General features: G+C 42.3%; 2 protein-coding genes, 2 non-coding genes and 2 pseudogenes across 4 annotated transcripts; 3 read left to right on the top strand and 3 right to left on the bottom strand.

Moving 5' to 3' along the window:
• Nucleotides 1–7714: 7714 nt before the first annotated feature.
• Nucleotides 7715–9093, bottom strand: LOC105719537 (elongation factor 1-alpha 1-like; annotated as a pseudogene).
• A 14042-nt stretch (nucleotides 9094–23135) lies between these two features.
• Nucleotides 23136–25569, bottom strand: LOC135268157 (heterogeneous nuclear ribonucleoprotein A1-like; annotated as a pseudogene).
• LOC135268164 (C-C chemokine receptor type 8) lies at nucleotides 25017–31051 on the bottom strand. The gene is made up of 2 exons (XM_064360120.1): nucleotides 30944–31051; nucleotides 25017–26742 (listed from the first exon to the last, which is right to left on the bottom strand). Exon 2 carries the CDS (start codon nucleotides 26726–26728, stop codon nucleotides 25670–25672), a length of 1059 nt encoding a protein of 352 aa, XP_064216190.1. The 5' UTR covers nucleotides 26729–26742; nucleotides 30944–31051; the 3' UTR covers nucleotides 25017–25669.
• Nucleotides 31052–44095: 13044 nt separating this feature from the next.
• RPSA (ribosomal protein SA) lies at nucleotides 44096–51040 on the top strand. Its single transcript, XM_064360119.1, has 7 exons — nucleotides 44096–44169; nucleotides 45374–45539; nucleotides 46353–46471; nucleotides 49184–49429; nucleotides 50165–50293; nucleotides 50415–50580; nucleotides 50789–51040. The coding sequence occupies exons 2-7, from the start codon at nucleotides 45407–45409 to the stop codon at nucleotides 50881–50883; spliced, it is 888 nt and encodes a 295-aa protein (XP_064216189.1). The 5' UTR covers nucleotides 44096–44169; nucleotides 45374–45406; the 3' UTR covers nucleotides 50884–51040.
• Nucleotides 46146–46296, top strand: LOC135268188 (small nucleolar RNA SNORA62/SNORA6 family). Its single transcript, XR_010336469.1, has one exon. It is a non-coding gene; the product is annotated as a small nucleolar RNA SNORA62/SNORA6 family (small nucleolar RNA).
• LOC135268187 (small nucleolar RNA SNORA62/SNORA6 family) lies at nucleotides 49482–49635 on the top strand. The gene has a single exon (XR_010336468.1). It is a non-coding gene; the product is annotated as a small nucleolar RNA SNORA62/SNORA6 family (small nucleolar RNA).
• Nucleotides 51041–71320: the final 20280 nt, after the last annotated feature.

Here is a 71320-nt window from a genome sequence, read left to right as displayed (position 1 = left end):
TTAGAACACAACTTCATAACCCTGAACGCATAGACCGGAGGAATACATTATTACTGTCCCAATTTTACATATAAAGAAACTGATACCCAGAACAGTTAAAATAAGCTGCCCAAAGTTACTGTATCAGTAAAAGGCTATATGCTGTTTATTAATAATAATCTTTGTGTGTAGCTTCTAGGGCAAAAAAATAATAATAACCTTTGTGTGTGTACAAAGGGTTTTGTGGTTACAGATTGGATATCAGGCCATTCTATAGAACAGGCAGGAGAGATAGCATATCATCACCGTCTTCATCATCCTTATCTTACCAATGACTAACCTCAAAGAGGTTAGTTCAGGCTAGCTTGTAAGTAAAGGAGCAGGGTTCAGGTCAGATCTTTTAATATATCCCCTGCAGTGTCCCCTAAGGAACACTTGGAATGATTGAAAATCCAGCAATACCTTTCACTTCGCAAGTGTTGGCTATTCCAAATGGTCTTTGCTGGGTGAGAGAGAGAGAAGAGTCCTGACAGGCAGCAGTCTGGCAGAAGGTGGAGGAGACCTCTCTTCAAATCTCACCACAACCACAGAGCTCGTCCGATCCTGCTGTGCCCAGTGTGGCGGTGCCTTTCATAGGGCTGGCTGCACGCAGAATTGAGTCTTCCAGAGCATGGCCTGCTGTAGGCCAGGCAGTGGGACAGCAAAGCCAAGAAAGCACAGGGCATGTGTGACCGTGGACTAGCTGGCCGATGCAGGAGGTAGGGTAGAGATGGCTTTAAAGACATTCTACTCTGAGACTCTGTTATCAGGCTAAACGGAGCTTGCTGCCCAATGCAGTAGAAGTCGATACTATGATACCAGGTTTTGAGAGAAGAAAGCCTTCTTATTGGAAGTTAACTCACAAGGAGACAGGAGTGTCAAGCTCAAGTCTGTCTCTCTGTGCTGGCTTCAAAGTATTTTTATAGGAAAAAGTTCAGGGGGTGGATTTTGAGATTAGCAGGTAATTGGTGGATGAAAAGTGGAGGTCCGGAAAGTCTCTGGGCACGTGCGGTTGTCCCTTCACGATACCTCGTGGATCACATGTACAAATTCCAGGGGAGTTAGTATGAAACATGGTGTAAATTCAGGCTGGTGATGTCAGCAAGCTGGTTTTGAACAGACTTGCACTGGCCATATTGATTCCAATTGATGTTAGTCATTTACTTTATCTCATAATCGGAGAGAATTTCAGTGTTTCAGCAAGTTGTTTCTTTTCTTATCTGCCATCCTGCAAACTCAAGTATTTCTGTTAGTTACTGGTTTCTTTTAAGTTTTGAGGCACAGATTCATTTCCAATTTGACAGCCTCCTGGGTATAAACCCAGTAATGGGATTGCTGGGTCAAATGGTACTTCTGCCTCTAGATCTTTGAGGAGTTGCTACACTGTCTTCTACAATGGTTGAACTAATTGACACTCTCCCTGACAGTGTAAAAGCATTTCCATTTATCCTCAAGCTCACCAGCATCTATTGTTTTTGACTTTTTAGTAATTGCCATTCTGACTGGCATAGGATGGTATCTCAATGTGGTTTTGATTTGCATTTATCTAATGATCAGTGATGTTGAGCTTTCTTTTCATATGTTTGTTGGCTGGATTTGGTTTGCCAACTGTATAAATGTTTGGATTTGGTTTGCCAGTATTTTTATTGAGGATTTCTGCATCAATGTTCATCAAGGATATTGGCCTGAAGTTTTCTTTTTTTGTGGTATCTCTGCCAGGTTTTGGTATCAGGATGATACCAGCCTCATAAAATGAGTTAGGAAGGAGTACCTCCTTTTTAATTGTTTAAAAGAGTTTAAGTAGAAATGGTACCAGCTCTTCTTTGTACATCTGGTAGAATTCAGCTTTGAATCTATCTGGTCCTGGGCTTTTCTTTGGTTGGTAGACTATTTATTACTGCCTCAATTTCAGAACTCATTGTTGGTCTATTCAGGGATTCAATTTCTTCCTGGTTCAGTCTTGGGAGGGTGTATGTGTCCTGGAATTTATCAATTTCCTTTAGATTTTCTAGTTTGTGTGCATGGAGGTGTTTATAGCATTGCTTATATTTCTGTGATTGTTTATATTTCTGTGGGGTCATGGTAATATCTCCCTTATCATTTCTAATTATGTTTATTGGATTCTTTTCTCTTTTCTTCTTTATTAGTCTAGGTAATAGTCAATCTATTTGATTAATTTTTTCAAAACACTACCTCCTGGATTCATTGATTTTTTTTTTTTTTGAAGAGTTTTTCATGTCTCTTTCTCCTTCATTTAAACTCTGATCTTGGTTATTTCTTGTCTTCTGCTAGCTTTAGGGTTTGTTTGCTCTTGGTTCTCTAGTTCTTTTAGTTGTAATCTTAGGTTGTTAACTTGAGATCTTTTTAGTTTTTTGTTGTGGACATTTAGTGCAATAAATTTCCCTCTTAATACTGCTTTAGTTGCATCCCTGAGATTCTGGGACATTGTCTCTCGGTTCTTATTAGTTTCAAAGAACTTTTTGATTTCTGTCTAATTTTATTATTTACCCAGGAGTTATTTGGGACCAGGTTGTTCAATGTAGTTTTATGGTTTTGAGTGAATTTCTTAATCTTGAGTTCTAATTTGATTTCACTGTGGTCTGAGAGACTGTTATGATTCAGTTCTTTTGCACTTTCTGAAGGTTTTACTTCTGATTATGTGATAATTTTTAGATTAAGTACCATGTGGTGATGAGAAAAATGTATATTCTGTTGTTTTGGGCTGGAGAGTTCTTTAGATATCTATCATGTCCACTCGATCCAGCGCTGAGTTCAGGTGCTGAATATCTTTGTTAATTTTCTGTCTCGATGATCTGTCTACTATTAATAGTGGGGTGTTAAAATTTCCCACTATTATTGTGTGGGAATTCAAATCTCTTTGTAGTACCCTAAACTTGCATTACAAATCTGGATGCTCCTGTATTGGGTGCATATATATTTAGGATAGTTATCTCTTCTTGTTGAATCAAACCCTTAACCATTATGTGATGTCCTTCTTTGTCTTTTTTGATCTTTGGTTTAATGTCTGTTTTGTCAGAAACTAAGATTGCAACCCCTGATTTTTTCTGTTTTCCATTTGCTTGATAAATTTTCCCCCATCCCTTTATTTCGAGCCTATGTGTGTCTTTACATGTGAGATGCGTCTCTCGAAGATAGCATACTGATGGGTCTTGGCCCTTTAGCCAGGTTGCCACTCTGTGTCTTTTAATTGGGGCATTTGTTTAACCCATTTACATTTAAGGTTAATATTGTTATGTGTGAATTTGATTCTGTCATCATGATGTCAACTGGTTATTTTGCAGATTTGTTGATGTAGTTGCTTCATAGTGTCACTGGTCTGTGTACTTCAGTGTGTTTTTGTAGCAGCTGGTAATGGTTTTTCCTTTTCACATTTAATGATTACTTCAGGAGCTTTTGCAAGGCAGGCCTGGTGGTGACAAATTCCCTCAGCATTTGCTTGTCCGAAAATGATGTCATTTATCCTTTGCTTATGAAGCTTGGATTGAATTTCTGTATTTGAATGTTGGCTTGTCTTGCTAGGTTGGGGAAGTTCTCCTGCATGATATCCTAAAGTATGTTTTCTTCTGTGTAAGCAGCATGTGGAAAAAGAAAAAAAGAAAATAAAGAAAAAGTATGTTTTCCAACTTGATTCTGTTCTCCTTGTCTCTTTCAGGTACCCTAATCACACCTAGGTTCAGTCTTTTGACATAATCCCATGTTTCTCAGAGGTTTTGCTAATTGTTTATTACTTTTTCTTCATTTTTGTTTGTCTTATTTCAGAAAGATAGTGTTCAAGCTCTGAGCTTCTTTTCTCTGCTTGGTCTATTCTGCTATTGATACTTGTGATTGCATTGTGAAGTTCTCATGTTGTGTTTTTCAGCTCCATCGGTTATGTTCCTCTCCAAACTGGCTGTTCTGGTAATTAGCACCTGTGTTGTTTTATTATGATAGCATGCTTCTTTAGCTCAGCAAAGTTTTTATTCCCATCGTCTGAAGCCTACTTCTGTCAATTCAGCCATCTCAGCCTCCACTCAGTTCTATCCCCTTGCTGCAGAGCTGTTGTGGTCATTTGGAGAAGAGGCACTCTGGCTTTTTGAGTTTTCAAAATTTTTTTGTTGATTCAGTCTCATCTTTGTGGGCTTATCTACCTGTGATCTTCGAGGTTGCTAACCTTTGAATGTGTTTTTATGGGGTCTTTTTGGTGGTTGTTGTTGTGGTTTTTCTTTTTGTTTTTTTCTCTTAACATGCCATGAACTTAGCAACGGTAGGGCTGCTGTGGTTTTCTGGGGGTCCACTCCAGACCCTAGTCACCTCAGTTTTTTCTGTACCTGGAAGAATCACCAGTGAAGTCTGTGAAACAGCAAAGATGACAGCCTGCTCTTTCCTCTGGAAGCTCTGTTCCAGGTGGATACTGACCTTTTCCTGGCCTGAATGCTCTTATAGGAGGTGTCTGGAGACTCCTGTTGGGAGGTCGCACTCAGTAGGAGAAATGGACTTAGGGACACACTTACAGAAGCAGTCTGGCTGCTTTTTGGTAGAGAAGGTTTACTGTGTTGGTGGGGGTACTCTTCTTTGTCCAGATGCCTAGACTCTCCAGAGCTGGCAGGCTGGAACAGCTGAGTTGAGTGAACTGCAGATATGGACACCATCCCTGCCCCCCACCAAACTCCCTCCCAAGGAGATATCAGGTCTTTATAAGCCTTGCTGGAGTAACTGAAGGCTCCCCACAGAGAGGCCCCACTGCCCCACCCAGTGAGGAAGAATTGATGGGGGTCTGCTTAAAGAAGCAGTCCGGTCACAATCTGGCAAGGCAGATGTGCTGCCTTAGGGGGCCCCCTCCTTGTCCTGACCACCTACTCTCTCCAGAGCCAGCAGGCAGGAATGCTGAGTTGACTGCACTATGGAAAGTGGCCACCTCTTTCCCAGAAACTTTTTCCTGTCTCAGGCAGGCTCGGCCTGTTGCCCCTGGCTGGCTGGAATTCTAAGGCAGTGTGTCTTAACTTGTGAGGTACTGTGGAAGTGGGGCCTGCAGAATGATACTGCTTGGCTTTCTGGATTTAGCCCCCTTCCTAGGGGAATGTATGAACAGATCTGCTGCCTCACCAGGGATTTCAGGGCTGGAGTATGTAAAAGTCTTGGGTCTCTGTGAGTTCCTGAGTGGCTGCTCTGCCAAGACTCCACGTGGCTCTCTGTATAGGACTCAAGTCTCTAGTGGTGTGGGCTCATGAGGGGATCTCCCAATCTGTGGGTTGCAGAGATCTGTGAGAGAAGCATGGTTTCCTGGGCAGGGTTGCAGGATTACTCACTACTTCCTTTGGCTGGGGGTGGGGGTTCCTTTGGCTTTGTGCTACTTCCGGGTGGGCCATTGCCTCCACCTGCTTTTCTTCATTCTCCTTGAGTCAAGTTGATTGTCTAGTCAGTCCCAATGTGAGAACCTGGATATTTCAGCTGAAGGTGCTGAATCCACTTGCTGCTTTCCTTAGTCTCTGTGAGTGCTGTGGACCACAGCTGCTCCTTTTCGGGTATCACCACTCCAGGACAAGCCACTGAGTAAGGGGCAGGGATGCTCACAGTAGAAACCACAAAGCAGCTCATCCTGCTCAGCACCTCACTTACTGTTTTACCAGAGAGACAGGTGAGGAGCAGATCCTGAGTGGGTTTCCCTCAATGTCTGTGGTCTCTTTCTAACTACCTGCAGGAATCCTTGGCTATCTATCATCTTAAATATTTTTCTTTTCTTCACACTAGGAACATTCAGATTATTGTTTTGCAGCTATTTTGAAATGTTCAATTGATTAATGTTGACTATAGTCACCTTGATGATCTATTGACTACCATGTCTTACATCTTCTCTCTAACTATATATTTGTATCCCTTAACTAACCTATCTTCATTCCCCCTGTACCTATACCTTTCCCAGCCTCTGGTAACCACCGGTCAACTTTCTATCTGCATAAAATCCACTTTTATAGCTCTCACATATGAGTGAGAACATGTGATATGTGTCTTTCTGTGCTTGGCTTCTTTTACTCAACATAATGACCTACAGTTCCATCCATGTTGATGCAGATGAATCCTGGTGATGCTGTCATCGTTGATACGGTTCCTGGCAAGACCACGTGTGTTGAGAGCTTCTCAGACTATCCACCTCTGGGTTGCTTTACTCTTTGTGGTATGAGACAGACAGTTGCTGTGGGTGTCATCAAAGCAGTGGACAAGAAGTATGCTGATACCTCTTTGATATGTTGATTTCCTTTCTTTTGGATATATATGCAACAGTGAAATTACGGGATCATCGGGTAATTCTATTTTTTAGTTTTTTTTTTTTCATCTGTTATTTCTGTTCTTTTTTTTTTCTCATTAAATTTTTTTAATGGGTCTCAAAGTTCTGTGATAGATTTTTGGTCAAATTGTTTCCCTTAAAAAGTAGTGATTTTAAAAACTAACAACTTAAAACTGCCACACACAGAAAAGAAAACCAAAGTAGTCCACAAAACATTCTCCTTTCCTTCTGAAGGTTTTACAATGCATTCTTATCATTAACCAGCGTTAGCAAATGACAGGATTTCATTTTTTTTTAGTAGCTGAGTAATGATTCATTGTGTATATATACCAGTTTTCTTTATTGATTCATCCACTGAGGGTCACTTAGATCAATTCCATATTTTGTCTATTGTGAAGAGTGCCACAACAAACATGGGAATGCAGATACCTCTTTGATGTGGTGATTTTCTTTCCTTTAGATATATACCCAGTAGTGAACAATAGTGAAATTGCTGGATCATATGGTAGTTCTATTTTTTAGCGTTTTTTTTTTGTTTGTTTGTTTTGTTTTTTTTTTTAGATGGAGTCTTGCTCTGTCGCCCAGGCTGGAGTGTGCAATGGCACCATCTTGGCTCACTGCAACCTCCACCTCCCAGGTTCAAGTTATTCTCATGCTTCAGCCTCCTGAGCAGCTGGGATTATAGGCACCCACCACCATGCCCTGCTAATTTTTTTGTATTTTTTGTAGAGACGGAGTTTCACCACATTGGCCAGGCTGGTCTCAAACTCCTGACCTCAGGTGATCCACCAGTCTCAGCCTCCCAAAGTGCTGGGATTACAGATGTGAGCCACTGCACTTGACCTATTTTTTAGCTTTTTGAGGAAACTCCACACCATTTTTCATAATGGCTGTACTAATTTACCTTCCCATCAACAGTGTATGAGGGTTCCTCTTTCTCCTCATCCATGCCAATATCTGTTATTTCCTTTCTTTTTTTCTTATTAAACTTTTTAATGGGTCTCACAATTCTGTGACAGATTTTTGTCAAGTTGTTTCCATTAAGAACTGCTGATTTCACCCAGGCGTGGTGGCTCATGCCTGTAATCTCAGCACTTTGCGAGGCTGAGGCGGGTGGATCATCTGAGGCCAGGAGTTCAAGACCAGCCCGGCCAACATGGTGAAACCCTGTCTTTACAAAAAAAAAAAAAAAAAACACTACTGTTTTTAAAAGCTAGTAACTTAAAACTGCCACATGCATAAAGGAAAACCAAAGTAGTCCACAAAACATTCTCCTTTCCTTCTGAAGGTTTTACAATGCATTCTTATCGTTAACCAGTCTTTACTACTAAATTAAATGGTCAATTGAAACAAATGGTTCTGAGATGTTCTACCACGGATTAAGACCGGGGTGACAGGTATTAGGGATAATGTTCATTTAGCCTTCTAAGCTTTCTGGGCAGACTTGGTGACCTTGCCAGCTCCAGCAGCTTTCTTGTCCACTGCTTTGATGACACCCGTGGCAACTCTCTCCTATCACGAACAGCAAAGCGACCCCGAAGTGTATAGTCAAGAAGCTCTCAACACACATGAGCTTGCCAGGAACCATATCAACTACAGCAGCATCACCATATTTCAAGAATTTAGGGCCATCTTCCAGCTTTTTACCAGAATGGCGATCAATCTTTTCCTTCTGTTCAGCAAACTTGCATGCAATGTGAGCCGTGTAGCAATCCAGTACAGGGGCATAGCCAGCACTGATTTGGCCTGGATGGTTCAGGATAATCACCTGAGCAGTGAAGCCAACTGCTTCCATTGGTGTGTTGTTCTTGCTGTCACCAGCAATGTTGCCACGATGAACATCCTTGACAGACACATTCTTGACATTGAAGCCGACATTGTCCCCAGGAAGAGCTTCACTCAAAGCTTCATGGTGCATTTCAGCAGATTTTACTTCTGTTGTAATGTTGACTGGAGCAAAGGTGACCACCATACCAGGTTTTAAAACACCAGTCTCTACTCAGCCAACAGGAACAGTACCGATACCACCAATTCTGTAGACATCCTGGAGAGGCAGGCGCAAGGGCTTGTCAGATGGACAAGTGGGTGGTAGGATGCAGTCCAGAGCCCCAAGCAGTGGGTTCCACTGGCGTTGCCATCCTTATGGGTGACTTTCCACCCTTTGAACCAAGGCATGTTAGCACTTAGCTCCATCGTGTTGTCATCATTGCAACCAGAAATGGAAACAAATGCTACTGTGTTGGAATTGTAGCCAATTTTCTTAATGTAAGTGCTGACTTCCTTAGTGATTTCCTCATATCTCTTCTGGCTGTTGGGTGGCTCAATGGTATCCATTCTGTTAACACCAACAATTAGTCATTTCACACCCAGTGTGTAAGCCAGAAGGGTATGCTCTCAGGTCTGCCCATTCTTGGAGATACCAACTTCAAATTCACCAACACCAGCAGCGACAATCAGGACAGTGCAGTCAACTTGAGATGTCCCTGTAATCATGTTTTTGATGAAGTCTCTGTGTCCTGGGGCATCAATGATAGTCACATAGTACTTGCTGGTCTCAAATTTCCACAAGGAGATATCAATGGTGATACCATGTTCACGCTCAGCTTTCAGTTTTCCAAGACCCAGGCATACTTGAAGGAGCCCTTTCCCATGTCAGCAGCTTCCTTCTCAAATTTTTCAGTGGTTCTTTTGTTGATGCCCCTGCATTTGTAGGTCAGATGGCCAGTAGTGGTGGACTTGCCCGAACCTACATGTCCAATGACAACACTGTTGATGAATCTTCTCCTTTCCATTTTGGCTTGTAGGAGTAGTTTTCATGACACCTGTGTTCTGGCAGCAAACCCATTGTGAAAAAGCTCCTTTTTGATAAAAGCCATTTTAACTGTGGTGAGGTAATATCTCATTGTACGTTTTTTGTCTGTTCTTTCTTTCTTCTCACTCTCTTTCTCTCTCTCTCTTCCTTCCTTCCTTCCTTCCCTTTCCTTTCCTTTCTTTTCTTTCTTGGCTTGCTTTGCTGCTGAGGCTGGAGTACAGTGGCATGATCTCGGCTTACTACAACCTCTGTCTCCGGGGTTCAAGCGATTCTCCTGCCTCCACCTCCCAGATAGCTGGGATTACAGGTGCATGCCAACACGCCTGGGTAATTTTTGTATTTTTAGTAGAGAGGGTTTTTTTCCCATGTTGGCCATGCTGATCTTGAACTCCTGACGTCAAATGATCTGCCTGCCTCAGCCTCCCAAAGTGCTGGGATTACAGGCATGAGCCACTGTGGCTGGCCTCATTGTAGTTTTGATGTGCATATCTCTTATGACTAGTGATGCTCCGCATTTTAAAAATATACTTCTTGGCCATTTGTATATCTTCTTTTGAGAAATGTCTATTCAGATCTTTCACCTTTCTCCCCTTTTTTTGAGAGACGTGGTCTCATTCTGTAGCCCATGCTGGAGTGCGGTGGCATGATCACAGCTCACCGTAACCTTGAAATCCTGGGCACAAATGATCCCTCTGCTTCAGACTCCCAAAGTGCTAGGATTATTGCCCATTTTAATATGTAATTATTTGCTTTTTTCCTATTGTTTGAGCTCCTTATATATTCTGGTTACTAATTCTTTGTCTGAGGAGTAGTTCACATATATTTCCTCCCATTCTCTGGGTTGTCACTTCAGTTTGTTGATTGTTTTCTTTGCTGTGCAGAAACTTTTTAGTTTAATATAGTTCCAATTATCTGTTTTTGTTCTTGTGGCCAGTGCTTTTGAGGTCTTAGCTATAAAATCTTTGCCTACACAAATGTCCTTAAGTGTTGCTCCTATGTTTCCCTCTAGTGACTTCATAATTTCACGCCTTATATGTAAGTCTTTAATCTATCTAGAGTTGATTACAGTATATGGTGAGAGACAGGGATCTAGTTTCACTGTTCTGCACATTCAGTTTTCCTAGCACCATTTATTGAAGAGACTCTCCTTTTCCCATTGGATGTTCTCGGTGCCTTTGACAAAAATGAGTTGGCTGTAAATGTGTGGATTTATATCTGGGTTCTCTATTCTTTTCCATTGGTCTGTGTTTTTATGCTAGTACCATGCTGATATAGTGTTGTCGTATATTTTAAAGTCAGATAGTGTGATGCCTTCAGCTTCATTCTTTTTGCTCAGGATTGCTTTGGCTATTCAGCATTTTTTGTGGTTCCATACAAATTTTCACAATTTTTTTTTCTATTTCTGTTAAAAAAAAAATTACTGGTATTTTGATATAGACAGCATTGAATTGAATCTATAAATCACTTTGGGTATTATTGTCATTTTAACAATAATAATTCTTCCTCCAATTCCTGAGCATGGAATATGCTTTCTTTGTGTCTTCTTCAATTTCTTTCATCAGCATTTTATAATTTTTTTATATAGAAGAAAATTCACAGAATCAATGCTACCCCTATCAAAATACCAGTGATATTCTTCACAGAAATGGGAAAAGCAACGCTAAAATTTGTGTGAGACTACAAAAGATGCCAAATCAACAAAGCAATCCTGAGCAAAAATTTTCTTTCAATTTTTTGGTTAAATTGATTTATAAGTATTTTTTATTCCTTGTAGCTATTGTAAACGGGATTGCTTTCTTGTTTGTTTTTTTTTTTTTTCAGATTGTTTGCCGTTGCCATATGTAAACCCACTCTGTCACCACTCTCGCATCACCATACCTGGCTAATTTTTGTATTTTTTTTTTTTTGTAAAGACAGGATTTTACCATGTTGGTCAGGCTGGCCTCAAACTCCCAACTTCAAGCCATTTGTAAGGAGGATTGCAATTTAAAATTAAGTTATAATTTACACACAGTGAAATTCACCCTTTATCTTTATTTAATTTATTTATTTATTTTCCTCCACCTCTACCCTCACTCTTTATCTTTCTATGCTGCATTATGAGCATGTTGCAGAGCAGAAAAATAGAGACACCCTCCAAATCTTTCTGAGTTTTGTTTTATACAACTCCAAACTTTTTTGGGAAGAATCTTAAAGAAATGGGCAGTAGAAATGATTTTTCCAATCTTCAATGAGAATGCCCTCTGTGGAGGGGGAGAAGGAACTAGTGAAGACAGGAGGTCTGCATATTCTGGAGCCAGTGAGACACCAACTCCCACACACCAGCATTTGATGCAATCTTAGAATACAGGAGAGGACCCAGGACTAAATTAAGAATTTTAGGGGTTCTAAATTCTGTCGCCTCCCTTTTCTCCCCACACTTCTGCCACCTTACTCTAATTTTGTTGGTATCAGATGGAAGTCCTACCAGTGCTCTTTGTTTTTTGATGTGAATTTAAATTCCTGTCTGGAATCACTTGGGTTTAAAACCTGAAGAACTTCCTTTAGTACTTCTTGTAAAGTGGAACTGCTAGCAACAAATTATCTTAGGTTTTGTTTATATGGGATAATCTTTATTCAGCCTTCATTATTGAAAGACAACTTTGCAGTATATAGGATTATTAGTTGACATTATTTTTCTTTGCACACATTGTATATATTATCCCACTGCCTTCTGGCTGCCATTGCTTCTGCTGGAAAGTCCGCTGTTTATCTTATTGACATTCTCTTGTAACTGACAAGTAGTTTTTCTCTTGCTACTTTTAAGATTTTCCCTTTAGGCTGGGTACAGTAGCTCACACCTGTAATCCCAGCACTATGAGAGGCTGAGGTGGGTAGATCACTTGACCCCAGGAGTTCAAGACCAGCCTGAGCAACGTGGCAAAATGTGGTTTCTACTAAAAATACAAAAATTAGCTGGGCATGGTGGCATGTGCCTGTAATCCCAGGAGGGATTACTTCAGAGGCCAAGGCAGGAAGATCACTTGAACCCAGGAGGTGGAGGTTGCAGTGAGCCAAGGTTGCACCACTGGACTGCAGCCTGGGTGACAGAAGGAGACCCTGTCTCAAAAAAAAAATTTCCTCTTGTTTTTGACTTTCAGCACTTTTACTATGATTTTTCTGTTTGTGGATCTCTTTTCATTTGTCCTACTTATGTTAAGATTTCTGGGCTTATAGGTTATTGTGTATAAATTTGGGAAGTTTCCAGCCATTATATCTTCATTTTTTTCTTCTTCCTCTCTTCCACTCTTGTACTCCTATTATGTATATGTTGGCAAACTTAATGCTATCCCATGTTTCTCTGAGATTCTGTTCATTTATCTTCCTTCTTTTTTCTATTTTTTGGCTTGCATGATATTTATCAATCTACCTTCAAGTTTGCTAATTCTTTCTTCTGTCAGTTCAAATATATTATTGAGTCCCGATAGTGAATTTTTATTTGTTACCGTATTTTCAAACTCCAGAATTTTCATTTTGTTGTTTTCAAAATAATTTCTTTTTATTGAATCTTTACTTGATGTAAAATTGTCATCATGCTTTTCTTCTTTAATCATGTTTTCCTTAGTTCTGTGAACATATTTATAATAGTTATTTTGAATGGTTCTGAATTTAGATCTGACATCTGGTTGCTCTCATAGGCCATTTATGTTGCCTGTTTTTGTTTTTTAATGTGGCGTATGATCACACATTACTGTTTCTTTGTATACCTTCTTATTTTTTGTTGGAAATTTTACCTTTCAGGTTATGTATTATATGAATTCTGGGTACCAGTTTCTCCACCCCCAGGAGCTTGCTATTGTTATTTGTTTATCTGTTTATTTGCTTTCTGGATTATATTAGTAAAGTTTAAACACCCTCCCCTAATCCCCACAGTGTTAATGAAGTCTCTGATGTTGCTCCTCAGAAAGACAACAGTTTTGGGTATGCCTACAGTTATCCTCAGTGACAGCGGTATTGGTAAAGGTCATTTCCCTTTCTCTGACCACACCTAGATGTTAATCTTCACTAATTGCCTGCTGATTGCTCTACTGTTTTCAACAATGCCCTGGGACATAAATTGCTTTACAGTCTAAGCCAATGAAATTGTATTTCCTTTTAAAGACTAGTTTCTGAGGTCAGTGTTTGATGTTTATTCTGCTCCCTGAAAAGCTCCTATCAGCTGCCTTTTTCCCTGCCTCTTTCTGAAACAGCCTCGTTGCCTGGGATAACACCCGAGGTTCTTTGTCTCATGGTCATAGAATCAAGAACACGGACACACACAGGGTGAGGTTAGAGCAGAAATTTAATAGGCAAAAGGAAAAGAATAGCTCTTTGCTACAGATAGGGGTCGCATATGGGTTGCCATACTGCAGTAAAATGTAAGGGGTTTTATAAATGAGCTAGTGAGGAGTGGGTATCTTATCTATTTAGGGCATGAAAGACTGGTTAGGATCAGGTGTGCCATCTGCATAGAGCAGAATCTCTGGCAACCCCCATGCCACTCTTTTATCATGCAGGTGGGTTCTTAACTTGGGCTACTCTATGCTGCTTGTCTCCCCACTGTGCATGTGTTAAAAAGAGGAGAGGGAGTTTCTATGCCTGGTCCTAGGTACCTCCTTGCAGCTGCAGGCATCCCCCAACCCCCAGGCAAACTTCCAGCTTTCGTATCTTAGTGTGCTCCCTAAAAAGGGAAAGGAATGTGCTCACTAAGGCCCACTATTTTTACTGGGACTCATCATATGTATGTGAAGTTTGGTGATTACCCAGAAAGCACTCTCTCTGTGCTAGAGTTGATTATCTAGGTTTTACAGCCTGATCTTCCAGACTCCAACTGCATGACTCCTAAACCATAATTTCTGATCTTGTGGGTAATTTGTTAGTCCTACAAAGGCAGTCTAGTCCACAAGCAAGAAAGAGTTCTGTTTTGGGAAAGGACTGTTATCATCCTTGTTTTACACTGCAAGCTATAAACTAACCTTCTCCCAAAATTAGTTCAGCCTACACCCAGGAAGGAACAAAGACAGCTTCAAGGTCAAAAGCAAGATAAAGCCAGTTAGGTTAGATCTCTTTCACTGTCTCAGTCATAATTTTGCAAAGGTGGTTTCAGAAGCTGTGGAGAGAAGGAGACCTGTACTTTTTTAGCTGTAGCAGTCGAGTGGAGTCTCCATCATACTGAGCTGGGGTGGCGGGGTATCAGCTACCATAGACTTTTGCTTTCTTTCATCAAATTTTCACAGGTTTTTTTGAATAGATGTTTCTTCATTTGTTCTTTGTAATTGGAACCGTTTCCAGAGACTTTAAATGACTACTTTTCTTTGTCGTTTTCACCAGTTTCATTGAGAAGCAGGTCAGCAAAGCTCCTTATGGTGTCATGAAAGAAGTCAATCTTTTTCTTGTGATGTTTTGCAAATTACAGCTCCCTAGCCTAAGAAGTCACTTCTTCATGCCATATCTAATGGGATCAAATTTAAGTTCAAGAGTGCAGCATCTAAAAACATGCTTGGGCATTAGTTTTCATGGAATGACTAAGCCATTGACTGTAAGGATGCTGTTGAATAAAAATAACAAAATAACTTTCTTTTTAGTAAGATCTTCTTACAAGTGACTTAAACAATAGTTGTATAAAACTTTTAAAATTGTGAAATATGCACACATTCGGAAAAGCACACAAAATAACAGTATATTTCCCAGTTAACACCTGTGTAGCCACTACCCAGATCAAGAAACATAATATTGCCAGCATCCCAGAAGCCCCCAGTTCCCTGTTTCAGCTACTACCTCATTCTTTCCCTGCCCCACCTATTCCCACCCAAATACCCAGTGTCCTGACTTCTGCAGTGATCTTGTCCTTGCTTTTCTTTATAGTTATCACCTCCTAAGCATATATTTTTAAGCTTCATAGTTTAGTTGCCCACTTTTTCAACTTCATATAAGTGAAATCATAATGTGTTTCTTTTTGTGTCTGCCTTCTTATGGTAAACATCTTATTTGTGAGATGTGTTCATGACTTTTTGTGTAGGTGCAATTGTTTATTTTTTATTTTATGTATTATTTATTTATTTTTTGAGATGGAGCCTTGCTCTGTCACCCAGGCTGGAGTGCAGTGGTGTCATCTCAACTCACTGCAGCCTTCGCTTCCTGGGTTCAAGCAATTCTCCTACCTCAGCCTCCCAAGTAGCTGGGATTACAGGTACATGCACCACCATGCTTGGCTAATTTTTGTATTTTTAGTAGAGATGGGTTTTGCCATGTTGGCCAGGCTGGTCTCGAACTCCTGACCTCAAGTGATTCACCTGCCTTGGCCTCCCAAAGTGCTGGGATTACAGGTGTGAGCCACTGCACCCAGCCTATTTTGTATTTTCTAGAGACAGGGTATCATTATATTGCCCAGGCTGGTCTCAAATTCCTGGCCCCAAGTTATCCTCCTGCGTTGACCTGCCAAAGTGCTAGGATTATGGGCATGAGCTACCATTCCCAGGCCATAACTGCAATTTTTAAACAGGTATTTCTGTCTATTGTTATTTCAGCAATTGTTATTTCTGATTGAAGTTGGCATTCCTACTATTGATGGGATATTGATAGATATTATTTCCAGTTTGGGGCTTACAGTTGTTTCCTATGGCTGCTGAAACAAAGTGCTACATATCAGGTGACTTAGAACAATGGAAATGTATTGTTTCAAAGTTCTAGAGGGTAGAAGTCTGAAATCAAGGTATTAGCAAGACTGCGCTGCTTCTGAAGCCTGTAGCGGAATCCTTCCTTGACTCTTCCTAGTTTCTGGTGGTTTGCTGGCAATGCTTGGTGTTCTTTTGCGGGCAACTGCGTAACTCAAATCTCTGCCATCCTTGTTACATGTATTCTGCCTGTATGTCTTTACATCCTCTTCCCCTGGGTGTGCCTGTGTCCACATTTTCACCTTTTGTAAGAACACTAGTCATATTGGACTTGGGTCTACCCTAATGGCCTCATCTTAACTTGGTTAGATTTGCAAAGATCCTATTTCCAAATAAGGTCATATTCTGAAATATCAGGGAATAAGACTTCATCATATTTTCTTTTTTTTGCGGGGGGCACAATTCAACTCATAAAAGAGCTGTTATGAATCATGTTCCTATAAGCATTCTTGGTGCACACATGCATGCATTTTCATTGGATTTATACCTAAGATTGGAATTTGTAGGTCATAGGTGATATGTATCTTCAACTTTTGTAGATAAGCCAAATAGTTTTCCAAAGTGGTTGGATCATTTTATAGTCTCACCAGCAGTGTGTAAGTGTTCCCTTCTTTTATATCCTTTCCAACACTTAATTTTGTCAGTCTTCTAAATTTTAGCCATTCTGGTAGGTTTATAGTGATATTTTATCATGACTTTAATGTGTATTTCCCTGGTTATTAGTGAAGTTGAGCATATATTCATTCACTTTTTGACCATTTAGACATCCTCTTTCAAAAATTGTGTGCTGATATTCCCTGCCAATCCTTCCACTGATTATCTCTCATTTTCATATCGGTATGTAGAAGGTCTTTATTTAGTTTAGACATGCATGCCTCCTGGGAATCAAGTCTCAATGAGTCTCTAATATTTCCACCCATCTGAGCAAAGGCATAGACAGCTTTTGTTCTGGACCAACCATTCTGAGCTCTTTGTACAGCAAAATATCTTGTAAGATACTGTCCCTTTTTGGAGTGAGGATAGATTTCCCTGCTGTCATAAAAATAAGGTCTCCCTCCAGGGCAAAGATTGGTCAGGTTTGCTAACAGTTCCTTTAAAAGATTGGGTTTCCAAAACATGAGTTTCTGCGATTGTAATGCATGTCCACGGCATGCACAACATCCACAGGGGGTCAAGGGGAACTGATATCTTAAAGCTCCTGCTAAACACCCTATATTTTACTTTTAATTTTTTTGTGAGAATTTTATAACTTTCTTTTAAAAAGTAATACATTTTTATTGCTGACAGTTCAGAAACTGTGGATGAGCAAAAGGAATCTTCCTGTATTGCTGATTTGGAGACTACAGAATGGAATAGGGAGAAAATGTGTCAAAACTTTATTCAAATAAATTAATTTCAGAATGAACACCCTGGGTTAGGACAGACTTAACAAACCTATAAATTTTAATACTGTCTAGAGAAAATCAGTAACCATGAGACACTGCCAGATTAGATTCTCAAATGCCTTTGGGATCATCAAAGACAAGTTATGTAATGTGAGATCTTAATCTGTTTTTCAGAATATATCAAATCCGTTGAAAAGCCAGAGATTCTTTATTATATATGGCTATACAACTGAACTAAAGACATTCTTCAGTTATTCTTGTTAAGAGAGAGTTTACATAGTATTATGGGAAACAGAAGGGGACAATTGCTGGCAGATATATAGATAAGGATTGCGCAGGAATAATTCCATCTGAGTGAAATGGCTCAGAGAAAAGGCAAGTTGCCTCTTTGTTACCAAGAAGTGAATGTAATTTGCAGGTTGAATGCTATAATCAAGAACAAATGACTCTTGACTACAAATCAATCCCCCTCCTGTTTTCTACTCTCTCTCTCTCTCCCCCTCCCCCTGACTCTCCCTCCCTCCTTTCTGTCTCCTCTCTCTCTCTCTCTCTCACTTCTCCTATTCCAAGATCTGCGTCTGCTTGTCTACTTTTGTCTGTGACAGGCTGGATATCCAAAGAAACAGATTCTGAGATGGAGACTAGTGAGCAGGAAGTTTATTTTAAAGTGCTTTTGCAATCAACACCTGGGAAAGAAAGGGAAAGGAAGAAAGCAGGATTGAGCAGAGGGAGAGCTGCACTGTAGTCTCAACAGAAACTTCAGCAGACTCTATCCTTGGAAGCAATTCCAAGTTGCAATGAGGAGCTGGGACTTTATACCTTCCATTGGTTATGGGATGCAGGCCACCCTGTAAAGGAGGCAAGTGAGGCAATCCCCAAAGGGACTGAGAGCTCAGCAATGCCTGCTGGTGGCTCTCCCAGCAGCTGGAGTAATACATTCTTTATTTCTGAACATCATAGCATCTACCACTCTGTCTTTTGGTTAACAGAAGACATTAACTTATTTGGTTAACCTCTATTAACCAAAAGACAGGGTGTGGCCAAATTTCACTTGCGGTTTGTGTTTTTGGATCTCATTTATGACATCTTATTTCCTTGTTCTAAAGTCATTAAGATTTTTTATTATTTGAAAGCTTTATTTACATTTTTATGTCTTGTCTCTACTTGATACTTTGCATTTAAAAAATAAATTCTGAATTTTTTTTTTTGAGACAGAGTCTTGCCCTGTCGCCAGGCGCCAGGCTGCAGTGCAGTCGTGGGATCTCAGCTCACTATAACCTCCGCCTCCTGGGTTCAAACAATTCTTCTGCCTCAGCCTTCCGAGTAGCTGGGACTACAGGTGCATGCCACCACGTCCAGCTAGTTTTTGTATTTTTAGTAGAGATGTGGGTTTCACCATGTTGGCCAGGATGGTCTTGATCTCTTGACCTCGTGATCTATCCACCTTGGCCTCCCAAAGTGCTGGGATTACAGGTGTGAGCCACTGAGTCCGGCAAATTCTGAAATGTTTTATGTCACCATTATTCTTGAAGAATATCTTCACTGGATGTGAAATTCTAGTTTGGCAGTAATTTTCTTTTTGTTCTTTAAAACTGGCTTTTACTATTTTTATTGAGAAGTCTGATTCCCATTAATTGCTGCTTGTTTGAAAACAGTGTCTTTTTTAAAATCTGGCTTTAAAATTTTACTTTCTTAATCTGAAAAACATTTGTTTTCCACTAGTTTTTGGTATGCCTATTGTCAGGCTTTTAAAATTCTGCTTGGGATTGTAGGACTTCTTGAATTTGTCTCTTGATGTCTTTCCTCAGTGTAGGAACATTCTCAGTCATAATATTTCCTAATATTGATTCTGCTTCATTCTTTCTCTATTCTCCTTTTGAAGCTCTTAAAGACATATGTTAGACTCTATCATCTTATGTTGTGTGCCTCTTATCCTCTCCATTCTATTTTTATTTTTCTTCTTTTGTCCCTCTATGCTTTATTCATGATATTTTCTTCTTGCCTGTCATCCAGTTCACTGATTATCTGGCTATGCCCACTCTATGGAAAATCTCATCCACAGAGTTGTTAATTTTAATCATTTTATTTTTTAGTTTGAGATTTTTCTATTTAGTGCCTTTCAAATATGTGCTTTTAAAAAAATTATGATTTCCAGTTCTCTGCCAAAATTATCAAGGTTTTCCTTTTTCTTTTCTTTTTTTGAGGGAGGAGGGGGTTGGAGTCTTGCTCTGTCACCCAGGCTAGAGTGCAGTGGTGCGATCTTGGCTCACTGCAGCCTCTACCATTTGGATTCAAGTGATTCTCCTGTCTCAGCCTCCTGAGTAGCTGGGATTACAGGCGCATGCCACCATGCCCAGTTAATTTTTTAATTTTTAGTTGAGAAGCAGTTTCACCATATTGGCCAGGCTGGTCTGAAACTCCTGATGTCAGGTGATCCTCTGCCTTGGCCTCCCAAATTGCTGGGATTACAGGAGTGAGCCACTGTGCCTGACCAAGTTTTTTCTTTATCTAGGTAAACATAGAAAGCATAGTTACTTATTTTGTTTTGTTTTTTTGGGGTTTTTGTTTGTTGGTTGGTTTTTGAGATAAGAGCTTGCTATGTTGCCTCGGCTAGAGTGTGATGAGTGGCTATTCACAGGTGTGATCCAACTACTGAGCATGAGACCTTTGACCTCCTTCATTTCCAACCTGGGCCAGTTCATTCCTCCTTAGCATAGTTGTTTTTAAATTTTAATTTTGCCCATTTGTATCTGTTGCTCCTGTAGTTCTGCCTCTACTGTTTTTCGCTTCTAGTCTTTCTTGTTTATGGTGTCCTGTCTCTTCATGTGCCTGGCTATTTTTATCGTGTGCCAAAAACATAATAGAAATTTTCAAAAATAATTAGAAAACTGTAGTAATGATTGAGGTGTAGAATGGTGTTATCTTCCTCTAGAGGGGATTAATGTTTGATTCTGTCTGGTTCCTGGGGGAATGATAGCAACCTGAGATTGCCTCAAATCCATTTCTAAGGATTGAGAAAACTGGAAGTTAGGTGCCAGTTCCTCCAAAAGCTGCCCTATTTCTGATTTACACTAATCTTAAGGTATAGCTCTAAGGGTCCCAACCTAAGACAGAAGAGATTTGCCAGCATCCACTTTTGGAAAGTACTAAGGTCCAACTTTAATCTCCTACCCTGTGAGTCAGTTAAAAATCCTACTGAGATTCTCAGGCTTGCAGAAGCTTTATCTGAAACTGGCAATATCTTCAGGGGAAAAACAGACCCAAATACTGGATTTCTGTCTTTTCCAAGATCTCATAATTATCCATTAACTTTCAAGTAATTGGATACACATGTATTTTAAGTTTTTGTCTAGCTTTTTCTCTTTCCACAGTAGAAAGGCTAGTCTGACATTCTTCATTTTGTTCTACCAAGGTTAAAAGACATTGGTTAAGGGTATTATCTCCTGGACCCTCCCAGCTGGGATGAGTAGGTCTAAAGTGACTCACCCACTCCACCATCTCAATCTTCCTAAGCCTTTGGATCCCTTCCTCTGCATTAAACCAAGGGAGATCAGGCATTTCCAGCTTGCTGGCAGTGGGCCGTCTTTTAATCCATATTTCAGCTAGCCAAGCAGATAAACTATTAGAAGCTTTTTTAACTCCCTGAGCTGCAACATTAAATTCAGAGTCCCTATTTAGTTGGCCCAAGTCAATAAAGTCAGCCTGATCCAACTCTATGTTCTTTCCAGCATTGTTCCACACCCTTGATTTCCATTTCCATGCCTATTCTCGATTGCTGTTTATATAAATTAGAAAACTCAAGCAGTTCTTTTTGAGTGTACTGCACCTCCTCATGGGTCACACTCTCAACCTCACCTCTAGGGACCTGCCAAGACTTCAGTCTAGTTATAGGTCTAGGGGGTTGGGGGTGATTCCTGAGGAGAATCAACATTATTTTTCCTGGCAACTGACTCAAAGGAGGCCATGACTGTTGCCTCAGGTAGCACACAGTTTATCTCCTTAGACAAAGGTGGAAAGGCTCATGGCGGCTTGGGTCAGGGAAGGGATGTTGCTGCTACTAGGGATGGAGAAGCTGTGTCTTCTGGCAAAACAGGTTCATCAGAGTTTACAAACTCAGTGTCTTCAGCTTCATCGGCGTCCTCCCACATGTCCCATTCTAAGTTGCAGCATCCCATTCTTTTCCAATTAATGCCCTCACTTTAACAGTAGACACCTGGCAAGGCTGTGCATGCACCTTTCATTGCAGGTCAGGCACTCACATGATAAGAACTTGTGTCTGCTTTCCCACAATTTCAGTACTTTCTCTGCAGTAGATAAGACTATCACTCAGGGCAATCTTAGCAGATTTGAGGCTCAGAATCTGCTTCTGAAGCTGGGAGACAGAATCCCTGAATTCATCATTTTCTATCATCACTTTGCTCACTGAACTTAGGAGCAACCAACCAGCTTCATTATGTTCCTTGGTTCTCCACATATGGTCAAAGGTATTATGTATAGAGTCACTAAACTCTTTGCCGATTTTGAGTAATGAATTTGGAGTGCTGAATGCATTTATTTTTGCATAACTCTTTAAACAATTCACACCAAGGACTATCAGTGTTCTTCATACTATAGAAGTAGAGTCCTTAGAGTTTTGGGGGTCTAATCATATTAAGCAATCAACTCTAGAAATCCCCAAACCAATGCAAGAACTCCATCCTTAATATTCTGTTCCTCTAGAACCACTCCTGGTACCAAAATTTGTATTAGTTAGGGTTCTCTAGAGGGACAGAGCTAATGAAATATATATACATATTCTTTATATATATATATATACACATATATATGGAATTTATTAAGTATTAACTCACATAATCACAAGTCCCACAATAGGCCTTCTGCAGGCTGAGGAGCAAGGATAGCCAGTCTGAGTTCCAAAACTGAAGAACTTGGAGTCCAATATTCAAGAGGAGGAAGCATCCAGCATGGAAGAAAAATGTAGACTGGGCGTCTAGGCCAGTCTCTCTTTTCAGTTTCTTCTACCTGTCTTTTATTCTGGCCATGCTAGTTAGATGGTGCCCAACCAGGTTAAGGGTGGGTCTGCCTTTCCCAGCCCACTGACTCAAATGTTAATCTCCTTTGGCAGCACCCTCACAGACATAGCCAGGATCAATACTTTGTATCCTTCAATCCAATCAAGTTGACAGTATTAACAATCACAGTAATTTTATGAATTTTATTTTATTTATTTATTTTTTGAGACAGAGTTTCATTCTGTTGCCCAGGCTGGAGAACAGGGGCATTATCTCTGCTCACTGCAACCTCTGCCTCCTGGGTTCAAGTGATTCTCCTGCCTCAGTCTCCCAAGTAGGTGGGACTGCAGGCACAAGCCACCACACCTGGCTAATTTTTGTATTTGTATTTGTATTTTTTCAAGAGAATTAAATCATTTATTGATTACACATGATAACGGATGATACACAAGCTTCATTCCCATCTATAATTTTATCTGGTACCATTATTCAATTTAGATACATTGTATAGAATTGCATTTTTATAACCAATAATTCCATGATTTTGCTTGGGTAATCCCTTTTAATGGCGAACTTCAGGTCACAACGGTAACTATCAGTTCAACGACACCAAGGTTTCTAAAGACAATGGGTTCTTCACCCAAGCAGGTTGTATATAAATTCCAAATAGAATCTGGCATCACCCTGAAAGAATTCTACCTTCACACTGTTGAGGAAATTTACCAAAATGGCTTCAGAGTAGACTAACTTTACACAGCACATTAAAAAAAAAGACATTTATTCAGTATCACGATCAGACTATTACATTTAGCAATCAACAGCTTGGGTGCAAAAAAAACCCTACATTAAAACCATTTGTTGGAATGCTTTACACTTTCCACAGGACAGAAACTAAAATAACCTGTTATACAATTAGTCACAAATACAGTCCTCGAGTTTTTTGCCCATATACATAAATATTTGTCTAAAACATGTCTTCTTTGTAGCAGCTAGGCCCCACCACCACTGTGCTTGGCTGAGTACACAAATCTGTTGTAACCTGTCGCTCCCCTGTGACTTCTCTGGCTCTCCTCTCCTGCTAAGCTTTGTTTCCTAATTGAAATCTTCTGCCACTGCCATAGCTACTGCTGCTACTGGAACTGCCATAGCTGCCTTGGTTTTGTGGTTGGGCAAAGTATTGGCCTCCACCACCACAGGGGCCAGAGCTTCTGCCTCCAAAGTTTCCTCCCTGCATGGTCCAAAATTTGAAGACTGATTGTTATAATTGCCAAAAACATTGTAGCTTCCACCACCTCCATAATTTCTTCCATCATTACCAAATCCATCATAGCCATCCCCACTGCCACCATATCCACCATCACCACAGCTGCCACCAAAGCCACCATGACCACTGAAGTTTCCTCCATGACCAAAGTTGTCATTCCCACCAAAACCACCTCCATGACCACCATCAAAGTTTCTAGAACAACTTCGACCTCTTTGGCTGATGAAGCACTCGCCATCTCTTGCTTTGACAGGGCTTTCCTACCTTCACAGCTGTGGCCATTCACAGTATGGTATTTCTGAATGACACTCTTATCCACGGAGTCATGGTTGTCAAAGGTTACAAAGGCAAATCCCCTTTTCTTGCCACTGCCTCTCTCAGTCATGACTTGAGTCACTTCAATTTTTCCATACTTAATCTCTTAGGTGATGTTCTTCATGTCTTATTTAATGCCACCAACAACTATCTTTTTCACACCTGGTCTTTGAGAATCTTCTCTTGAGACAGCTCTCTTTGTTTCCACAACTCTTGCATCCAGCTTGTGTGGCCTTGCATTCGGGGCTGCATCCACCTCCTCCAAAGTGGCATATGTGATGAAACCAAAGCCCCTGGAGTGCTTGGTGTTTGGATCTCTCATTACCACATGTCCTTGAGTGTTCCCCATTGCTCAGAATGGCTCCTCAGGCTCTCATCGGTTGTTTCAAAGTTCAACCCTCCAATGAAGAGCTTCCTCAGCTGTTCAGGCTCTTTGGGAGACTCTGACTTAGACACGATGGCAGGGAGAAGAGAGATTTTAATGATACTTTTTCTGTGGTGTCTACAGGCAGAAAGGCTAATTTTTATATTTTTAGTAGAGATGAGTTTTCGCCATATTAGTGAAGTTGGTCTCAAACTCCTGACCTCAAGTGATTTGCCCACCTCAGCCTCCCAAAGTGCTGGGATTACAGGGGTGATTCACTGTGCCCAGCCAAAGTTTTAAATAATTTTGTGCATGCAGCAAAGTCTGTCTATGTTGAATCATCAGAAAGCAAAGGTGTCACTGCCTCAACCACCCATGTAGAGTATTTGTGATTGTTTGGCACCATCATCTTTCCTAACTCTGAACTCATCTGAAGTATGCCATATATGTAGTTGCCAACACTTGGAACACAATGACTGAAGAGATAGTTGTGCATGCCTGGCACAACCTCTGCCCTGTGGTTGTGTCTACAGATGATGTTGAACAAATGGTGACTTTGAAGAATTCTGTATGCCAAGCAAAAAAAAGCCTGACCTCCTTACACATGCAAAAAATATATTTACAGAGTCTGCAGTAGGCTGAAAGAAGTGGATATTGAGGTTTTTGACATAAATAATGAGGCTGCAGTTATTCATTCACTGACTAATGTTGAGATAGCTGAAATGGTTCTGAATTAAAGTGACTCAGATATTAAGTTAATCATTGATACTACTAATAAGCAATCATCTTCTTACACTTACTCTCACATAATTACTTAATAGTAAAAAATATGATACACCATTACTAGTGAAAAAACAATGTGTTCATGGTAACTAAGCAGCAGTAGCATCAGCAGAATACCAGTATCAGCTGTTCAACCAAAAGCGGTAAGCTTTCAGTCTCTACTTACGATACTGAGTTTTGATTGAAAGGTTACTGTCCAATATATAGTTTTTATTTTTTCTGTAGTTACATACCAATATATTTTATTTTTATTTTAAATTTCTTACATGAGAAGAAACAGCAGACACAGTGAGGGATCAGGAAGTGGGGTCACTGTAATCTCAATCACCTTGATGCAGAACCACTTCGGCTGTTTCACCATCAGTCAATGCATGAACAACTGGAGCCTCAGCATTGATGTCAAAAGCTTCAATATCCACTTCTTCCAGCCTACTGACAGGCTCTGGGGGTATACTTTTGCATATGTAAGGGGGTCAGACTTTTTTTTTTTTTGCTTGTCATACAGAATTCTTCAAAGTTACCACTTGTTCAGCATCATCAATAAACACAATCACAGGCTTGAGGTTGTGCAGGGCATGCACAACTATGTCTTTAGTCGTTGTGTTCCAAGTGTTGGTGACAATATATATGGCATCCTTCATGCTGCACTTTTTTTTGGAAACCTTTCACACCCACACCTCTGCTCACTGCTACTAGCATTCCATTCAAGAAAATGTTTTTATATTTAGTCTTCACTGATCCTCACAAAATGTAGTCTATGCTGGAGGAATGCTGCTGGCAGGATGATGACCTTTCACAGATCTCCCTGGGTGTCTGTCTTCCTAGGTGGAGGAAGATATGGCTGCAACTTTTCTGAAATACTTCTGAGAGGTGTTTCTTGAACTTCTCTCCCATGAAAGCATAGATAACAGGGTTCACGCAGCAGTGAGTAAAGGAAATGATTTCTGTGACATGGGTGGCATAAATCAGCTGCTGGCTCATGACACATCCACCCAAGAGGCGCATGCTGTGCAGGGAAGTGAGGAAAAGAACCGTGTTGAATGGGACCCAGAAAAGTAAAGATGCAATGACCACAATGAGCACCAGCCTGGTGGCCTTGGTCTTGTTGTGGTTTTGACACCTCTTCAGCTGGTGCAGAATTTTAATGTAGCAGAACATAAAGACAGTGAATGGTATCAACAAGCCTAAGATGTTCATTTCAAAGTTGGTGAATATCTTCCACTTCAGAGTCTGTTGATTGTAAGATGAATCGCACTGTAGAACACCATCTTCAGAGGCCACTTGGTAAAACACTAGCAGTGGGATGGTAGCCATAATGGAGGTTAGCCATACTGCCAGGCTCAGGACTGTGCCCATCCTGATCGTCCTCACTTTTATGGCATACACGGCGTGGACAACGGCCAGGTATCTGTCCACACTCATGAGGGTGATGAAAAACATGCTGCTGAAGAAGCCAGTGTAATAAAAGCCAGACACCACTTTGCACATTACAGTCCCAAACACCCACTCACCCAGCTGATAATAGGTCTGAAAGGGGAAGGAGAAGACAAAAAGCAGGTCAGACAGGGCCAGGTTTAAGAGATACACATCTGTGATACTCCTCAGCTTCTTGCACACCACGAGGACCAGGATAACCAGGCTGTTTCCCAGAAGACTGAATATAAACAGGAGGCAATAAAAGACAGCAAGGAGCACCTTGCCGTTTCTCTGGATAAGTTCCCCATCACAGGGGCTTGAGAGGCTATCAGGGTAGTAGTAGTCGGTCATTGTTGTCACACTGGGGTCAAGTGTATAATCCATCTAGTCAGCAGGACCTGGTCACAGAGAAACATAAAAGACATTCACTTCTTAAAAACATTTTTATTTTTAAAAAATTAGGGGGATGTTATGAACTAAATTGTGTTCTCCCCAAATTCACACATTCGCAAGTGCTGAACCCCCAGTGTGAGTGTGACTATTTGGAGATAGGGCTTTTAAAGAGGTATCAAGGTTAAATGATAGGCCGGGCATGGTGGCCAATGCCTATAATCTCAGCACTTTGGGAAGCTGAGGTGGGTGGATCACCTGAGGTCAGGAGTTTGAGACCAGTCTGACCAACATGGTGAAACCCTGTCTCTATTAAAAATAAAAAAATAAAATTAGCTGGGCATAGTGGTGGGTGCCTGTAATCCCAGATACTTGGGAGACTGAGGCAGGAGAATCACTTCAACCAGGGAGGCAGAGGTTGCAGTAAGCCGAGATTGCGTCATTGCATTCCAACCTGGGCAACAAGAGCGAAACTCTGTCTTAAAAGTAAATAAATAAATAATAAAAATTAGCCAGATGTGGTGGCAGGTGCCTGTAATCCCAGCTCCTCAGGAGGCTGAGGCAGGAGAATTGCTTGAACCCAAGAGGCGGAGGTTGGGGTGAGCCGAGATCACACCACTGCACTCCAGCCTGGCTGACAGACTGAGACTGTCTTTTAAAAAGTATGCATAAGTTTAAACAGTCAAATTGATCAAGCAGAAGAAAGGATATCAGAAGTCGAGGACCAGCTCAGTGAAATGAAATGAGAAGACAAGATTGGAGAAAAAAGGATAAGAAGGAATGAGCAAAGTCTCCAGGAAATATGGGACTATGTGAAAAGACCTAATCTACGTTTGATAGGTGTACCTGAATGTGACGAAGAGAATGAATCCAAGTTGGAAAATACTCTTCAGGAGATTATTCAGGAAAACTTTCCCAACCTAGTAAAACAGGACAATATTCAACTCCAGGTAATACAGAGAACACTACAAAGATATTCCTCAAGAAGACCATCCCCAAGGCACATAATCGTCCTATTCACTAGGGTTGAAATGAAGGAGAAAATACTAAGAGCAGCTAGAGAGAAAGGTCAGGTTACCCACAAAGGGAAGCCTATTAGACTTACAGCAGATCTCTCAGCAGAAACCCTACAAGCCAGAAAAGAGTGGGGGCCAATATTCAACATCCTTAAAGAAAAGAACTTTCAACCCAGAATTTCATATCCAGCCAAACTGAGCTTCAAAAGCGAAGGAAAAATAAAATCTTTTGCAAACAAGCAAGTACTTAGAGATTTTACCATCACCAGACCTGCTTTGCAGAAGCTTCTGAAAGAAGCACTACACATATAAATGAACAACCAGTATCAGCCTTTCCAAAAATATATCCGACTAGCATCAAATGGCAGTATTAAACTCATATATATTATTAACTGGATAAAAAGCCAAAACCCATCGGTACGCTGTATCCAGACCCATCTCACGTGCAACGATACACAAAGACTCAAAGGGACAGAGGAAGATTTACCAACCAAACAGAGAACAAACATAAATAAATAAATAAAAAGCAGGAGTTGCAATTCTCACCTCTGATAAAATAGACCTTAAAGTAACAAAGATCAAAAGAGGCAAAGAAGGACATTACATAACGGTAAAAGGATCAATACAACAAGAAGAGCTAACGATCCTATATATACACGCACCCAATACAGGAGCACCCAGATACATAAGACAAGTTCTTAATGACTTACAAAGAGATTTAGCCTCCCACACAATAATAGTGGGAGACTGTAACATCACATTGTCAATATTAGACTGATCAATGAGATAGAAAATTAACAAGGATATCCAGGACTTGAATTCAGACCTAGAACAAGTAAACTTAATAAACATTTATAGAACTCTCCACTTCAAATACACAAAACACACATTCTTATCAGTACCATATCACTCCTATTCCAAAAGTGACTACATAATTGCAAGTAAATCACTCCTCAATTATTGCATAGCATTTCATAGGTTTAAATGAAATATTGGTTGGCTGCTTGTTATTTTCTTCCCTATTCCTTCCTGTCTCCATTGTTAAGCACAATTATTGGCATAAAAGAGGTTTTCAATTCCCATTTTTGGATTGCATTCTAGCCTGGGCAATAAAGCAATATTCCCGTTCTCTCTCCCTCTTTCTCTTCCTTTTCTTCCTTCTTCTTTGTTTTTCTTTTTTTTTTCTTTCTCTCTTTCTTCCTTTTTTTTTTTTTAAAAAAGTCTTTAATCCATTTGAGTTGACTCTTTATTAAAAAAAAAAAAAAAGGTAAATGAAGTTATTAAGGCAGGGCCCTCGATGTTGCAGTGACTTACGCCTGTAATCCCGGCACTTTGGGAGGCTGAGGTAGGTGAATCACTTGAGGCCAGGAGTTTGAGACAAGCTTGGCCAACATGGCAAAACCCTGTCTCTACTAAAATTATAAAAATTAGCCAGACATGGTAGCACACATCTGTAATCCCAGCTACCACAGGAGGCTGAGGCATGAGAATTGCTTGAACCCAGAAAGCAGAGGTTGCAGGGAGCCGAGATCATGCCACTGTACTCCAGCCTGGGTGACAGAGGGAGACTGTCTTAAAAAAAATAAAACAGAAACAAAAACAAAAAAGGCAGGGCTCTGATCTGTTGGAACTAGTGTCCTTAATAGAAGAGAAAGAGACACAAGAAATTTCTCTCTCCTTGTGCACAGAAAAAAGACCATGTGAGGACACAATAAGAAGGCTGAAATCAGCAAGCCAGGTAGAGAAGCCTCACCAGAAACCAACCGCTTTGGCATCTTGGTCTTGGGACTTCCAGCCTCTAGAAGTATGTTAAACAACATTTTCTGTTGTTTCTATTGTATTTTGTTATGTAAACCCAAGTTAGTACAGGAGAGTTAGCTGAGATGAGAAAAGCCAAAACTTACAAAGAAAATGTAAATACCTACAGTTCCATCACCTAGAATTAGCAGCTGCTAACATACTGTCACAATGCTGTGGGTTCTTTTTTTTTCCCTTCCTTCCTTCTTTTTTTCTCCCTCCCTCCTTCTCTCTCTTCCTTTCTTCCATCCCTCTTTCCTTTTTTTCTTTATAATGCAATAGAGATTAAGCTAATGTTCCCTTTAACTACACAATTTATCCCCATATCCAGAAACAACCACTGAAACCGATTTGGTATGTATCATTCCAAACAATTTCCCCCTGTACTTTTACATTATATATATATATATCCATAAACAATATATATTTTTGTGTGTTTACTTTTAACTTACATAAATGATATAATATTGTTTCTCCTTTTATATTTTGGTTATTGTTTTAGAGATGTATCTGCATAATATTCCTCAGTTTATTCTTTTAATTGCTTTCCTAAGCACCAGAAAAAAATTATAAATGCAACAGGAAAATGATCCCAGCTATACTAGCAATAAAAATTACTAGCATTACTAGGAATAATCCTAATAAAAATGCAATTCAGTTACATAAAAATGATAAAACTTGAAAATTCTTCTCAAATTGATATATACATTTAATGCAATTTCAATCAACATATTTTTCCAAGGCATTTGCTTGCTTTACATTCAGACATCCCGATCCACTCTGCTACCTTTCTATAATCTGAAAGCACAAGCAAGCAAATAATTTTTTTTTTTTTTTTATGGAGACAGGGTCTCACTATGTTGCCCAAGCTGGAGTGCAGTGGCTCTTCACAGGTGTGATCACAGTGTGCCGTAGCCCCAAACTCCTGGCCTCAAGTAATCCTTCTGCCCCAGCCTCTTGAGTGGCTGGGACTACAGGCACACATCAGCAACTTCTTCAGTCATATGAAAGTTTGCTTGCTGGCTTCCTTCCTGAAGAACAGTACCCAGGTGTCCTTCAGTTACCTGATAGAAGCCCTGTACCCAGCACAAGGACAGATCTTCCCAGATGCCTGGTATCAAAAAGGATCTTTTCTTACCTTCCCACTCTTGGAGTTTTCACTCTTTCCCAAAGGCCTGCAGAGAAAATGGCATAGCTTGCTCCCCTCAGCCAGAGCGTGGCAGCCACTGAGACACATGCATGTTTGTGGGCTCAGAGGAAATGCAAAGACAAAAAAGTTTCTTTATCTCTTGTGCTAGACCTCTGATTTGGTGTTCCCTTTGCCTATCCCCTAAAGATATAAAAATGCCCCTGCCTACTCATGCCCTTCTTCCCCAAGGATGCTTACAGCACATACCTTAGTGACAGCCTTTGTTCTAGAGGTTTCAGTGTTGCCAATTCCTTTTTCACAGTCTGTACCCTCATGTGTGAGTGCAACTCAATGAATGGCAGCTTCTCTGGAGGTGACAGAGCAGAGAAGACAGTGTCTCTGGAGGGCTCCACCCTCATGAAGGTCAAAGGAGATTGTAAGGCTGAGGCCCTAATCCAATAGGACTGGGGTCTTCTAGGTAGAGGACTACACACCAGAGCTTGCTTAAAAATAATAATGGAATTATAATTTCATTTTAATAGCATTTTCAATTAAAATTTTTAATGGACTATCTTTTAGAGTTTTTAAGTTTACAGAAAATCTAGGTAGATGGCCAGGCACAGTGGCTCACACCTGTAATCCCAGCACTTTGGGAGGGGATTCCTCTGTGCACTTTCTCTCGCCTCCAAGTGCACAGAGGAACGGCTATGTGAGGACACAGGGAGAAGGAGGCTGTCTGCAAGTCAGGTAAATAGGCATCATTAGGAACCAAACATGTGGGCACCTTGGTCTTCTGGCCTCCAGAACTGTGAGAAAACACACTTCTGTTGTTTGAGCTGCCTAGCCTATAGTATTTTGTTATGGAAGTCCTAGTAGACTAATACAGGGGTTAATGGGAACTTTCTGTGTTGTCTACCTAGATTTTTCTTTTTTTTGTTTGTTTGTTTTTGAGACAGAGTCTCACTCTGTTGCCCAGTTAAAGTGCAGTGGCACAATTTCAGCTCACTGCAAACTCTGCCTCCCGGGTTCAAGTGATTCTTCGGCCTCAGCCTCTCAAGTAGCTGGGATTACAGGGGCCCACCACCACGCCTGGCTAATTTTTTTGTATTTTTAGTAGAGACGGGGTTTTCTCCATGTTGGCCAGGGTGGTCTCAAACTCCTGACTTCAGGTGATCCACCCGCCTCGGCCTCCCAAAGTGCTGGGATTACAGATGTGAGCCACCGTGCCTGCCCATCTACCTAGATTTTCTGTAAACTTAAAACCTCTAAAAGATAGTCCATTAAAAATTTTAAATGAAAATGATATTAAAATGAAATTATAATTCCATTATTATTTTTAAGTTGTGTAATTTATACCAGGACTGGCTTTCCTCCATGATATGCAGCGTACACAAATGTGTGTGTATGTTGTGTGTGTGTATGTGTATTCAAATCATAATGGTAGCAGTAATAGTTTCTATTAGAGTGATGCCATTATTCACAAATTGTTCATTGAAAATAAAATCATTATTAAAATTTCCCTCTTTTCATCCTATGGCAACAAGAATTATAATGTAATGGCTGTTGAACATGTTTTCTTTAAGTGACTATTGGGATGAGGGAGCATTCATGCCACATCCATTCTATGTATTAATGGTCATGCTGCCAATCACACCGCAACAAACGCCATCAAAAGGGACTCAAGTCTGATCAATGAGAACTTTTCATCTCCTTGTCCACTGTGATAGGTTCAGAGAATCACACATTTTGACCTCAGAGAAGTTTGACCTTTGAAGCTCAGAGAAATTAGGTGACTTGCCCATAGTCACCCAACTAGTAAGCTGAAAGCTAGACTTCAAGTCCCATCCAAGAGATCACAATGCCCAAACTTAATTTCATCATTTTAAAATTGGCAAGTGTCAGGGCCTTTGGGTCACAGTATGTGTTGGGTCAAAAATGGACGTTAAGATCCAGAGATTCGCTCTTTCAACAGGAATGCCCTTTGAAAATCACTTTAAGTCAGTTTCCCCTATCCCAGGAGACTGAACGTGAGTCCCAGAATTGTTGGAAGGAAAACACAGAAGTTCCAGAATCTCTTCATCTCCAACCCACTCATTCCTGGAGGAATGCTGTAGAAATATCTGCTGGAGGCCTGGAACAGTGGCTACCATCTGTAATTCCAGCACTTTACGGGGCTGAGGTGGGAGGATTGCTTGAGCCTAGGAGTTCAAGACCAGACTGGCCAACATAGCAAGACACCCTCTGATACGGTTCGGCTCTGCATCCCCACCCAAATCTCATCTTGAATTATAATCCTCATAATCCCCATGTGTCAAGGGCAGGACCAGGTGCAGGTAATTGGATCACAGGGGCGGTTTCTCCCATGCTGTTGTCGTGATAGTGCGTGAGTCCACGAGATCTGATCTGATGGTTCTATAAACATCCGGCATTTCCCTGTCTGCACTCACTCCATCCTGCCGACCAGTGAAGAAGGTGCCTGCTTCTCCTTTGTCTTCTGCCGTGATTGTAAGTTTATTGAGGCCTCCCCAGCATTGCAGAACTATGGGTCAATTGAACCTCTTTCCTTTATAAATTATCCAATCTCAGTCTTTCTTTATAGTCGTGTGATGATGGACTAATACATCATCCCTACAAAATTTCTTCATAAAATTAGCCAGGCTTGGTGGCATGCCCTTGTAGTCCCAGCTACTTGGGAAGCTGAAGTAGGAGGATCACTTGAGTCCAGCAGTTTGAGGTGAGCTATGATCGTACCACTGACCTGTTTGTAAAGAAAAAATAAAAGGAAGTATCTACTGGTACCTGAATTTATACCTTGGTAATCCCCCTCACTATAATTCATGTTTTGACGCAGTTTGGGGAAAACCCAGCTTTTTTATGAGAGTTTTTTATGTGATAAGAAAAGATCAATGGTGAGCTAATGGAGAACTCAGGGCCCTCAGGTATTGCTAGTCTGTGTCATGATGGTGGGAACTATGAGGCCTGCCTCATCAGTGTAGGCAGGAATGGGGGAAGCCACCTTCCCCTCCAAAGCCCAGTTAAGCAAGGCTTGAGGGACTAAGGTGGAATACTCCCCAAGCCCAGTTTCTAGTGCAAGCTGATCTCAACCCCAAACACTCTATTTTCAGTTCCCAAGGATTCTTTTATCAGCTGTTCCTCCATACTTGGCACAGTGCTTGGTGCACAACAACTTCTTAATAAATAGTTGAACAGAGAGAATGCTGCAAGATGGAGATGCGGGAGTCTGGTGAAGAGTTGGGGGAAAGGACTGCACAGCCAGAACGGAAGGATGCCCCTCTTTCTGTCTTTCCAGGGTCAGATCTGAGTGGCGATGTGGGCCCCTGCAGGTCTGGACCCTCACCTACTGTCACCTGTGTATTTGTTTCCTGTGGCTGCTGTTAACAAATTACCACCAACTTAGTGGCTTAAAACAGCAGACATGTATTCTACCCCAGTTCTGGAGGCCAGATGGCTGTAATCCAGTAGGACTGTCTCCTTCTGGTTGCTTGAAGAGTGGATTTTTCCTTTCCACTTCTGGTTCTTAGTGGTTGCCCAGCAAACCTGGGGCTTGTGGTCACATCATTCCAGTCTCCACCATCTTCACATCTTCTCCACCGTGTGTCTGCATCAGATCTCACCCTGCCCGTAATTTATGAGGACACTCATGATTGTATTTAGGATCCATTCAGGTATCCATGATAATCTCCCCATCTCAAAACCCTTGAGTTAAGCACATCTGCAGAGGCTCTTCTCCGAAGTAAAGTAACATTTACAAGTTCTAGGAATTAAGATTTCATCCATTGGGTTTACCGTTATTCAACCCACAACTTCCTGACTGAAGACAGGCAAACTGTGATGTAGTTAATTAAGGTAAGCCTTGGCCCCTCACCTTTGGGCCTGCAGCAGGGATTCAGGAATTCTATGGGAAAGCAGCAGAAACCAAACTACAAAGTCAAAGTAGTGTGATGCCTCCAGAACCAGTCAGTGCCTCTGCAAGTCTACCTTCTGCTGCACATTCAATGGATTCTGAAAATGCTGGATCAGATACACTGGGGACATCCCATCTAAATTCAGTTTTACTGGGTCCCTCCAAAGGTTCAAAAGACTATATTTCACGTCAAAGGGAAAAGGAGACTAGCAGTATATTTAACCCCCTTTTCCCCAAAATAAAGAGAAAGAAAAGACTATATTTAAATACACCCTAAGTGCAAATGTAGAAATTACTCCTATCACAGATATTGTCATAGAGTATTAAGGTAGAAAATGACCTCAGATCATCTAGCTGATCTCTCTCTCCCTCCCTTTCTTCCAAAGTGGTAATATTTAAGTCCAGAGAGGCTAAGTGACTCATCCAAAATCACACAGTAATTTAGTGGTAGAGCCAGAGCCAGGACTCAGGTCTTCTGAAGCACTGCTGGGGGTGCTTCTCTTATTGCACCGCATTAAAAATTCTCATGCAATAACAATAAGAAGAGTTGTGGATAAGACTAGAGGAAGCCTTTCTGTATTTTCTATAGTTTTCAACTGTAAGTCAGTTCCTCAGTGATTTGTGGGGCGAAAACCCGTTTGCTTAACAAAAAGTGCTAGACAAACCTGGAGTTTAAGAAAAGCTTGTATGTTATTAATAGTAAAGCCAGTTTATCAGGAAAGTTTTTGCCATCTATATAATTTAATTTCCCACATAGATGACAAAAAAAGCATAGCAAGAAACAGATTTTTAAAAAAATTACTATTTATTTCCTTCATATTAGTAGTCAGGACAACTATCAGCATGCAAAAAAGGATATAGTCACAATTCTGGCTTCAAAGGAGGAATGTAGGAACTAAAAATAACCTATTTTTAGTTGCATTTTCAGGAAATTCATACCACCTTTTAGAATTGATTAGATCTCTTAGCGATTTTTTGTTTTTTGTTTTTAGATACAGAGTCTTGCTCTGTTACCAAGGCTGGAGTGCAGCAGCATGGTCTCAACTCACTGCAGCCTCCACCTCCCAGGTTCAAGTGATTCTCCTGCCTCAGCCTCAAGAGTGGCTGGGACTACAGGCACATGCCACCATGCCTGGCTAAATCTCCTAGTCTTTTGATGGTGCTTTATTCCCAGAATTTATCTTCTACAAACATGCTCAGCACCTTTTTCCAAGACTACAAGCACTTAAGTGCATAGCATATTCTCAGAACTGATCTGCCATTAGAAGGTATAAAAAGATTAAATTATATGATTTCCCTACTTAAGGAGTTTAGCAATCATGGCACTTTTATCACAGAAGTTCCAGGAGGTAATGGTCCTCTGAATGATGAATAATGAAAGAAAAAAGTATCATTGTGAAAACTATGTAGAAACCCAGAGAAATCTTTATGATTAAGGTGCCATGTATACTATGACTGTCTCTTTGCAAAGCATGGATGAGTGTGGGTACATCTAGAATGAAACAGGCAGAAGTTAAAATAATCTTATATAGGGTTATTCCTTTTTATTCTCAAAGTTTTCTTTAATAAAGGCATGCTATCATTTCAATTACAAGTTTTTAAGAAATAGAAAATTTCTTTTTTTTTTTTTTTTTTTTTTTTTTTTTTGAGACGGAGTTTCGCTCTTGATACCCAGGCTGGAGTGCAATGGCGCGATCTCGGCTCACCGCAACCTCCGCCTCCTGGGTTCAGGCAATTCTCCTGCCTCAGCCTCCTGAGTAGCTGGGATTACAGACACGCGCCACCGTGCCCAGCTAATTTTTTTTTGTATTAGTAGAGACGGGGTTTCACCATGTTGACCAGATGGTCTCGATCTCTTGACCTCGTGATCCACCCGCCTCGGCCTCCCAAAGTGCTGGGATTACAGGCTTGAGCCACCGCGCCCGGCCTGAAATAGAAAATTTCTATCAAGAACTAATTCAAAGCAGAGACATTTTCATTTTGTGAATGATTTTTTGATTAAATTGTAGATTAATTTACTAAGCCTCACTTGTAATTTTCACCCACAGACTTGCAAAAAGCACCTGCATTGCAAACATGATCCAAAAGGAAGCCTGAGTTTATCATTATAAAGTTGGGGAGAAAAAAAGAAAAAAACTATGAGGCCAAAGTTGTGCTAAGCCTCCAGAACCCATGGCCTCTCCAAGTCTATCTTACATTCAGTACCTGGGCCACATGAAGAACTCTTAAGGGGAGACTAGGAAGAGTCCACACCTCCCCGAGGAAAAATGCTCCCAAGTTAGGGTAAACATAGACTGTCAAGACACTTTTCTTCTTCACTCCTGATAATATTCACCCTGTTCCTTGCATAGAGGAGCAGTTTGTGAAATACTATGTTATTCTTCCTTTTATTCTCCGTCTTGTTAGAAGGCCAAATGCATTCATTACTGTGACAGAGGAATACATGAGGGGCTTCAGGAGCAAAAGGGACTCCTGATTCTGCCTGGGTCGTCAGGGTAAGAATGTGGAGGATATCTGGGAGCTGCCCCTAAAGAATGGGTGTGCCTTCCAGCAGGGAGTGAAGCATTATTTTAAGGAAAGCATTTATCTGAGTCTCCACAGCCTTGTCCCAACTGGGCTACCACATTGCTCTGGAAACCTGGGAAAGTCACTAAACTTAGTTCTGAGTTTTAGTCCAGTGTTTCTCAAACTTTAACGTGTGCCCAAATCACCTGGGACTGTGTTAAGTGGCAGATTATGACTCAGCAGGTCTGAGCCTAAGATTCTGCACATCTAATAACTCCCAGGTGTGCCAGTGTGGCTGGTCACATTTTAACAAGGGACTAGGATCTTCATATGTAAAATGGGAATAAAGGCTTCATGAGGGTTGGGTCCAGTGGCTCGCACCTGTAATCTCAGCACTTTAGGAGGCCAAGGTGGGATATTTGCTTGAGCCCAGGACTTCAAGACCAGCCTAGCCAATGTGGTGAAACTGTCTAGAACAGAAAATGCAAAAAATTAGCTGAGTGTGGTGGCACGTGCCTGTGATCCCAGGTGCTCGAGAGGCTGAGGTGGAAAAGTCACCTAAGCCTGGAGAGATGGAGGCTGCAGTGAGCCATGATCACACCATGGCACTCCAGCCTGGGCAACAGAGTGAGACCCTGTCTCACCAAAAAAAAAAAAAAAAAAAAAAGAAAGAAAAGAAGAGGAAGACTTTATGAGGACATTGTGATTTAATGAGATAATATGCGTAAACGTGCTTAGGAAAATGTGTTGCTCCTTAAAAATATAATAAATTTTCATTGTGGAGATGGTATATTTGAAGGCTATACAATAAAATGAAAGTGGGATTCCCTATATCTCCACTGCTTGATACCTGAATACAATGGCCACACCCAGCAAATTATGAGAAATATCAACTGTGCCAGGAGGACACAGCAGTCTCAATGGCAGGGTCCCTGGAGAAGAAAAGAAGAGAGTTAACAGGGATGCTGTGTGATAGCTGACAGATCGACATGGACATCCAGTGGCTTCCAAAGCTCAGGGGGTGGAGGAAGAACCTGCAGAAACAGGAAGTCCTGCAAGAGAACAGACACACACACTTTCCAAACACAGAGATGAGCTCTTCTGATAATTTTCTTTATTTTTTAATTAAAAAAAATTTTTTTTGAGATGGAGTCTCACTCTGTTGCCCAGGCTGGAGTGCAGTGCTGTGATCTTGACTCACTGCAACCCCCACATCCCGCCTGCATTCTAGGGCAATCACCTCAGGCAACAGCATGTAGCTAGGAATCTGTAAAAAGTAAAACGTTCCTCTTCAAAGTTTCCCTTTTTGTTAAATAATAATTTCTTTTAAAAACTAACTTTCTTTGGAGAGAGATCCAAGATGCCTGATCACTAGCAGCTCGGGCTCATAGCTCCCAGTGAAAGCGCAGAGAACGAGAGGACGCCACACTTTCAGATGAATATTTGTTGCTCACGGACCAAGAGATTCCCAGCGGAGGAGACCCACAGGTCGCCAGAGCGACTCTTGTGGCCGGCGCGGCGGTTTTGCTGGCGACTTAGCGTGGCAGTTCTTGGTGCAGAGTCTGGAGATTCCCGGGCAGAAAAGCACCATCAGTCTTAACACCACTGTTTTGGCCAGCGCAGTGGATTGCTCAGATTTCAGTGCTGGGAATCAACAAGTTGGACGTCCGCTCAGAGACCTAGTTAGAAAGTCGGTAATTACAAAGATGACAGAGGGATAAATATATAACGAAGGGAAGAAACCAGCCTAAAAAGGCAGAGAATACTCAAAATCAGAATGCCTCTACCTCTACAGGGGATCGCAATTCCTCATCAGTAACAGAACAAGGCTTAATGGAGAACGAGTGTGTTCCAATAACAGAAGCAGGTTTCAAAAGATGGGTGATAAGAAACTTCTGTGAATTAAAAGAACTTGTTCTAACCCAATGCAAAGAAACTAAGAACTTTGAAAAAAGGTTTGACGAAATGTTAACGAGAATGGACAATTTAGAGAGGAATATAAGTGAATTGATGGAGCTGAAAAACACAACACGAGAACTTCATGAAGTATGCACAAGTTTAAACAGTCGAATTGATCAAGCAGAAGAAAGGATATCAGAAGTCGAGGACCAGTTCAGTGAAATGAAATGAGAAGACAAGATTGGAGAAAAAAGGATAAAAAGGAATGAGCAAAGTCTCCAGGAAATATGAGACTATGTGAAAAGACCTAATTTACGTTTGATAGGTGTACCTGAATGTGACAAAGAGAATGAATCCAAGTTGGAAAATACTCTTCAGGATATCATTCAGGAAAACTTTCTCAACCTAGCAAGGCAGGGTAATATTCAACTTCAGGTAATACAGAGAATGCCACAAAGATATTCTTCAAGAAGACCAACCCCAAGACACATAATCACCAGATTTATTAGGATTGAAATGAAGGAGTAAATACTAAGGGCAGCCAGAGAGAAAGGTCAGGTTACCCATAAAGGGAAACCTATCAGACTTACAGCAGATCTCTCAGCAGAAACCTACAAGCCAGAAAAGAGTGGGGACCAATATTTAACATCCTTAAAGAAAAGAACTTTCAACCCAGAATTTCCTATCCAGCCAAACTAAGCTTTATAAGCGAAGGAAAAATTAAATCTTTTGCGAACAAACAAGTACTTAGAGACTTCACCACCACCAGGCCTGCTTTACAAGAGCTTCTGAAAGAAGCACTATACATATAAAGGAACAACCAATATCAGCCTTTCCAAAAATATATCAAAAAGAAAAGAACATTAACACAATGAAAAATTTACACTAACTAATGGGCAAAACAGCCAGCTAGCATCAAATGCTAGTATTAAAGTTATATATATTCTAATCGGATAAAAAGCCAAAACCCATTGCTATGCTGCATCCAGACCCATCTCACATGCAACGATACACAAAGACTCAAAACAAAGAGAAGGAGGAAGATTTATCAACCAATCAGAGAGTAAAAATAAACAAATAAAAAGCAGGAGATGCAATTCTCGCCTCTGATAAAGTAGACTTTAAAGTAACAAAGAGCAAAAGAGGCAAAGAAGGACATTACATAATGGCAAAAGGATCAATGTAACAAGAAGAGCTAACGATTTTATAGATCAACGAGACAGAAAATTAACAAGGACATCCAGGACTTGAACTCAGACCCGGAACAAGTAAACTTAATAAACATTTATAGATCTCTCCACTTCAAATACATAAAACATACATTACCACCTCACACCTATTCCATAAGCGACTACATAATCGGAAGTAAATCACTCCTCAGTAATCTCATAGCATTTCATAGGTTTAAATGAAATATTGGTTGGCTGCTCGTTTGTTATTTTCTTCCCTTATTCCTTCCTGTTTACATCAAGTATAATAATTGGTATAAAAGAGGTTTTCAATACCCATTACTAAACTGCATTCTAGCCTGGGCAAGAAAGCAATACTCCCATTCTCTCTCTCTTTCTCTTCCTTTTTCCTCCTCTTCTTTATTCTTTTTCTTTCTTTCTTTAAAAAAAAAAAAAAAAAAAAAAACTTCCTCCCTAGGAATCTTATCAGGTAACCAGGAAATATTAACCACTGGGAAGAGAAAAGACTAAAGGTTATCAGCATGCCCAGACAGACTCTTCATCTATTTTTCTGAGGGCAGCTCTGAGAGATTATCCAGGAGACATTATCTGCCTAATAAGGAAATCTTTGGTCATAGTGAAGTTACTCCCCTTACCTTACTGTAATTTGCTGCCATTTCCCCCAGCATTCAGAGGAACTTTGTCCCAGGCAAACTTCCGTTCTTCGAACTCATTCATATCCTAACCCTCTAAATTGTTGACAACCGCATCTCCCTTCCCTGTGAAGTAAATGCTATTTACGCTTCAGCCATCGGGTCCTTCTTTGAGTCTTATATTTCGTATGGCTCTCTGTGCAGAAGCCTATTAATGTATATGTTTTTTCTCCTGTTAATTTGTCTATTGTCAGTTTATTTTAGCAGTGAACATTCAAAGGGTAGAGGGGAAGTTCCTACAGGAGCTTTAAAAGCTATTGATGCAGCTGGTTGCAGTGGCTCAAGCCTGTAATCCTAGCACTTTGGGAGGCTGAGGTGGGTGGATTGCCTGAGCTCAGGAATTCGAAACCAGCCTGGACAATATGGTAAAATCCCATCTCTACTAAAATACAAAAAATTAGCTGGGCATGGCAGCACGCACCTGTAGTCCCAGCTACTTGGGAGGCTGGGGCAAGGGAATTGCTTGAACTCCAGGAGGTAGAGGTTACAGTGAACAGAGACCATGCCACTGCACTCCAGCCTGGGTGACGGAGTGACTCTGCCTCAAAAAAAAAAAAAAAAAAAAAAAAAAAAAAAAAGCTACTGATGCTTGAGTTTCACTCAGAGATTCTGATATATTCAGCCTAGGTACAAGGTTTTAAAAGCTCCCCGGGTGATTACAATGCCAAGGCTGAGACCCCTGGAGGAACCCTGCAGAGCTGCATTCACTACTCAGCAATCCCAAACCACAGTTAAAGGCTTAAGCAGGAGCACTTTTGGGCACGGAGGATGGGGAGGGGCAGGGGAAGGCTTTGTTTTGGGACTGGGGGGCCTTGCTCTGAGGAGGCTTGTGGCCTGAGTCTCTGCGGACAAACTGAATGCCTCCTCTTTCCAAAACAAAGAGTAGAAGTGGGTGGCATTTGCAGCAAGGGGCCATGACTTCTCTGAATTTGTCTCTTAAGCCCCAGGAACTTCAGCCTTGTTGGGTGATGAAGCAGGGCAGCCTGGGGGTGACCTGTGCTACGGTCTGAGGGTTTCCAAGTTCCTCAGAAGATCACACTGGCCACAAAGGCACTGCAGAGCCACTTGCAGGAGAACCGGGATGTGCTGTCATATGGGAGGGTGGCCATCAGGGTTTAAGAGTTCATTTTGGGGTGGGCTCAGAAGTCAGACTGACTCAGCAGGCCCCAGAGAGGAACCTGCATTTTTAACAAGTACCTTCAAGTGGCCAGGGTTTTAGATGTTGCAGTGAGAAACCTAACGTTGGAATCCCTTTTGCCACATCTCCAGTTGGTGTTTATAGGGGGTCCTCTTCTTGCATACCAGGTGACCATTTGCCATAAATCTGGGAAGATGTGGCTTCTCAAGAGATGCAGTGGATTAGTTTGTTTTGACTCTGCTGATAAAGACATACCCAAGGCCAGTTGCAGTGGCTCACACCTGTAATCCTAGCACTCTGGGAGGCTGAGGCAGGTGGATCATGAGGTCAGGAGTTGGAGACCAGCCTGGCCAATGTGGCGAAGCCCTGTCTCTTCTAAAAACACAAAAAAATTAGCCGGGCATGGTGGCCGGTCCCTGTAATCCAAGCTACTCAGGAGGCTGAGACAAAAGAATCGCTTGAACCCAAGAGGCAGAGGTTGCAGGGGGCCAAGATCGTGCCATTGCACTCTAGCATGGGTGACAAGAGCAAGACTCCGTCTCAAAAAACAAACAAACAACAACAAAAAAAACATACTCGAGACTGGGTAATTTACAAAAGAAAGAGGTTTAATTCAACTCAAGTTCCACATGGCCAGAGAGGACTCACAACCATGGTGGAAGGCGAAAGGAAGTCTTACATCACAGCAGGCAAGAGAGAGAATGAGCGCCAAGCGAAACGGGTTTCCTCTTATCAAACCATCACTTCTCCTGAGAGTTATTCAACTTTTCAAAGTGCTGGGATTACAGCCACCAAGCCCCTTCAATTAACTCCTATTTTTTGTTTGTTTTTTGGAAACAGGATTTGGCTCTGTTGCCCAGGCTGGAATGCAGTGGTGCAGTCATACTCACTGCAGCCTTGATCTCTGGGCTCAAGCTATCCTCCACCCACAAGCCGCAGCCTCCTGTGTAGCTGGGATACAAGCATGCACCACCACGCTTTGTTAATTTTTGTACTTGTTGTGGAGACAGGGTCTCCCCATGTTTTCCAGGCTGGTCTTGAACTTCTGAGCTCAAGCAATCCACCCACCTTGGCCTTCCAAATTGCTGGGATTACAGGTGCGAGCCACCACGCCTATTTAACTTACCTCCTACTGATGGTTATTCTAAAATTTTTCTTCTACCAAAAAGAAAATTAAATACATAATATACATTTTATATAAAAACTTATATATAATGGTTCCCAAGTTTTCTCAATAAAATATTTAAAATAATTATATATTATATACATTTTATATAAAAATTATATAATTTATACATTATATATATAATCTATATGATTGATATATATTTTTTCTTCTACGAAAAAATTATATATTGTTTTATATAATTTTTATATACTGTATATAGCATATGATATAGTATATGCTATATACTGTATATGATATATTGTATATAGTATATGGTATACTGTATATATCATACATACACTGTATGTAGTATATGACATACTATATATACTATATCATATATACCATATATGATATATATAGTATACATAGAGACGTATGATAGATATAATGCATACCATCTGTTCAATCTTGTCCTTTTTAACTTTTTCAGTGAAATTTCCAAGTGAACATTTAAATCTGAATTACGTCCTGTTAAACTGTTCTCCAGGAAAAGAAAAGAAATTCTTAAGTTTTTGTTTAACTAACGTTTAAGTTTGTTGTGTCGAACAAATCTTCCTACGTTTCAGGTAAGGAAACTGCAGTTTAGGCGAGAAAGCCGCTCAAATTCGCAGGTACAAGGGGCTGGGTAAGAACGCCCCGCCTGGCTGGCTAGCTTCAGTTTCGCGCTCTGGACAGGAATTATGGGTAGGAGAGGGCACAAGGCGTCGCTGTGGCACTAGAAACCCCAAAGTCACAAGCCCTGCACATCCAACCAGACCGCCGCCATCGGCTACAGCCCGAACTCCGCGCAGGCGCCGCAAACCCGCCTTCCGGAAAAAGGAGTCCAGTTCCGGCAGCGCTCAGCCCCGGTTCCGCCCTTTTTCCGCTCGACTTTCTTTGCCATTGGCTGACAACGGAGTATATAAGGACGTCACTTCCTGCGGCCTGTCCTTTTCGCGCTACCTGCCGAGGGCTCCAAACGGCGTTGTTCTGGGTGAGTATCTTGTGGCGACCTTGGCGCCTCCCAAGGCCAGAAGAATGAACATTTTCTGCTCAAATGAGGGGTGCGAAGACTAGTAATGAAAGCAGTCAGACCGGGTCTGTCTTTTGCTCGGCGCGTGCCACCTTAGGTCCTGTGGCCCTCATGCGGCCATGCTCGGGCCCGCGGATTCCCACATTGCCGCGGGGGCGGGTGAGGCCGCACTCCAGCGGTGGCTCGGAACTGGGCTTTGGGCCGGGCCGCGGGTGGCCGGGGGTGCAGAAGCGGGCTAACATCCCGTGCTGCCATCCCTTCGGACCCCCGACAGGGCGGTGAGTCGAGGCTCAGGCGCTGATTTACACCAGCGACTTGGACTGGTCGGGTTTTCCGTTTGAACCGTGTAGGTCAGGAGTTAAGGTTCTTGGGTTTTGAGACAAGTGGTGACAGCACAGCGAAGTAATCGCGAAGCATCCGCCTGCAATCTGTTTGAAAATAACTGAAACCAGTTCATACATCTTTTTTGCCTTTACTTTGCATAGCCCAAACGTGGCTGCTCTTTTTTTTTTCTGACAACTTCATAACATTCTTGGAGTAGTGGCTGCTCTTTTTACATCTAGGTATTAACTTGGCGCATCTGCATATGTCCTTAACTGCTAAGAAGTGTTGAATTTGTATTCACTGATTTCGTCTAGGTTTGTTTCTTTTGAGACGGAGTTTCACTCTTGGACAGGCTGGAGTGCAGTGGCGCGATCTCGGCTCACCTCAACCTCCGCCTCCCGAGTTCAAGCGATTCTCCTGCCTCAGCCTCCCAGTAGCTGGGATTACAGGCGTGTGCCACCACGTCCGACTAATTTTGTATTTTTAGTGGAGATGGGGTTTCTCCATGTTGGTCAGGCTGGTCTCGAACTCCTAACCTCAGGTGATCCGCCCACCTCAGCCTCCCAAAGTGCTGGGATTACAGGCATGAGCCACCGCGCAGGGCTTCCTCTAGGTTTATTACTTCGTTATTCACCGTCCACACCATTTCCTCAGTAAGATGTGCTGCTGTTGCATAATACATGGCATGTATCTGTTAACATTAACGTTCTATTGTCTTAACCCCTTCACTACTCAGTGCCTGACACTGTAGCGGATGGAGTCTTCGGTTGTTTTTAAGGCTGTATCCCTACCCCACTTAACTCAGTGGAATGAAAAGAAATAGATTGCTCTTTTATTTCAGATTCCCGTCGTAACTTAAAGGGAAACTTTCACAATGTCCGGAGCCCTTGATGTTCTGCAAATGAAGGAGGAGGATGTCCTTAAGTTCCTGGCAGCAGGAACCCATTTAGGTGGCACCAACCTTGACTTCCAGATGGAGCAGTATATCTATAAAAGGAAAAGTGATGGTTAGTCATTGCTTTAATTTTTTGTTATTCCGGCTGTAAGTACAAATTTTCACCTTGTTATTCTGATGGTTAGTTCTGGGTAATTTCTTTGTATCCTCTTCCTCAAATGAAGCCAGAACCCTAGGTTGAAAACATACTCTGGTTGTTACTGGAAGAAAAGATCAGTTGCCTGCGTTATGGGACTTGGGTTGGGTCATGAATGTGACAAAGTTCATTAGAGTGTGTAATGTCTCCCATAGTGTCCTCACTTCATAGGTGCTTTTACAGCTATTGGACTGACTTGAGTGGAAAGTGGGGTAAGAGGTGGGAATAAACAATAAGGCTTAGAAGAATCAGAAGAGGGATGGCATTAAGTTGGCTAAGACTTAATTTAGAGAAAAAGCTACCAGCCACTTGGGAGTGGCATTCTGTAAAGGAGTTTCAGGACAAATCTTGCATCAGTGCTGATAAAAGGGGAAGAGTGGCAGAAAGCCAGGAAGTGGATTTTTTTTTTCTCCCCCCTCCCTTTTTTTTTTAATCTTCAGAAAGCGTATTTTTAAGAACCGCTGATGGACAGTAGGTACAGGCAAAGTGAAAGGAAAGATGGATTTAGCCAACTGAATCCAGGCTGCACACTATTAAAGCTCGGGGTGGAGGCCTGTCTTGGCCCGTGAACTTCCGAGTGTCGGAGGTGTGCGACAGTAATGGCAGGGTGCTCGCTAACCCCAGTAGAGCTTGCCTCTGTGGCTGGAGTTTGGTAGGACTCGCTGCTACATACACTAAGAATGTTTTCACAGCAGGTCAAGTGTTAAAAATCCTTCTGTCTTCACCTAGGCATCTACATCATAAATCTGAAGAGGACCTGGGAGAAGCTTCTCCTGGCAGCTCGTGCCATTGTTGCCATTGAAAACCCTGCTGATGTCAGCGTTATATCCTCCAGGAATACTGGCCAGGTTTGTTGAACAGTGATTAGTTTTTATATTATAGAAATAAAGCTTACAGATACTGTGCGACATACAGAAAGGTAAAAAAATTATTCAGAGATCTTAAGTTGAACTGAGCCATAGAGATTACTGTTAGATGTCCTTTTCCTTTTTTAGAGACAGTCTCCCTCTGTTACCTGTTGCCCAGGCTGGAGTGCAGTAGTGTGATCTGAGCTCACTGCAACCTTTGCCTGCTGGGTTCAAGCGATTCTCCTGCCTCAGCCTCCTGAGTAGCTGGGATTACACCATGCCTAATTTTTGTATTTTTAGTAGAGACATGGTTTCACCATGTTGGCCATGCTGGTCTTGAACTCCTGACCTCAAGTGATCCTCCCACCTTGGCCTCCCCAAGTGTTAGGATTATAGGTGTGAGTCACTGTGCCCAGCTTATATGACCTTTTCAATATACATGTTGGGCATCTGGCACTATGTTGAACTTATATTTTCATTTTGTGTAGACTTACACCACTAAATATGTAGAAATTATCCCATTTAAGTGGCTTATCACATTTTTCCATAGTCAAAGTTTTTACCTTGAAATGATGAAATACTGAGACAGAAATTTGATGTCAACTGCAACATTTTTCAGAAAGCTTTTCTTAGACTAGGACACTAATCTTTGTTTTATCCAAGTCTCATTAGCAAGAATTTTTTTTTTTTTTTTTTTTTTTTTTTTTTTTTTTTTTTGGAGACAAAGTTTCGCTCTTGTTACCCAGGCTGGAGTGCAATGGAGTGATCTCGGCTCACCGCAACCTCCGCCTCCTGGGTTTAGGCAATTCTTCTGCCTCAGCCTCCTGAGTAGCTGGGATTACAGGCACGCGCCACTGTGCCCAGCTAATTTTTTGTATTTTTAGTAGAGACAGGGTTTTACCGTGTTGACCGGGATGGTCTCGATCGCTTGACCTCGTGATCCACCCGCCTCGGCCTCCCAAAGTGCTGGGATTACAGGCGTGAGCCACCACGCCTGGCTGAGCAAGAATTTTTTAAGAATTTTAGTTACTCAGTTATAGTGACATGCCGTCCCAGTTACTTGAGAGGCTAAGGCAGAAGATCCCTCAAGTCTAGGAGTTCGGGGCTGCAGTAAAAATCTGGTCGTGGGTCACTCGTGCTTGTGATATAGGTACTTTGTGAGGCTGAGGTGGGTGGATTACTTGAGCCCAAGAGTTCAAGACCAGCCTGGGCAAGGTGGCAAAACCCTGTCTCTACTAAAATTAACAAAAACTAGCTGGGTGTGGTGGTGTGTGACTGCAGTCTCAGCTGAGGCTGAAGTAGGAGGATTGCTTGAACTCAAAAGGTTGAGGCAGCAGTGAGCCGAGACTGTGCCACTGCATTCCAGCCTGAGTGACAGTGAGGCTTTGTCTCAAAAAAAAAAGAATTTGCTAACTTGAATGAAAAATACCTTAATTTATATTTTTGAGAAATGACTAGTTAATGGCCGGGCGCAGTGGCTCACGCCTGTAATCCCAGCACTTTGGGAGACCGAGGTGGGTGGATCATGAGGCCAAGAGATCGAGACCGTCTTGGCCAACATGGTGAAACCCTGTCTCTACTAAAAATACAAAAATTAGCTGGGCATGGTGGTGCGCACCTGTAGTCCCAGCTACTCAGAATTCTGAGGCAGGAAAATAGCTTGAACCTGGGAGGTGGAGGTTGCAGTGAACCAAGCGACTGCCCTCCAGCCTGGCGACAGTGAGACTGTCTCAGAAAAAAGGCTAGTTAGTAGAACTTGAATCTTTTTTTGCCACAACTCCATTAACAATCTTTCTGTTGAGAAAACTAGTGGATTTCTTGTATTGTAAGAGTTCTAACAGGGATTTCATTCATCTCAACAGACACATTTAAAAATTGTGTGGTAAGGACTCTTATTTCAGTGTTGACAGGGCAGGTTCCCATGAGTTGTTTTTGCAGAGGGTTATTCCTCAAACTGACTTGTTACTGGGACCACATAGTTTGGTACACAGTAGAAAGGGGGCAGTTTTGATTATTGCTATAGAATGAACTGATTGACAGTACTTGCTTGCTTGAGAAAAATATACTGAACATCTAGATGGGACCAGGTAGTATTGCTAGTTACGTGGGATGTAGTAGAAAAACAAGACTGCCTTTTTTTAATACATGGGGAAATCTCTGGAGAAGTAAGAGGTTAAGGAAAGCCGGTGTTGCCTGCTTTACATGGAGTAGTGGTGATTAAATTAGCCGGTGCCCAGAAGTGCTTACTGGGTGCCAGGCATTGTCTGTGTTAGGTGTATTTAATACTTAACCATTTGAGGAACTTGGGGCATGTGAATGTCTTGCCCAGTTTAACTCAAAAAGTCACCCACTTGGTTCTTAGAGCCTGGTAAGTGTGGTTCTGGAGCCTCCAGATATGAGGAAGCCAGTGAACCAGACACCTGAGGGAAGAATTGGGAGTGAGAAGCTCCTTCCAAGCAGAGGGCCTAGAGGTGAGGGCATGTCTAAGGTGTCTTCTGGCTATAGTTTTAAAAGTACTTTTCAGTTTATGTAGAAAACAGAAGAATTAATGCTTTCAGTGTTTAATTTTGATGCTTGCATTTTTGAGGAAGTGGATATTTGAGGGTTTTAGCTAGATAGGCTCTTTGATGTGGTTACAGAACCAGGTATCAGCATATGGGGAGTTGGCTCTGAAGTATCTCTGGAGTACTACTAACTTTTAATCCTTCAAAGAGGGCCGTGCTGAAGTTTGCTGCTGCCACTGGAGCCACTCCAATTGCTGGCCGCTTTACTCCCGGAACCTTCACCAACCAGATCCAGGCAGCCTTCCGGGAGCCACGGCTGCTTGTGGTTACTGACCCAAGGGCTGACCACCAGCCTCTCACGGAGGCGTCTTATGTTAACCTACCTACCATTGCTCTGTGTAACACAGATTCTCCTCTGCGCTATGTGGACATTGCCATCCCATGCAACAACAAGGTAAAGATTTTATGATCTAGAGTTTGTGAATGTGTGCTGTAGAAAAAACACTTGTGCACATTGTTAGAGCTTGGAGTTGAGGCTACTGACTGGCCGATGAACTCGCAAGTGTAGGTAGTGTGCTACACGAGGGGCAAGTTTTTCGCTAACACCATGAGGGTCTCTGGCCCGATGAGTGGAGTTTGATAGTAATTCTTGCTACAGTGTAACATTACTGCATGACAGCTTTGTGGAGAGATGAAAACATTTGGAAAACAGTGTGTTTTCTTCTGCCTTTGTCCATGTTTCTTGCTCAGGCCTCTCAGGCACTTGGCCTTTCTGTTTCCACACCAACTTTTGATGGGTTCTACTATAAGATTCTAAAAAGGTGGGTTATGTGGTTCAAATTGGTTGATTTGTAACTGTTCTGAAAACCCTTGTTGTGCATAAGAATTGCCCAGAGGGTTTTTTGTTGTTGATTTTTTCGTTTTTAAATGCTAGTGTCCAGGTATTTCTCCCAGGGATCTCATTTTGTTGTGTGGGATGAAGTCCTGAAAACTGTATGACTTTTTATCCCTGTAATTCCAAAGTGCAGACAAGGTTGGGAAGCCCTGATGATAATGTTCCTTGTTACAGTTGTTTTTAAACTAAGAGATGGCTGTACTTTTGGTACCTAGATGATGTAGGATCCAGGAGGGTGCTTGCTGTTTGGGTTTGACCAAGTGTCACTTGTTAATAATCTGCCACTCTTGGCAGGGAGCTCACTCAGTGGGTTTGATGTGGTGGATGCTGGCTCGGGAAGTTTTGCGCATGCGTGGCACCATTTCCCGTGAACACCCGTGGGAGGTCATGCCTGATCTCTACTTCTACAGAGATCCTGAAGAGGTGAGCTTTTCCAGAGGCTTGTGGTTACGTAAGCAAATTGGACAGCTTGGTCTGTGCTTCTAGGAAGCAAAATTTGTCAGTCCCTGTAAGTCTCCCCCGCCCCCCTTTTTTTAATAACCAGATTGAAAAAGAAGAGCAGGCTGCTGCTGAAAAGGCTGTGACCAAGGAGGAATTTCAGGGCGAGTGGACTGCTCCAGCTCCTGAGTTCACTGCTACTCAGCCTGAGGTTGCCGACTGGTCTGAAGGTGTGCAGGTGCCCTCTGTGCCTATCCAGCAGTTCCCTACTGGTATGTATCAAGATAGAAGTGCATCAAGCTGATATTTTGCAACTTCCCAGTTTTATTCTAACTTTAATGATCTCTGGCTTTTGTACTAGCATTAAGAGGTTTTCATCCTAGCGTGCTATAGCATCTGTTAGATTGCTGCTGGGAGTGGGGTAAGGAAAATCCTACTTTGAAGACAGCACTGATGGCTTTTTTGGTATTTTCTTAACAGAAGACTGGAGCGCCCAGCCTGCCACGGAAGACTGGTCTGCAGCTCCCACTGCTCAGGCCACTGAATGGGTAGGAGCAACCACTGAATGGTCTTAAGCTGTTTTTGTGTGGGCTCGTAAACATATAAGATTCATGGAAAATAAACATTTGAGTTTCTAAAAGTTGTGTTCATTTATTTTGGTATTTTATTCCGGATCAGAATACCTGGGATTTCATACCAAAGTATAACAATAAATACATGTCTTGACATGAATTGTGCTTCTGAAGTTCACTGTAGTGTATATTGCTTTTCACTTGGGAGTTTTCCTGAGCTTCCTTTCTGTGTAGAGAACATCTGTGTCCTGAAAATAGATGTAAGTGGTTACATGTATTTAGGTGGTCACTTCAGGAATATTTTTCCAAGGCCCTGATAATGTTGACTTTTATTACCATTAGTGTAGGTAAATTCTGTAGAGCTAAGGTTTTTTTTTTATTTTTGAGACAGTGTTCCTCTCACTTAGGTTAACTATTCCTGGAAGCCCTGGAGAGGCAATGGCCCTTCCCCATGTTGAGAGACATTCATTGCCTCTCTTGTCAGCTTGCCTACAGGTTCTGGGCGAGGGAAGTTTGTATGTATGCATAAAAATTAATGTAATGCTCTCCATATTTGTCTTGTTTGTTTTGAGACAGTCTTTCCCTGTTTCCCAGGCTGGAGTACAGTGGTGTGATCTCAGTTCACTGCAACTTCTGCTTCCTGGATTTAAGCGATTGTCCTCAGCCTTCTGCCTAGCTGGGATTTTAGGTCTGTACCACCACACCTGGCCTTTTTTTTTTTTGAGAGGGAGTCTCACTGTCGCCAGGCTGGAGTGCAGTGGTGTGATCTCGTGCTTGCTACGACCTCCCCCTCGCAGGTTCAAGCAATTCTCCTGCTTCAGCCTCCTGAGTCAATGAGATTATAGGCAGATGCCACCGTGCCCAGCTTTTTTTTTTTTTTTTTTTTTTTTTTTTTTTTTTTTTTTTTAATTAGAGACAGGGTCTTTGCAGGCTGATCTCCCCAGCTCCTGGCCTCCTGGTGACCCACCCACCGTGGCTTCTTAAAAGTCCTGGAATTAGAGGCCTGAGCCGCTGTGCCTGACTGTATTTGTCGTCTTTTATGTATTAATACCGGTGACCCCATCCTAAACTGATTTAACGGTTTTCATTGCCTGTTGAAAAATACTCTTGGCTGGCATGTTGGCTGACCCGTAGTCCTAGCACTTAGGAGACGGAGGCAAAATGATTGCTTGAGCTCAGGAGTTAGGACCAGCCTGGTCACCATGGTTAAACCCCATCTTAAAAAGATATAAAAAAATTGGCAGATTGTGATGGCATACTCCCGTAGTACCTCGGCTACACAGGAGGCTGATGTGGGAGAATCACCTGAGCCCATCCGGTAGAAGCTGCGGTGACCTGCGATCCAGCCCCTGTACTCCAACCTGGGTGACGAAGTAAGGCCCTGTCTCAAAAGGTAAAAAGATAAGACATTTCCATAGATTGGGTTTAATTTAGATTTTGAGGTCCCTGTATTGATTTACATGGATTCATACATTTTTTTTGGAGATTAAAAGAAATACATGTTCACGTGATCACATTCCCAGGGTTCCCTCCAGTGGTACTGAGGCTGTGAGGACCCTGTAGTCTCAAGCATTGTCTTAGCCTGCTTGTGGCTGTAAGCAAGGTTGAGAAAATCTGCCCTACAGTGTCCAAGTGGAATGACATTCAGTGGGCTTTATGGTTCCTGGGGCTGCAATTGGTTAGCCACACTGGTACAGATTGCTGGAATCAGGATGGTGGGAAGCAGGGACAGTTTACCAGAAGCCTATTTGCCAACAGGAGAGCGGGTGAAGCTTTGTGAGGTGGTGTGAGCCTGGAGTTAAGATATACTAAGCTCATTTGTCAGCCGGTTCTGGGTATAGGTGTCTGTTCAGGGAACAGAACCTTGGCGTTTATTGACACTTGAAGACTTTGTGGAAAACATCCTGTTGTATCAGACATGTCAACAGCAGCCTCCAGGACTACCCCATCCTGCTGAGGTCTCACACAAACCCAGCGTCTCCGTAGACTTGTGTCTTAGTGCCAAGTACCTCCGACTGTGAGACCTTGGTAGCATTCTTACAGCAGTTCCACAGTCTCTGGATTCTAAGGTTAGGGAGGAGATAGCCTCCCTTGGCAGGGTTAATTCATGTGGAAGCCAGAGAATATTAGAGGGGATTCCTGTCCTAGACATACTTCCTACTCAGCTGGGGTTAGCCTTCCCTGGTGAGCCTTAACCTTTTCATAACTTGTATACCTGAAAATAGGATCCTCTTCCCAACTCACTCCCCTGGCCCTGCCCCACGTCACCAACTGCTGGTGGATTCTGGCTCAGATCTGAGGTTACCATGTTCTCATGGGACCCAGCAGCTGCCCATTGCTGCAGAATCAGTTGCCCCCAAGCTGTCGCCATTTGGAATAGCCATCTTAAACTAGCCAATTCAAAATGAGTTTTTTCTTGCCTGGTGGTGCCCACCTGACATGGGGCAGCTCATAAGCGCTGCTGAATCAAAGTGACAATCTGTGTCCCCTGGGTGTCAGCAGCCTGCTCCTGGCCACTTACTGCCAGATTTCCTTCTACATGGGAATTGGTTTTCCCTCATTAAGCTATTCAGTTTCCTTGTTCAGTCTGATCTTAGAAATGCAGCTTGCTCTAGATGTTAACTTGCCTTAAGATTTTACCTGTTCACAGCTTCAAGATCTTCATAGGCAGTTTGTCTTCTATACTTAGTAGAGACTCTGACTCCCATACACAACTCCAGTTTCTCCTCTTCCTCTACTTAAGTAGCTTAGGGACTCCTTTCATAGGACTGTATACAATAAACACATTTTAAAAAATACATTCCTAATATAAGGGCAAATCCAAGCATCCTAATTGGAATCAGCTTATAACAAAAGCTGGCACTTGGTAAATACTAGTAAGTACTGAGCGAATAGAAAAAGTTAAGAGTAAGGCTAGGCGCTGTGGCTCACGCCTGTAATCTCAGCACTTCAGGAGGCTAAGGTGGGCAGATCGTGAGGTCAGGAGTTTGAGACCATCCTGGCCAACATGATGAAACCCCGTCTCTACTAAAAATACAAAAATTAGCCGGGCATGGTGGCACACACCTGTAGTTGCAGCTACTGAGGAGGCTGAGGCAGGAGAATCACTTGAACCCAGTGGGTGGAGGTTGCAGTGAGCTGAGATGGCACCACTACACTCCAGCCTGGGCAACAGAGCAAAATTCTCTCAAAAATGAATGAATCTGAGGCTGAGTACAGTGGCTCATGGTTGTAATCCTCACACATTGGGAGGCTGAGGTAGGTAGGAGGATCACTTGAGGCCAGGAGTTTTAGACCAGATTGGACAACATAGTGAGACCCCATGTCTACAAAAAAATTTAAAGATTAGCCAGGTGTGGTGGTGTGCACCTGTAGTCCCAGCTGCTTGGAGGGCTGAGGCAGGAGGATCACTTGAGCCCAGGAGTTGGAGGCAGCAGTGAGTTGTGATGGTGCCACTGCACTCCAGCCTAGGCAACAGAGCAAAACTCTTGACTACAAAAAATAAAAAGATAAATCGAGAGACTTAATGAATATTCAAAAAAAGATTGGGAGAGGTAAGTTTCTTTCTTTTTTTTTTTTTTTTTTGAGATGGAATTTCGCTCGTTACCCAGGCTGGAGTGCAATGGCGCGATCTCGGCTCACCACAACTTCCGCCTCCTGGGTTCAGGCAATTCTCCTGCCTCACCCTCCTGAGTAGCTGGGATTACAGGCACGCACCACCTTGCCCAGCTAATTTTTTGTATTTTTAGTAGAGACGGGGTTTCACCATGTTGACCAGGATGGTCTCGATCTCTTGACCTTGTGATCCACCTGCCTCGGCCTCCCAAAGTGCTGGGATTACAGGCGTGAGCCACCGTGCCCAGCGGGAGAGGTAAGTTTCATTTGGCAAACCCGAAGCTCCCAACAGGATTCAAGGTGCTCACTCTTGCCTGTTGTTCAGGAGCATATCAGCATGATTCACGAGTGGCCACATCACCTGCTCTCAACTTGGATGTTTGATCAAGTTCCCTACTTGGTCAAAGACACCAGCGTCACATAGTGTTTTGAGAACGCACTGCACTCCCTGAGGTCAGCTCGGATGTGTCTCCTGGTGAGTTAGTGGGTGGGACCGGGTCTGGTCTTCGCTATGGCCCAGCACTAAGGACACCTTCGCATAACCAGTTGTCCTGTGAACGGACTGGCCCATTGTCACCATTGACATGATGGGCTGTATAGAGAGGTGGATACTGTGGGCTTTAGAATTGGATATACTTGGGTGATGAAAGCCCTGCTTGGCTCACGCCTAGTGTGTGGTTCTGGGCAAGAGACTGTCTGTAGCCCAAGTGGCCTCACCATCTAATGAGGGTGATTGTGCACTGCTGTTACTCACTGAGATCGTCCTGCACAGCAGTGGGTCGGGGTTTGGCACGTAGCAAATGCTGTTCGTATGCATTGCATTGTCTTTCCTTAGTACTTATTAAAAATAATTTTTATTGTAAACTGGATCATAGATGCAGATAATTTAAGAGACGTGTCGGCCAGGCGTGGTGGCACATGCCTGTAATCCCAGCACTTTGGGAGGCTGAGGCAGGTGGATCACGAGGTCAGGAGTTCAAGACCAGCCTGGCCAACATGGTGAAACCCTGTCTCTAACAAAATAAAAATTAAAAAAAAAAAAAAAAAAGACATATCTATGCATTCTTGAAGAGTAAGAATCAAGTTAAAGCCTCTGCAACTGTGATGCAGGTTATGAAAGGGAGAAGTGCCAGGACCAGAGAAAGCATCTGTGTGTCCCTCCCTGCTCCTCTCTGAGGTCAGAGAGCTCCTGCTCCTGTGATACCCTGGCTGACTTTATTGTTTCCCCACCTATGTATGTGCTTTAAATCATGCATTGTTTAATTTTCCTGTTCATTTTTGAGCTTCCCCTAAATGGAATCTTAGCGCATCTTCTGTGTGACCTGCTTCTTTCCCTCATTGTTACCTGTGTGCTTTTTCTTTTTTGAGAGAGTCTCTGTTGCCCCTGCTGGAGTGAAGTAGTGCCATCATAGCTCACTGCAGCCTTTACATACTGGGCTTAAACAATCCTCTCACCTCTGTCTCCCAAGTAGCTGGGATTACAGGTGTGTGCCACCATGCTCAGCTAATTTAAAAATTTTTTTTTGTTGAGAGGAGGGCTCACTATGTTGCCGAGGCTGGTCTCGAACTCCTGAGCTCAAGCTTGGGACCTTGAGTGTCAGCCTGGGATTACACACATTAGCCACACCATTTGGAACATTTTTGATAGATCCTTGTGCACAGTTTTCCCCTGTCGGTTTTAGACTCTAGTTTCACCAGATAACATCAGATGGTTTCACAATCACAAATTAAATCCTACAAAAACATAGCCATAACCCTTAGCACTTTCTGTTGGAAGCACTGTCTTCACTGTTCAGAATTGCTGCTTCTCAAAAATCAGGTCCACCCATGCAGTCTGATCCTGACCTCCCCATTTTCCTCCCTGCTCTGAGTGTCCCCGAGTCAATGCCACACTAGCCTATGTACTAGAACTCTATAATCTGTTGTGGTAACAGGTAGGGCAGTCCTCCTGTCTTCCTCCTTTCCTCCAAGAGAGTCTTGGCTATTATTGATGCTTTTGCATTGTCATGTACATTTCCAAGCCAGCTCCAGTCAGTCCAGTTCCACTACAAAGCCTGTTGCGATTACACTGATTCTATAATTTAGAGCAATACCGACTGATTTACACTACTGAGTTTTTCAATGAGTTGGCAGTCTGTATGTCACTCCATTTTTCTCATTTCTATGTCCCTCAGTAAGATTTTATAATTTTTCCTGTAGGAGTTTTGCACGTCCTTTGGTAAATTTATTTGTAGGTAACTGAAACATTCTAAAATTGTTCCCTTTTGAGAAACTAACATTAAGGATCCTCTTGGAACAGCTCAACCTCATATTCTAAAGAACACGATATCCAGTGGTAAATATCATTATTTTCACGGGGCCTCTGACCCAGAGAGCTTTTCTGCAAGGCAGGGATGAGATTGCTAAACTCCATCCATGAAAAACCTGCTTCAAGCCTACAGGTAAAACATTCTAGTTGTATAATAGGGCAGGGCCAGCTGTACTTCTGAAGATGATAAATTCACCAGGCTTCACTTAGGAATTGTGCCAGAATTAGCCAATTCTATCTTGCAAAGAATCTCAAGTAAAATAATAAGAACTCAACATTCAGCAAATATGTATTAAGCACTTACTCTGCACCAGGCATTATTACAAGCAATGGGGATAGTGCAGTGAATGAAGACAAAGCCTGTGACCTTGTGGCAGTTACCTGGAGAGGAAGGTAAGTGAACAATTTGTTTACTGTGGAAACAGAAGTAAGGATGATGGAAACATGAGGACAGCTTTTGTCTAAAGCAAGAACCACAGGCATCAGCCTGTAGAAACAGGAGACAAACGGAGAAAATCACTGGAGAGAATAAAATGACAGCAAAGAAACCACTCCAGAGAGAAGAGGTCTCAGGCCAGCCTCACACCAAGTAGAGCCTCATCGAGATGTTCCATTCTCGTGCGGAGTTGGGGCCTGTACCAGAGGCCAGGAAGTCTATTGGAGTCCATGCTATGTGAGTGGTGCACATCTCCACTGCCCAACTCATAGAAAACTCACCTAAGTTTTCTCTCTTTTCTCCTATAGATAGTTTTGGAAATGAGTTTGGGAGCAGGAAAAAGCTGTGACTGCACAGATATCTACCCCAATTCTGCCTCTTGCTGCACCCCCACTGAAAGACAATGGTCCAAGAAGCACTTTCCCCTTTCCGTGGCTGGCTAGCTCGGTTCACACTGGTGCAGAGCACTCGACACTTCTAGAAGTGTGCATCATCATGTCCCCACTGTACGGCCCTCTCACCACCTCTCAGCGACTCAGCTCTGCATTTTCTTCCATCCAATACTCTTATCTCAACCCAGGGGGCATCTTCCATTTATGATTTGCAAAAGAAAGGTACAGTCTTTAGCATGAGAAAGTAGTCCCTTAAACCATCATGGTGGCACACAAGACTGCAAAGGCCATCAAGCCCGAAGAAATGAATGGGCTAGTTTGACATTTGTTTCAAAATCCCTTATAAGGAATTATTTTTGGTGTTACTGTATACCGTGTCATATAGATGTAGTTCTTTTAAATAAGTTATCTTTTTAAGACAATGTCTAGTTATTGACACTGCTTTTGCCATTTAGAAATGAAGAATATGATCATTACAATTTAAAACTCAATGAGCAGACAAAATTATAAGACATTGTTATAGAAAGGTTTGATGAACTAGAAAAAATACATGAAAAAATTACTCATAAGTAGAACAGAGACAGGAGGAAAGAAAATACAAAAGTGAAGATATAGTAAAATCAAACTAACTGGAGTTCCAGAGGGAGAGAAGAGAGAATAAAGAAGTCAGTATCAAATAGATATGACTGAGAAATTTTCATGAATCTACAAATAGTTATGATCCAAAATTCTCGCGAATCTACAGATTCAGGAATGTCAGTGTGTACTAGTGGAATCTTTTTTTTTTTTTTTTTTTTAGTTTTTTCTTTTCTCCATATCAGATTCATGCTCGGATGGAATCCGTTTTTAAAAACCCGTTCTTATTTACATTGTTAAAGAATCATGAAAATGCCAAAAGCGAAAGTGTTTTTGAAAGAAGCCAAGGGGAGAAAGAAGGACCCCTGACTGTTCCCCAACAACAGTGGCAGCTAGAAGACAGAAGAATGAGAAAAACGAATGGTTAACCAGGTTCTGTCATTCAACAGTTAGGACAACATAATGACTTTTCCAAAAAACAAAAGTCAAGAAGGAAAAAAGAAAGCGAAGGCAAAAGCAAGCTATGGCCTGGATGAACAGCAATGTTCATGAGGGTTTCTCAGTCATGTCTGTTGGACACCAATGTTCATCCTCCCTTCGTCCATAGTAACAGAGCCTGTGATTTATTTATGATTGATTGATTTTTTACTGGGAACAGGCTGAAAAGCTGGTGCCTCACATTACGTGGTGGTAAAACGGTCAGGTTTCGGAGCCTGCGTTACTTTGGAGGGTAGACCAAAAATTGACCAAATCTGTGGCATTAGGAAAATGGTAGAAGAGATCCAGAGTGATGGTCTGGGTGACTCTGGGCTGCTTTAAGCACAGTCCTGTAAGAGACAAGAGCTCTGGCTAGATCTGGCCAGTCTACAAGCTGAAGTAAAAGAACCTGGAGTTGGGCTAATGCAGGTCTTCTCTGACTCGGTCTGCCATACGCAGAGCCACCCACCTCAAGCAGTTCAGAGCCCTGTATCTGAAGGGGCAGACTCCAAAGGAGATAACACTCTTGCTCTTTGGAAAGGTGGCATGCATTAAGGTGTGATTAAGGTAGGATTAAAGGAGTTGTTTTCCACTGCAAACCTACCATACACAAGAAAATAGTCCCAGCTGGCCATCATGGCAAAACCCCATCTCTACATAAACATACAAAAATTACCCGAGTGTGGTGACAGGCACCTGTAATCCCAGCTACTCGGGAGGCTGAGGCAGGAGAATCACTTGAACCTGGGAGGCAGAGGTTGTAATGAGCTGACATCGCGCCACTGCACTCCAGCCTGGGCAACAGAGCAAGACTTTTTCTCAAAATAAATAAATAAATAAAGGAAAAAGTCTGGCAAAATTAGATTATGGTAACAAGAATTTGGAACAGGAACTATTATACTAGCTGGTAGGAGCATAAATTGATACAGTTTGGCATTATTTAGTAACATAAGCATCTACATTATTGCTCTTGAAGGTATATGCTAAAGAAACTCATACACATTTGCACTAGGATATGTGGACAGGAATGTTAATTGACAAACCTGGAAGTGGCCCTGGGTCCGTCTACAGCACAGGTGATAAATGGTTGTATATTTAAACCACAAGGTGCCAAGCAGCGATGAAATTAAGCAAATCATGTCTACATTCAATGACATTATGAATCTTACAAATTTGGTAAAATAAGTATAACAGAATATTATTCCCAATATGCGATTCCATTTGTAAAAAGTCCAAAAACAAGCAAGGTAAGCTATATATATATATCTATATATTTACATTTTTTTGGGGGGGGGACAGAGTCCTGCTCTGTCACTCGGGCTGGAGTGCAGTGGCGCAATCTTGGCTCACTGCAACCTCCACCTCCCGGGTTCAAGCAATTCTCCTGCCTCAGCCTCCCAAGTACCTGGGATTACAGGCATGTGCTACCACACCCGGCTAATTTTTATATTTTTAGTAGAGACGGGGTTTCATCATGTTGATCAGGCTGGTCTTGAACTCCTGACCTTGTGATCCGCCCGCCTTGGCCTCCCAAAGTGCTGCGATTACAGGTGTGAGCCACAGCGCCCGGCCATATGTATATATTTTTTGAGACTGAGTCTCGCTCTGTCACCCAGGCTGGAGTGCAGTGGGGCAATCTTGGCTCACTGCAACTTCCGCCTCCTGGGTTCAAACGATTCTCCTGCCTCAGCCTCCCGAATAGCTGGGACTACAGAAGCGTACCACCTCGCCCGACTGATTTTTGTATTTTTAGTAGAGATGAGTTTTCGCCATATTGGCTAGGCTGGTCTCAAACTCCTTACCTCAGGTGATCCACCTGGCCTCCCAAAGTGTTGGGATTACAGGTGTGAGCCACTGCACCTGGCCTAGCTATATTCTTTAGAGATATATTCTTTAGTGGCAAACATTAAACCGTATAAATCAGTAATAAGATTTCTAATATGTGGGGTAAAAAACAAGCAAGATAAAAGCAATCAACAAAACATTTACAGAGAGTATAGGCTGGGCGTGGTGGCCCATGCCTGTAATTCCAACACTTTGGGAGGCCAAAGTGGGAGAATCTCTTGAGCCCAGGAGTTCGAGACCAGCCTGGGCAATGTAGCAAGACCATGTCTCTAGTAATAATAATAAAAAATTTAAAAATGGTATGGTGGTTATGTGGAAAATAAAGTATTTTGAAGTTTTTGTTAATGGGAGAGATTGAAATATCAGCTTTATTTATTTATTTATGAGACGGGGTCTCGCTCTGTCACCCAGGCTAGAGCGCAATGGGACGATCTTGGCTCACTGCAACCTCCACCTCCTGGGTTCAAGCCATTCTCCTGCCTCAGCCTCCTGAGTAGCTGGGACTACAGGCACATGCCACCACACCCAGCTTATTTTTGTATTTTTAGTAGAGACAGGGTTTTGCTATGTTGGTCAGTCTGGTCTCAGACTCTTGACCTCATGATCTGCCTGCCTTGGCCTCCCAAAGTGTTAGGATTGCAGGCGTGAGCCACTGTGCCCAGCTAAAATATCAACTCTAGACCATATTGTCTCTACATGCTCATCTTAGCATGACATTGTCACTATCCCATGGGTGGAATCTATGTCCCCTCCCTTTAAGCCTTGGTAGAAGTTTGCAGCTTCCTCAACTAATAAGGTACAGTGGAAGTGATGCTGTGTGTTTTTCAAAGATATACCATGAATATGTCATCCCTTTTGCCTGGGTCCCTTGGGACATTTGCTCTTGACACTCAGCCATCTTCCAGTGAGGAAGCCCAAGCAGCTGGGAAGAGGCCCATATAGAGAAGAACCAAAGTCCCCAGTCCCCAGCCCCAGACCAGCTGAACTCCCAGCCAACATCTAGCACTAACTTGCCAGCCAAGAGAATGACCTATATTGAAAGTGGATCGTCCAGTCCAGGTGAGGTGGCTCATGCCTGTAATCCCAGCACTTTGGGAGGCTGAGCTGCGTGGATCATAAGGTCAGGAGTTCAAGACCAGCCTGGCCAACATGGTGAAACCCCATCTCTACTAAAAATACAAAAATTAGCCAGGCATGGTGGTGCACACCTGTAATCCCAGCTACTCGGGAGGTTGAGGCGGGAGAATTGCTTGAACCCGGGAGGCGGACGTTGCAGTGAGCCAATATTGCGCCATTGCACTCCAGCCTGGGTGACAGAGGGAGACTCAGTCTCAAAAAAAAGAAAAAAAGAAAGAAAGTGGATTGTCCAGCCCCAGTTGGAGCCATCTCAGCTGTTGTCATGTGGAGCAGATGCAAGTCATTCCTATCAAACTCTGTGCATATTTGTGAGCAAAAGAAATAATTGTTGTTGTTTTAATCAACTTCTGGGGAGTTTGTTACTGAGCGATAGATAACTGATACAATGAGGCATTTTCACTAAAGTCAGAAACAAGACATGGATACCCACTATCACCACTCCTCTATATCATAGCAGTGAACTTATCAGGTAATGTAATTCGGCAAAAGTAACTAATTATATGCACAATATATAGCCAACTAACTTTCCCCTTAGAATTTACAAGAAGCATTTCTCTAAATTCTCTTAGAATTTACAATAAGCTTTTGTAACATCAGCTACACAGTAAGCTCTTAAGTGGCTGCAAAACAGTTTATATATCTATGTTCTTAGTTTTAATATTTTATAAAATTTCTGCTATTACAGACATGGCTGTCATGAACATCCTGTGGTTAGCTGAATCACATGGCAGGGAACATTTTAAGATGTTGTAATAAAATCATTAAATTTCCCTAAATTGCATTTTTAGTAGCAACCAAAGAGATTGCAGATTTTATTATCACTCATAATAATTATGTGAGGTCACACCACTGCACTCCAGCTTGGGCAACAGCGAGACTCTGCCTTAAAAAAAAGTCTGTCGTTTGATAGACATTTGTTGAGTTGTTACCTTTTCTTCTGCTGCTGTGAATATTTACATACAAGTGTTTGTGTGGACATACATTTTCCTTTCTTTTGCAAATATGCCTAGGAGTGGAATTACTGGATGGTAATGGTAACTCTGTTTAACCATTTGAATTACCAGACAGTTTTCCAAAGTGGCTGTATATTTTCCATTCCTACCAGCAGAGTAGGAGGGTTACCATTTCTCCACAGCCTCACCAGTATTTGTTGTTGTCTGTCTTTCTGATTCTATCCAGGCTAGTGAGTGTGAGTGGTATCTCGCTGTGGCTTTGAGTGACCTTTTCCTGATGACTGTGTGCAAATTGCTCATGTGTATGTCTTCTCTCAGAGAACTGTCTTTGGCATTTTTTCAGTTGGGCCAGTTGTTTTTCAGGTTCCTGCAACTGGAACCATTGCACATCTTCTTGTGTGACTCACCTCGTTCCCTCGGTGTTGTTTCTGTGCTGCTTCTCCTCGGTCACCACGTTTCTGCGGAGTCTTCACGACACCAATGGACTGCAACGGCCATTTGGACTGTTCCAGTTTTTGGCCATTATTAACTTGGTAACTTTGAACAATTTTGATAGATTAGATAGAGATATTAGATCAATTTTTATTCCTTAAAATAAGGAATAAAATAAATGGGCCTGCTCTTGGTGTGGGAATAGTTTTTGTAAGGATTTGGCTTGAAAAGTCCTTTATTTTAAGGAATTGGCTCATGTGCAGGTACACGCCCAAAATCTGCAGGTACAAGTCCAAATTCCTGTAGGCTGCTAGGAAACAGTTGAAATCTGTCTGCCAGACAATCTTATGGCAGAATTCTTTCTTGCTTGGTCTGGAACTTTGGAATGGCTTCCACCAATAGGCCCTTCCTCAAGGATTTAAAGCTTTTACTATTCAGCTGAGGGCAATGACTAACGAACTCAAAAGCACTCTTTCTAACACCTTCTTTTCTACTTGGAAAAGGGTTTCATAATGTACAAAACATGCCAACTGCAGCAGGATACATAGAAGATTAACATCACTTTGCTACCAGGTAAGTGGGAATGGACAATCATCATTCATTGGCCCTTTCTCCCCCAAGTACTTTTTCTTTTCTTTTCTTTTCCTTTTTTTTTTTTTTTTTTTTTTTGAGATGGAGTTTCACTCTTGTTGCCCGGGCTAGAGTGCACTGGCACAATCTCAGCTCACTGCAACCTCTGCCTCCCGGGTTCAAGCGATTTTCCTGTCTCAGTCTCCTCAGTAGCTGGGATTACAGGTGCTCGCCACCATGCCTGGCTAATTTTTGTATTTTTTTTTTTTTTTTTTTTTTTTTTTTTTTTGAGACGGAGTTTCGCTCTTGTTACCCAGGCTGGAGTGCAGTGGCATGATCTTGGCTCACCACAACCTCCGTCTCCTGGGTTCAAGCAATTCTCCTGCCTCAGCCTCCTGAGTAGCTGGGACTACAGGCATGCGCCACCATGCCCAGCTAATTTTTGTATTTTTAGTAGAGACGGGGTTTCACCATGTTGACCAGGATGGTCTCGATCTCTTGACCTCGTGATCCACCCGTCTCGGCCTCCCAAAGTGCTGGGATTATAGGCGTGAGCCACCGCGCCTGGCCTAAGTTTTGTATTTTTGGTAGAGACGGGGTTTTACCATGCTGGCCAGGCTGGTTTTGAATACCCCACCTTGTCATCCACCCATTTTGGCCTATTAAAGTGCTGGGATTACAGGTGTGAGCCCCCGTGCCTGACCTCAAGTTCTTTTTTGACTTCAACATAGTAGCTTTCAGAACCTTTAGCCCTTGTTGAAAAAATTGTAGGGACTAGGAGCTCCCAATTTCAATTACAGTGCTTCTGCCAACCAGACTAGTCTCAGAGTATAAGGATGAAATTCTTGGTTGTGATCCTAAGCAAGTCATTGCCTCTCCTTATTTGTGAAACGAGGATGGTAGTATTACCTGTCTCTTGGAATTCTTGGGAGGGCAAACGAGACTTCATGTATTTAGCAGAGTAAATGGCACATAGCTAGAATTCAAACCTCACCTACTAACATGAACTTCACATGCTGTCCCTAGCTGTTGCCACAATCTCTTTGACTTCAGGGCAGGGTGAAGGAAGGGAGTCAATGGAGAAAAGCACCAGACAACACTCAGGAACTGGCTTAGAGGAAAGGTCTCTAATAGCATTGAGCCTCTTCATAAACTCCTACTTGCCCCAGGAACACAGAGGGGATTAGAGATGGGATTTTGGTAGCACACACTTGGGAAAGGCTGCTGGCCATGACCTGCACACAAAACAAGGGTCTGGCATAGCTGCCCTTAAAGTGTGCATTGCTTTCTGCAGATGAGTTCATTTTCTAGGTTGCTGTAGTCTGGCCTGCCGCCCAGGAACGTTTATGTTCTCTCTATTGATTTTAAACTAACTTCACCACATAACATCGAACGGTTTCACAATCACACGTAAAATCCCATGAAAACACAGCCACAGCCTTTAGCATTTTCTGTTGCAAGCACTGTTTCTTCTTCACTACTCAGAACTGCTGTCTCTCCACTCCAGAGTCCCTCCGCGGCCTCCCTGATCCTGGCCTCTCTGTTTTCCCTGCCCTATGTGTCTGTCCCTGGGCCAATGCCACATTTGCCTAATTACTAAAGATTTAGAGTTCGTCATGATATCTGGCAGAGCAAAATTTTTTGCCTATGAGAGAAAACCAGCTATTTTGCATAGTGTGTGTCTGGATTTATCCAAGGCATTGATTAGAACCAAGTCAAGGTGGTTTGGGGGGACTTCATGAGGGAGGCTTGAGCAGGCATCCTCCAGGGCCCATCGCCCCAGGGTAAAGTAAGAGCTCAGGTGGGAAGGACCCTTGATGCCGTGTTGGCCGGAAGGCTGGTGGCAAAGAACAGAAGGCAGAGGTCTTGGGGTGAAAAGAGAACTGTCTGCTCTCTTCTGCCCCTCCTCCTGGTGGTCTTTCCCTCTGTAGCTTCTCAGAACCCTCAGGATGGTCCAAAATATTTCCCCCTGCTCTTTAGACTGGCCCCATCTCTTTTCCAGAATCAGGAAACTGAAAGATCATCCACATCTCAAAAAACGATAACTAATATAGAAGGAAAGGTAGTTTGGGAATTTTCTATTAATCAAACATTTTAAAAAATAGAAAGAAAGGGCTTTCAGCTTTCATCAGGGAGGATCATTACTTTATACACCTAAAAAATGGAACTCATAAACTCATAGCAAAATTCCCTGATCTTGGTCATAAAGACACTTACTAATTTCTCCACTTTCCAATTAATACAGGAAAGTGGTATTCAAACTACAGGGAGTGAGCACTTAATCTTTGTTTAATTCAGTTTAAACAGTTCATCTCGCATCTTTATAATGAAAGAAAGTATTATTATGGGCAGTATCATAAAATAGAAAATACCAGAAAACTGGCTACGTGCAGTGGGTGGCTCGTGCCTGTAATCCTAGCATTTTGGGAGCCCAAGGCGGGCAGATCACTTGAGATCAGAAGTTCGAGACCAGCCTGGCCAACATGGTGAAACCTCATCTTTACTAAACATGCAAAAAAATAGCCAGGCATGGTGGTACGTGCCTGTAGTCCCAGCTACTTGGGAGTCTGAGGCAAGAGAATTGTTTGAACACAGAGGTAGAAGTTGCAGTGAGCCGAGAAAAGAAAGAAAGAAAGAGAGAGAGAAGAAAGAAAAGAAAGAAAAAGAAAGAAAGAAAGAAAAGAAAGGAAAAGAAAAGAAGAAAGAAAAGTAAGACATACCAGAAAATCACTTCTGCTATTGTTGAGAAGAGTTTGGCAAAATTTTCTTTCAGTTATTAATAACCCAAATGAACAAATTCAAGATGCCAAATTCATTTTTTAGTGTGAGTATTGTCAAAGTGACATAGTAAAATACAGAATCCTAACAATAGACCTAGGTGTCAGCTTTGGCTGGAGAAACTTCTGAGTGGCTGGGTTGTGTTCTATCCCATGGGGGCCCCGAGAGGTGGCTGGGTTGTGTTCTATCCCATGGGGGCCCCAAGAGGTGGCTGGGTTGTGTTCTATCCCATGGTGGCCCCGAGAACCCGCTCTGAGTGACAGGTGGGACCTACACAGGGGGTCACCTTGGCTTTCTCTCTCTTCTCTTCATTAGATAATGTCTGTAAGTCACATGTGGACCAGTAAGAGACCTCTATCTATATGTATATGGGTAAATGAAGTCAACAGGAAAAATGTCCCACTCTTCTCCTGTGGCATAACAAAAAAATACATTTGGACTTTTTTCTCAGTTCCCGGCACATGCTCTTAAAACCCTTATGATTTTATGAATGATAAGAAGAGTATCTTTTGTCTGCTAATAGATGACTCGAGGTGAGGACCCCTAGATAGCTTCAGGATGGGGGCTGGCCACCAGATAAACCAACCAGGCAATTAGAAGGTCAGAACTTTCAGTCCCCTCAGCTTCTGGGGAGGGAAGAGGGGTTGGAGGTTGATTGGCCAATGATTTTAAACAATCATGATTATGTAATAAAACTTCAGTTAAAACCCGTGAGCAATGGGGTTTGGAGAGCTTCTGGGTTGATGAACACATTAATGTACTTGGAGAACGGTGTCCCAAAAAGGGCACAGAAACTTTCAGCACCCGCCCCCCATACATGGCCCTATGCGTCTCTTCCGTTTGACTGTTCCTAAGTTGTGTCCTTTATAATAAACCAGTATTGTAAGTAAAGCATACCCTGAGTTCCATGAGGTAGTCTAACAAATTACTGAACCTGAAGAAGGTGGTTGTGAGAATTCTCAAGTTGGTAGTTGGCTTGGCAAAAGTGTCAGTAGTCTGAGGACCCCATTTGTGGCTGGCATCTAAAGGGGCAAGCCCTGTGGGACTGGGCCCTTGGCTTATGGGATCTGCACTGACCCTGGGCAGTTAGTGTCAGAATTGAAATAAATGACTGGACACCCAGTTGATGTCAGAGAATTGGGGATCTGGTGGTTGTTTGGAAAACCATCATCTCTTCGTCTCCTCCCATGGACGTCTCCATCTACAGCGTCTCCTGTTTCTACTCTGAGTCACTGATTTGGATCTGTGTCTCTATGCAGGGCTGAGAAGGGAGCTCCTCCCTGACTCGGGTGCTCACTTTTTTTTTGAGACAGAGTCCCACTGTGTCACCCAGGCTGGAGTGCAGTGGGACCACCTTGGCTCACTGCAACTTCCGCGTCCCGGGTTCAAGTGAGTCTCTTGCCTCAGCCTCCCAAGTAGCTGGGATTACAGGCATTGGCCACCATGCCCAGCTAATATTTTTGTATTTTTAGTAAGAGGTGGGGTTTCTCTATTTTGGCCAGGCTGGTCTCAAACTCGACCTCAGGTGATCCACCCAACTCGACCTCAGGTGATCCACCCGCCTCGGCCTCCGGAAGTGCTGGGATTACAAGCGTGAGCCACCACACCTGGCCCGGTGCTCGCTCTTTCTCCCCGCAGTACTTTGGCCCCATTTCTGCCCGTGCTTTGTCCTTACCGACAGACAGTGGCCCAAAGAGCCCTGTCCCCAGACCTTTAGTGGTGGGCTGGTTCATGCTGGTGTAAAGTCCCCCATCCCATTATTGCCCTCTTCTTAGGAGGCCTCCAGCACTACTCAGACAGTTCGGGCCAGCTCCTCAGCCACTAGCCTCCATTCTCATCTGCTTTTCAGCTGGGCTTTTATTTATAGAAATAGGATATTCTACCTGGAATGTTAGGATCACCTCCTAAATAGGATACCAGAGATACAGGCATTCTAGGGCCCTTGCCCCGTTTGCTATCTGGTCTAATTAATGCCTTATCCTAGCCCAGGAGGCTTCTCACTTTTACTGCATGCATAGGAAATTTCTAGCCTTCAGCCTCAAGAGAGGAGCCTGCAAGCCTGGCTGCACACAGGGTCCCACCAGCTTTCAGCCTCACAGGATAACGAACATTTTAAATGCCTCCAACTCCACAGAAAACGTGAGTTACTGTAATTGCCATTATTCAGATCTTACTTTGTTCCTCCAATAGCCCTTGTTTTGTCTCTTCCATTTGACTGTTCCTAAGTTGTGTCCTCATCATCATTCCTCATCATCATTAGTTGAGTGATTTGAGTAAAGTGGTTAAATTCTGCTGCTTTTAGAAAAATCACAGATTTGTATTTGCACCTCTTGGGAGAAGAACTGAAACGTTGCTTTGAAAATATGAATTTAAAAATTATTTTAAAATAGAGATGGGGGTTTTGCAATGTTGCTCAGGCTGGTCTTGAACTCCTGGCCTCAAGAGATTATCCCAATTTGGCCTTCCAAAGTGCTGGGATTATAGACTGAAAGTCTGAACTTGTCAGTGGAGGAGTGAGGAAGAAATGAACTCTTTGAAGAAAGTGGTTTGCTGAGGGAATACTCTCTCTCTACAGAGGGCTCCATGGACAGGTTCCGGAAGACGTCGGTACAGATACAGGGCATGAGAACTACAGCATCTGTAAAATGGATCCTCATGGTGTCTTTTCCCCACTCCCGGGATACTGTCATCGTGCTCATATTCCTTCTGATTTCTAATTACGTATATTTGTGCTTTTTCTCTTAGTGCAGCATTAGTGAGTAGTCCACAGACCGCCCTCACTTCTGACATCAATTGCAAGTTTGGGAGGTCCCCAAAACCACCCCAGGTCTTTGTTTTGTTTTGTTCTGAGACATAGTCTCTCTCGGTCATGTAGGCTGCAGTGCAGTGGCGTGATCTTGGCTCACGGCAATCTCTGCCTCCCGGGTTCATGTGATCCTCCCACCTCAGTCTCCTGAATAGCTGGGACCATAGGTGTGTGCCACCACGCCTGGCTAATTTTGTATTTTTAGTAGGGATAGAGTTTCACCATGTTGGCCAGGCTGGTCTTGAACTCCTGACTTCAAGTGATGTACCTGCCTCAGCCTCCCAAGTGCTGGAATTGCAGGTGTGAGCCGCCAAACCTGGCCCGCCCTCAGGTTTAGTGATTCCCCAGAAGGACTCTTAGAACTCACTGACACTGTGATCCTCATAGTTATGGCTTATTACAGTGAAAGAACACAGATTAAAATCAGCCAGAATTCCACACTTGGAGCTTCAGTTGTCCTCTCCCAGTTGTGGGCTCACAGACAGTGCTAAAGGACCCCTGCAACAATGTGTGACAATACGCAGGAAGCATGGCCAACCAGGGAAGCTCGCCTGAGCCTCGGTGTCCAGGGTTTTGCTGGAACCTGGTTATGTAGACACGGTTGACTGTCCATGTGGCCGACTTTTAGTCCCCTGCTCCTCCAGATACAGAGCAGGCACTGTGTGGTCTAAAGATTCCATCACAAATTAGTGTGAGACTAATGGGCATGGGCAAAGCTCCCAGATAAACAAAGTCACTTTTTCTTTCTTTCTCTGTCTGCGATCACTCTCAGAACTAGTAAAAATCTATCCCAAAGATGTACTCCAATATCTCATTTATTGTCAAAGAAGGAAGTTTTAGAAAGCTTACTTGTGTCCTGCCTTCCAGTGATCAAAGTTGCAGAGAGAAAAATCACCTTACTACCCAGTTAAAAAAAACCAGAAACACAAAACAAGAATTACTTCATTGCCCTATTGTATTTAAAAAGTATTCTTTAATAAAGCAGGATCCAGAAAGAAAGAAAAAATGAAGGAAGAAAGGGGAAAAAAGGAAGGAAAGAGGAAGGAAGGAAGGAAAAAGGAAGGAAGGAGGAAGGAAGGAAGGGAGGGAGGGTGGGAGGGAGGGAGGGGAGGGAGGGAGCTATGACTGTGGTACTGCACTCCAGCCTGAGTAGAAGAGTGACACCTTCTCTTAAAAAAAAAAAAAGGTTTCAACAAAAATGAAATATCACGTGCTGATAACTCTAATAAAAAGAAAAAAATATAATAGGTGCTTGCTTTAAGGACTTTTTTTTTCTTTTGAGACAAAGTTTCACTCTTGCTCAGAGTGAAATGGCTGGAGTGGTGGTGTGATCTCAACTCACTGCAACCTCTGCCTCCCGGGTTCAAGTGATTCTCCTGCCTCAGCCTCCTGAGTAGCTGGGATTACAGGCATGCATCACCACTCCTGGCTAATTTTTGTATTTTTAGTAGAGATGAGGTTTCGCCATGTTACCCAGGCTGGTCTCGAACTTCTGATCTCAGGTGATCCACCCACCTTGGCCTCCCAAAGTGCTGGGATTATAGGAATGAGCCACCGTGCCCAGCTCTAAAGATAGTATTGAAAAAAATCATAATTGCAGTTTTTTACATTGTTGTGTTACTAGCTCTGAGTTATTATGCTCAAATTCTTTATTCTATGTAATACATGTGGAAAAAATTTAAATCCTAGGTTGCCCCTGGCATAACTCTCTAGACTCAACATCTGGAACTCTGTCTCCATTTTCAAGTTAATATATTCTCAGAGCATGAAAAATAATTTGAATGATTGTCTAAGGAAGCACTAATCCATGCTGAAACATTATGTTTTCTATAGCTAAAGAGCCCTTTGCAGCCAGTTTTTTTTCAATATTCCTAGAATACAAGAGCTGGCTGAACCAAAAATACTGATCGTATAATCAATAAGTTACACTTGTTAAACAAAGAGTAAAGAAATATAACATCTGAATTCTTTAAAACAGCAAGCCTGAGGAACATATCTGAAGCACCGACTACTTAAAGCATTTTCTATCTTCGCAATTCTAGAAAAACAAATATTACAGAAGCTTTCTGTTCTATTTCAGAAGTCTTGATTGGTTTGAAGTGAAAGGAAATCAAG

Source organism: Aotus nancymaae, unplaced genomic scaffold, assembly GCF_030222135.1.
Source record: "Aotus nancymaae isolate 86718 unplaced genomic scaffold, 86718_ANA_hifiasm-v0.15.2.pri h1tg000038l, whole genome shotgun sequence".
Lineage (NCBI taxonomy): Eukaryota > Metazoa > Chordata > Mammalia > Primates > Aotidae > Aotus > Aotus nancymaae.
Note: the sequence above shows the minus strand (reverse complement) of the source record. Positions and strands in the feature narration are given on the sequence as shown.

Coding starts and splice junctions, on each gene's coding strand:
- LOC135268164 (XM_064360120.1), bottom strand. CDS start 26,728: ATGGATTATACACTTGACCCCAGTGTGACAACAATGACCGACTACTAC.
- RPSA (XM_064360119.1), top strand. CDS start 45,407: ATGTCCGGAGCCCTTGATGTTCTGCAAATGAAGGAGGAGGATGTCCTT. Junction 45,540..46,352: donor CTATAAAAGGAAAAGTGATG/GTTAGTCATTGC, acceptor GTCTTCACCTAG/GCATCTACATCATAAATCTG. Junction 49,430..50,164: donor CCATCCCATGCAACAACAAG/GTAAAGATTTTA, acceptor CACTCTTGGCAG/GGAGCTCACTCAGTGGGTTT.